Here is a 71,929-nt window from a genome sequence, read left to right as displayed (position 1 = left end):
GTGCAGTCCTTCTCCATTGTCTTCTCAGATGGCCAGGTCAGAGGTCTTATTCCTGTCCAGGAACTTATCAATCACCAGTAAATTATGCTGTCATATTTTACGATGAGGGTCTACCATTTCCTGTCTGCCTGGCTCCAACTGTCTAAGCAGTATTCATGTCAAAGAAGGGTCAACTGACTTGCTTATGTGTATTCCTACTAAAGATTATATAGTATTCCTAACTTCTAAACTAACTATAACATAAAACAAAAACATATAGTATAACACATGCTAATAAGATAAAAGATGCTAACAAGATAAAATAATTCTCTTCAGTCGTTAATCTTCTCTCCGGGAAAGCGGCGCAATGGGCCACGGCAGTCCTGGAGAACCGCACTCACACTTCTTCCAGTTTTCCGGCTTTCACGGCTGAATTAAAGCGGGTTTTTGACCACCCTGTCCAGAGTGGCGAGGCGGCCTCCCAGATCCTGTCCCTGCACCAGGGTTCCAGCTCTGTCGCGGACTACTCCATCCGGTTCCGCATCCTCGTGGCCAGGAGTGGCTGGAACGACGCGGCCCTCCGGGGGGTGTTCACCCAGGGACTCGCGGAGGAACTGAAGGATGAGTTAGTCGTTCAGGAGGAGTCTGGGGACCTGGCGCTCCGGCTGGACAACAGTCTGTGGGAGGGACGCCGGCGGAGGGACAGGGACGGGGGCAGGGGCTGCCCAGTGATGAGTTCAGGGAGCGGTTAACCCTCACTGAAAATGGAATTTACTAAACTCCTGTTATTGTATCTTTGCCATTAATTGGAATAAAATGTAATCAAACATATCCCTTGGCGATCCATTGAATTATTTGTTCCAGAAGACGAAGATCTAGTCAGTCATTTCAGAGTGGAGGGTGAATTTTCCAGGTCTAAGTAGAACACTGCAAATTTTATTTTGCAACAAAAGTCTCGTATGCTTCATTGGAGATGAAGATGCAAGAGCACTAAAATCCCTGTAACCATGGCAATGCATTTCAATTACAAAGGTTAGTTGTTTGACAAGGTTTTGCATAATGGAGAGGAGAAGCTCCACACCTGCAGACAGCTCTGGTGACGGGCTGTTTCTATGATGTCACCAACGCTGTGCAAACAGCACTGAAACCAAATTTGCCCATCTTGGGTGGAGCAGAAAATTGGCCATCTTGGAACTAAACATTTGGCTTTTTAACAATGTCACAAGGTCTGAGTGAAACTACTAAGGCTCGCATGATTAATTGTTTTGGTCGTTTTCAATATATAGCAACAGGTTTGTGAAAGGCCGTTTTGGGAGACAGAACTCAACCAGGCTAAGATGGCCAGTGATTCACGAGAACAAGTGTGACTTAATGCATTTTTAAGAAATATGAATCAATTTTTTTTATTATACCTGGTTCTACCTATTTATGTATTATTGTTAATAGAATTTTATTTACTATATTTTACAGACATGCTCAATATTGGGGACTATAAATGATTTCTCCATGGAACTTTTCTCTAAAATGTGTCACCAATATTGATAGTGGTTATTACCTCTGCTGGGTAATCCAGACAATGTGTCAAAACAGGATCTGATATCTTCAGCAGGGCAGAGATCCAGACGACACATCCAAACACATCCCTAATCCAAATCTAACAAGGCCGCAGACAGCCAGAGTGCAGCATAACTTATGGCTAGACAATAAATCTGCCTTTAAAAACAGGAATTTTAAGCAGACGGGTGCAAGAAGTGTGATAGATTAGCGGTGTCAGATTTTATATCAGCCATTTAAGTTGTCACCCGCCACAGCAGCAGATGCAGACACACACCGTGGCAGATTTGGGTTAGGGTTAGTGAACAGTGCACAGTGAATACAGTTCATATGTATTATAGCTGCTGTGTGATTGACAGATTTTAGCCATCAGACAGAAGTAAGGAGACACAGTGTGGATGACAAATCATCAGTTTCAGCAACGTTCAGGTGCATTGATGCACATGTGTCCTTCTCCAGCTCCATGTCCATCAACATCACCCACTCCTGGGAAACCCGTTCTGTCCTCCTTATCGTCTCAAATCTTCCCTCTGGCGGCCGACCCTGCTGCCACCCATAGTGGTATTTTCTAATATGGAGCAGCTTATCAGATCTAAATCTAAATACAGTGATGATAAATGTGTCCCTACTGATGCGCTGGAGTGTGCTAACACTAACCCTAACCCTAACACTAACCTAACCCTAACCCTAACCCTAACACTAACCCTAACTCTAACCTTAACACTAACTCTAACCCTAACACTAACCCTAACCCTTCCCTAACCCTAACCTAACCCTGACACTAACCCTAACACTAACCCTAACACTAACACAACCCTAACCTAACACTAACCCTAACACGAACACTAAACACTAACAAAACCCGAACACTAACACTAACCCGAACACGAACACTAACCCTAACACGAACCCCAACACTAACCCTAACACGAACCCTAACCTAACCTAACTTAACCCTAACTCTAACCCTAACTCTAACTCTAACCCTAACTCTAACCCTAACACTAACCCTAACCCTTTCCCTAACCCTAACACTAACCCTAACCTAACCCTAACCCTAACACTAACCCTAACCTAACCCTACCCTGACACTAACCTGACACTAACCCTAACACAACCCTAACCTAACCCTAACCCTACACACTAAACTAACCTAACACTAACCCTAACACAACCCTAACCCTAACTCTAACCTAACACTAACCCTAACCCTTTCCCTAACACTAACCCTAACCTAACCCTAACCCTAACCCTGACACTAACCCTAACACTAACCACAACCCTAACCTAACCCTGACACTAACCCTAACACAACCCTAACACAACCCTAACCTAACACTAACCCTAACACTAACCCTAACCCTAACGCTAACCCTAACTCTAACCCTAACTCTAACACTAACCCTTTCCCTAACGCTAACACTAACCCTAACCTAACCCTAACCTAACCCTAACACTAACACTAACTCTAACACTAACCCTAACCCTTTCCCTAACCTAACACTAACCCTAACCCTTTCCCTAACCCTTTCCCTAACCCTAACCCTAACTTAACCCTAACCTAACCTAACCCTAACCTGACACTAACCCTAACACTAACACTAACACAACCCTAACCTAACCCTAACCCTAACCCTAACACTAACCCTAACACTAACCCTAACCTAACCCTAACCCTGACACTAACACAACCCTAACCTAACCCTAACCTAACCCTAACCCTAACCCCCTTTGCTCTCAATGAGAAGATGCCAAACGATCGTGTGAGTGTGTGACATGAGATCCGTATGGAACTGTCCAACAGCTCCATTCAGTCTAAACCAATTTCAGCATTGGCGTGTAATTGTAATTTGTGCTCCCCAGAAGAATTTATTTCTCCTTACAACTCCTCCACATGGTGTGGAGCCATTTGGGAATTGAGAGTGCATTATGCTGTTGACAGCTTTAGAAGGCACTCCTGCACACACGAGTACATTTTAAAGTGGAAATTGAAGAAAACTTATCGGAAAGGAAAATTGCACTTTATCTCTGACTGAATGGAGAGCAAACAAGTGAGGAAGGATTAGCCATTTTCCTCAACAGCAGTGGGAAAGTGAGTTGAAACCAACACAAAGTTGGACAGTAAACTGGAATTCACTGGTACTAATTGCAGAAAACAAACAATTTTTTTCAGTTTTTTTAGCATTTCTGTCTGACAAGAATGGGCGGAGCTTTGACCTGGGTGGAGCTGTGACCTGGGCGGAGCTTTGACCTGGACAGAGCTGTGACCTGGGTGGAGCTGTGACCTGGGCGGAGCTATGACCTGGACAGAGCTGTGACCTGGGTGGAGCTGTGACCTGGGCGGAGCTGTGACCTGGGCGGAGCTGTGGCCTGGGCGGGGCTGTGGCCTGGGCGGGGCTGTGGCATGGGCGGAGCTGTGGCTTGGGCGGAGCTGTGACCTCATCTGCTGGTTAAAATCCGATCTCTTCCTCTTGTTGTTTGGTGCCAGTTCGTTGTGAAACCAATGTCACCGGTCCCTGCTCAGTTCTGTTCGAGGCGAGTCCTGTGCCGACCCCATCCTTTGTTCAGTGCAGCAGTGAACTTATTTTTTGAAACCTACCTGCTTTTGTAATGCTCCAAGAACCGGCTTGAATCTCCCGTGATTGTGTTTTGGGGTTCGCTCTGTGCCTGCTTGTCAGTGGCTTCACAGAACAAACTGGCCAATGGATCCTGCAGACATGCAGCATGCTCCGTCTGGTCGGGGCCCTGCTTGGCCAACACGAACAGCTAACCCTAACCCAACACGAACAGCTAACCCTAACCCTAACCCTAACCCAACACGAACAGCTAACCCTAACCCTAACCCAACACGAACAGCTAACCCTAACCCTAACCCTAACCCTAACCCTTGGTAGATGACAGTTCTAGCATGACACTGATGTGGCGCAGGTCTGGAAAATGACCAGCCTTTCTGATCAAAAAGAATTGTGTTAATGTTCTTTTGAACGATGTGTTGTTAGATACATAAACCAGTTATTTTTCTTGTCCCTTACCTGAATGAAAAGGTAGAATATTTGTTGGTGAACATGTATTTTTGTTTCTCTGTTATTAATTCCAATATTAAAATGCAATATTTAGACTTTTAAATCCATTTTCATTCCATTCCCTTATATATTACCATATATATTATTATCAGGTGTAAATCAGGTGTTTAAGGGTTCCAGTCATTCATTTAAAGTTCATTCTCATTCCAGTTTGTATGTTCTCTATGTAATTGGCAACCTCACTTTCACTCTGTAATTGTCTTTTTAGGATAAACACAATGACACAATTTATGAGTTATTTATGAGACAAAACTAAAACATCCCTAACTAACGAAATCATTGTGTGGTTTCTTGCGTTTTTCCCTAAAAATGCCCTCCATCCAAAAGGCTCCATATTCCCCCTCATGATGCAGAAAAGCACTGTTGGTTTCCCTGAACGGAGCCCCAGCAGAAATAAGTGACGGTGGTTTTGATGCAGAACATAATCCCAATTCTGTCGGCTTGGCTTTCATTTCACATCATTTTTTCCCTCCTTCACTTGTCTTGAAGGTCCAAGGAGCATCTGTTTCCTTAACACAGTTTTTTTATGACACTTTCTCAAATCCATAAACCCGTGGGAAATGTTTTCCTGCTGTGTTGCTCATGTCTAGTTCTGCAATTATGGATTCAGTTTAAAAGTAAATTTTTCTCATTGCTTCAAAAACTCACTTTATCAACGACATCAATTTAGAATTTTTTCCTACGGCTGCTGCACATCTTAACGTTTTCCTTGGCCTTTGTTTTTTGGTGAGTCTTTGACAGAAACCGCACACTGCCTTTGAGTCAGAATAATCTTTTCAACTCTTTGAGTCCTTCGCTTATGTGTCATTTGTGCTTTAAGACCTTTTTTATTGCACAAAATATCTGCAGCCTGTAGACTACAAAGCATTAGTGCTCCCATAAATCACAAGCTATTTGACACAAGCACATACATGATCCATTATTCCACAACGTGGAGCCAGTAACGCCCTCCTCGTTACCACCAGGACCGTGTATGTTCCTCCATTTCATTTATGACAGTTGAGTCCATACGTTTTTGGTTTTTTTTCTGGTGTGATAAAACAGTTTTGCTCCAGAGATAATTTAATAAGTCAAGATCAATGTGAAACTTCAGCTCAGATTTTTATTCATACTGGCATGAAAACTAGAGAGGGAACAATCATGCCACAAAGGTTTAAAGCATGAAAGAGGAAATTCTTTTGTTTCAAAATGGCTCGGACACAACTAAAATCTATACTGTGAAGATCAAGAACACAGGGGGATTTTGCAGTGACTTGCTTGAACTGTTATTGCATTTTTACCCAGAATCATTTATGTTCATTTTCCCATTTAAATGTACGATATAATCTGTGTTCCGACATGAAGCAAACATGCTGACGTGCACACGCTGTATATTAGCTTTGCAAATACAAATTCTCATTGAACTTGGATGCTGTGAATGATGGATGAACACAGACGAGCAGCAGAAGTCAACAGTAAACACAAAACAGCTGACCTACTGATGTTTTCATTCTGCTTCAAACATACAAAATATTCAAGACATACATGCACGTAAACAGCTGGCTCGTTCTGACCTTCCTCACCTGGTGTGACCTCCAGAATCACCTCTGTAATGATGTCAGTTCAGTCATTTTACAGTGGTAATAAACCCTTTAGTTTCTTGATTTTTCAAAAAAATATAAATTACTTTTTTCCCTCCCTCCTTTTTCAATCACAACCTCCTTGTCGTCTGCAGGGTTTGGGTCAGGGTCAGGGTTAGGGTCAGGGTTAGGGTCAGGGTTTGGGTCAGGGTCAGGGTCAGGGTTCGGGTTAGGGTCAGGGTCAGGGTCAGGGTTCGGGTTCGGGTCAGGGTCAGGGTCAGGGTCGGGGTTAGGGTCAGGGTTCGGGTCAGGGTCAGGGTCGGGGTTAGGGTCAGGGTTCAGGTTAGGGTTAGGGTCAGGGTCAGGGTTAGGGTCAGGGTCAGGGTTAGGGTTAGGGTCAGGGTTCAGGTTAGGGTCAGGGTTCGGGTCAGGGTCAGGGTCAGGGTTCAGGTTAGGGTCAGGGTTCGGGTCAGGGTTCGGGTCAGGGTCAGGGTCAGGGTCAGGGTTAGGGTCAGGGTCAGGGTTAGGGTCAGGGTTAGGGTCAGGGTTCAGGTTAGGGTCAGGGTTCGGGTCAGGGTTCGGGTCAGGGTCAGGGTCAGGGTCAGGGTTAGGGTCAGGGTCAGGGTTAGGGTCAGGGTTAGGGTCAGGGTTCAGGTTAGGGTCAGGGTTCGGGTCAGGGTTCGGGTCAGGGTTTGGGTCAGGGTCAGGGTTAGGGTCAGGGTTAGGGTCAGGGTTCAGGTTAGGGTCAGGGTTCGGGTCAGGGTTCGGGTCAGGGTCAGGGTCAGGGTCAGGGTCAGGGTTAGGGTCAGGGTCAGGGTCAGGGTCAGGGTTAGGGTCAGGGTCAGGGTTAGGGTTAGGGTCAGGGTCAGGGTCAGGGTTAGGGTCAGGGTCAGGGTCAGGGTCAGGGTTAGGGTCAGGGTCAGGGTCAGGGTCGGGGTTAGGGTCAGGGTCAGGGCTAATGGTAGGAATGGTAAATAATAATCTTTAATAGCAGTTCACCGTGGAGGCTGCTGTGTGGAACTTCTCAATGCACCCTGACAGTCCTGGATAAATTATTTCTCACTGTGCTGCTTTGGGAATATGTTGGTGACACTGGAAACTGAAATACGACAGTGAGGAAGTGCAGCCTGCGATGCATCAAAAGAGGAACTGCTTGGCCGAGCAACTGAAACACACTTTTATGTTTTCAGCTTGTTTTTCACTGCCTGAAGCACCAAAGACAGTTTGATGGGGGGGGGGGGGGTGATTTAAACAGGGCCTGAGGCGCTTCAGAGCAAAGCATGAGGTTTAGTTCTGAGACTGTCTCACCTTTCAGTGTGTGTGTGTGTGTTGTGTGTGTGTGTTGTGTGTGTGTGTGTGTGTGTGTGTGTGTGTCTGCGACTGCTTAGCTGATATGAGCTGACACCTACAAAAACCACCCCAGATCTCCAGTATTCCATCGGACGCTCGTATGTCAGATACACTGGTGCCAGTATATTTAACTGGTGCCAGTATATTTAACTGGTGCCAGTATATTTAACTGGTGCCAGTGTATTTAACTGGTGCCAGTATATTTAACTGGTGCCAGTGTATTTAACTGGTGCCAGTATATTTAACTGGTGCCAGTATATTTAACTGGTGCCAGTGTATTTAACTGGTTGCCAGTATATTTAACTGGTGCCAGTGTATTTAACTGGTGCCAGTGTATTTAACTGGTGCCAGTATATTTAACTGGTGCCAGTGTATTTAACTGGTGCGATGTGTATTTAACTGGTGCCAGTATATTTAACTGGTGCCAGTGTATTTAACTGGTGCCAGTATATTTAACTGGTGCCAGTATATTTAACTGGTGCCAGTGTATTTAACTGGTGCCAGTATATTTAACTGGTGCCAGTATATTTAACTGGTGCCAGTGTATTTAACTGGTTGCCAGTATATTTAACTGGTGCGATGTGTATTTAACTGGTGCCAGTATATTTAACTGGTGCCAGTGTATTTAACTGGTGCCAGTATATTTAACTGGTGCCAGTGTATTTAACTGGTGCGATGTGTATTAACTGGTGCCAGTGTATTTAACTGGTGCCAGTGTATTTAACTGGTGCGATGTGTATTAACTGGTGCCAGTATATTTAACTGGTGCCAGTGTATTTAACTGGTGCCAGTATATTAACTGGTGCCAGTATATTTAACTGGTGCCAGTGTATTTAACTGGTGCGATGTGTATTTAACTGGTGCCAGTATATTTAACTGGTGCCAGTGTATTTAACTGGTGCCAGTATATTTAACTGGTGCCAGTGTATTTAACTGGTGCGATGTGTATTTAACTGGTGCCAGTATATTTAACTGGTGCGATGTGTATTTAACTGGTGCCAGTATATTTAACTGGTGCGATGTGTATTTAACTGGTGCCAGTATATTTAACTGGTGCCAGTGTATTTAACTGGTGCGATGTGTATTTAACTGGTACCAGTATATTTAACTGGTGCGATGTGTATTTAACTGGTGCCAGTATATTTAACTGGTGCCAGTGTATTTAACTGGTGCCAGTGTATTTAACTGGTGCGATGTGTATTTAACTGATGCCAGTATATTTAACTGGTGCGATGTGTATTTAACTGGTGCGATGTGTATTTAACTGGTGCCAGTGTATTTAACTGGTGCCAGTATATTTAACTGGTGCCAGTGTATTTAACTGGTGCGATGTGTATTTAACTGGTGCCAGTATTTAACTGGTGCCAGTATATTTAACTGGTGCCAGTATATTTAACTGGTGCCAGTATATTTAACTGGTGTGATGTGTATTTAACTGGTGCGATGTGTATTTAACTGGTGCCAGTATATTTAACTGGTGTGATGTGTATTTAACTGCTGCCTGTGTATTTAACTGGTGCCAGTATATTTAACTGGTGCCAGTATATTTAACTGGTGCGATGTGTATTTAACTGGTGTGATGTGTATTTAACTGGTGCCAGTATATTTAACTGGTGCGATGTGTATTTAACTGGTGCCAGTGTATTTAACTGGTGCCAGTGTATTTAACTGGTGCCAGTATATTTAACTGGTGCGATGTGTATTTAACTGGTGCCAGTATATATTTAACTGGTGCCAGTATATTTAACTGGTGCCAGTATATTTAACTGGTGCGATGTGTATTTAACTGGTGCCAGTGTATTTAACTGGTGCCAGTGTATTTAACTGGTGCGATGTGTATTTAACTGGTGTGATGTGTATTTAACTGGTGCCAGTATATTTAACTGGTGCGATGTGTATTTAACTGGTGCCAGTGTATTTAACTGGTGCCAGTATATTTAACTGGTGCGATGTGTATTTAACTGGTGCGATGTGTATTTAACTGGTGTCAGTGTATTTAACTGGTGCCAGTGTATTTAACTGGTGCGATGTGTATTTAACTGGTGCCAGTGTATTTAACTGGTGCCAGTATATTTAACTGGTGCCAGTGTATTTAACTGGTCCCAGTATATTTAACTGGTGCCAGTATATCTAACTGGTGCCAGTATATTTAACTGGTGCGATGTGTTGCTGAATGAGTACCACTGATGAATCAGCAGGAAGTGCAGCAAAGTCTTGGGCAGTGCTGTAACAATTCCTTTTGGTTGCTAATTTTGTGTGGATGGGGCTGCCGTTCGCTGCTTCCATAGGGGGCCCATGGGACTCAGACAGCATGTCCAACCTCGACGCTGGCAGGACACTCTTCTGAGGAACTCATACATGGCAAAATGCTCAATAGGACTATGGCAATGGAACAGATATGAACAATTATGGTGAATTATGATATTTGAGTACATGAACAGCTGTAGAGAACCACGAGATACAAATGACCGCTACAGGTGTTTATTAAAGTCAAAAATCCAATGGGATGGCAGAGGCAAAATAGATCAGAAGAGGTCATAAAGGTAAAAAGATCTCCCAGATCAGAGCCTAGTAGTCGGTCCAAACCAAACGACAGTCGACTTGAATGTAAGTCGCCGCAGCACCGCCTCCGGTCTCTGAGGTACCTGAACAATCGCTGCTCCAACTGTACCTCTCTGGCATTGGCATGAGGCCTTGTGCCCCTGCTCCTTCCCAAACAGTCAGCGTTTCTACCCCGCCATGGAATGTATCATCTGACAACTTTACAGTCACCTTCAACTTAGACACATCATGTTTTTCTCAGGAAATTCTCTGCCTGTTCTGGGCCCCCAAGGACGGGAGGCGCCAGCAGTTGAGAAGGCATAAACTTCGAGGTCATGCTGACCTGTTCAGAGGTTAGCTTGGGAGATGGGATGGACAGATACGAACAGCACTCGTGTAGCTAAAACTTCAGCGAGATGAACAAAATAATGAAACAGGAAAAGTCATCACCATATATTACACGTATATGGACCTCAGTTGTGGTGGTCACATCACATCACCATATATTACACGTATATGGACCTCAGTTGTGGTGGTCACATCACATCACCATATATTACACGTATATGGACCTCAGTTGTGGTGGTCACATCACATCACCATATATTACACGTATATGGACCTCAGTTGTGGTGATCACATCACATCACCATATATTACACGTATATGGACCTCAGTTGTGGTGGTCACATCACATCACCATATATTACACGTATATGGACCTCAGTTGTGGTGGTCACATCACATCACCATATATTACACGTATATGGACCTCAGTTGTGGTGGTCACATCACATCACCATATATTACACGTATATGGACCTCAGTTGTGGTGGTCACATCACATCACCATATTACACACGTATATGGACCTCAGTTGTGGTGGTCACATCACATCACCATATATTACACGTATATGGACCTCAGTTGTGGTGGTCACATCACATCACCATATATTACACGTATATGGACCTCAGTTGTGGTGGTCACATCACATCACCATATATTACACGTATATGGACCTCAGTTGTGGTGATCACATCACATCACCATATATTACACGTATATGGACCTCAGTTGTGGTGGTCACATCACATCACCATATATTACACGTATATGGACCTCAGTTGTGGTGGTCACATCACATCACCATATATTACACGTATATGGACCTCAGTTGTGGTGGTCACATCACATCACCATATATTACACGTATATGGACCTCAGTTGTGGTGGTCACATCACATCACCATATATTACACGTATATGGACCTCAGTTGTGGTGATCACATCACATCACCATATATTACACGTATATGGACCTCAGTTGTGGTGGTCACATCACATCACCATATATTACACGTATATGGACCTCAGTTGTGGTGGTCACATCACATCACATCATATATTACACGTATATGGACCTCAGTTGTGGTGATCACATCACATCACCATATATTACACGTATATGGACCTCAGTTGTGGTGATCACATCACATCACCATATATTACACGTATATGGACCTCAGTTGTGGTGATCACATCACATCACCATATATTACACTTATATGGACCTCAGTTGTGGTGATCACATCACATCACCATATATTACACGTATATGGACCTCAGTTGTGGTGGTCACATACATCACATCACCATATATTACACGTATATGGACCTCAGTTGTGGTGGTCACATCACAGTAAACACGGCTACTTTGACAGATGTGCCAGACATCTAAAAAAAACTTGAAAAAAATGTAGTAGTTGTCCTGTAAAGTAATTTACATTTGTACTGTATATTTCACAGAATAATTCTGGTAACCACAGCTGCCAACATTTTTCCATTAAAGAAATAAATAAATAAATGGGATTTTTTTTAAACAGTGGTCCTTGATGTGGTATATCCCACATAAATTTTCTTTAAGGAAAATGGGTATAGGTTCTTATGGGAAACTGATCATGCTTTATTAACTTTACCTCTAACATTCAAGAAAAAATAACCAAGTTTTAATTAAAACATACATATTAAAATAATTTTGCCTAAATGTATCACCGTTTAATGGTGATTATGAGGTTTAATTTATGTTCATTATTGTGAACATCCAAATTAGGCTGTGTGGACTCTAAAGGAGTGTAACTGATGATCCCTAAGCATCATCATCTGTAGCTGCACAGGAGATGCTACACATGCTGTTAATGATTAACATTTGATTTAAATATAAAGGAGACATAAGGGACATAGTAGTAAATCAACACACAATCCACCCCTGAGTACTGCATTTATTAATCAGTATACAAATGACACAACTGACAGTTATTATGTGATGCAGTTTATAGCGCACAAGTTTATAGCCGATTTTCAGTCAGTTCACTAAATAGTCCACTCAACCATGCTATTTATTATGCGTTTGGTTCCTCCTGGTTTAGTTACTCTGCTATAAATAACCCACCTTGAAAGCAGTCGGTCTCCCAGGTCTTTATTTGGGTCGGTCATTCTGAAGCTGACGGGATGAGTCCAACACCCAGTATAATCCTAATGAGGAATGAATAGCAGCTAACAGATAAGAAATTAAACAGGAGGATATTTCCAGATATTATACAACATTTTTAGGCTCCAGTATTTCTTAAAGTGCATGCTTCTGTCCTCACAGAACCCTCCCAGTCCACCATTCTGCTTTCCTCAGTGAGACCCCGTGTGTGCGATGCTGCAGAGCAGGAAAGTGAAATCTGTAGCGACACGTTGAGCTGAAGTAACACTGGACATTGGGTGGGCTGGAGGTTATCATTATTGTTCAGAGAATAAAACTGCATCAACTTTTTCTTTGAGATTTGACATTGTTTTATTCATTCATTTTATTCATTAATTCTGACAATGTTACAGAACAGGACATTTTTGAAAGTATTAAAGTAGTGTTTATTTTTAATGTTTAAAGATCTTCAGCATGAAGTGGTGGGGTCACCAACCCTAATCTGAGCTAGTCTGCAACTGCAACATTGCACTGCTGATGCTTAGTTGGTGGAATCTTTAGGGTCTTGTTTCACTTTTTTAGAAAACAATGTTGGTTGTGGTTTGCTACTGTTACTTAGGGTCATGTTGGATGTTCTTTCAACTAAAATGACTAAAACATAGTCTTGGTTGAACCATTAAAAAACACTCTTTTTAGTGGCTTTCAAAATTCAGTCAAAATTCAGGGATGGACGGATCTCAAAAGCATTTAGAATGCACGAGTATGACAATGGGTGCAATCTACAACTTCAGCTGTTGTCTTGTGTGATAGCATTTCTTTAAAAAAACAACAATCAGACCATTTTACCAAGCAAGATAAAGCATTTAAACATTACTTCACCCTGACTGTAGATAATTAGTATTTTCTAGCTTCGAGTCTGTGATCCAGGACTTCTAGTTGGACAAGACAGGGAATCCTCTAATGTTTCAAATGTCAACTGGTCGATAAAAGCTTGCTTTCTCATTTTCTCCAAAACAGAGGATGTGGTTAAAAACTGGTACCAAATTAGCCACGTGACATATCTCCAGTTTTGTTCCTCCCATCAAAGCATCGCTCTGTTAAGTGACTCAAAATCAGCTACATTTTGTTTGTCTGAAATCTCAAGCTTTATAAATGACACATCTACCAATGTTTAATTTGATTAGGTTTAGATTTGTTTGTAGTTTGAGTTTAAACCTAATAAAACCAAAGACTCAACCCTTTAGCTGACAATTAATAACTATACTCCTTTAATGAGCACTGCCCACATCGCCCTCCTTCTGTTCCATACACTGAGCGAGGGGGTACCCCAGGACCTTAGGTCTCAATGAGCACGTGTTGAAAGCTGAGATAGAACTTTATCGGTCAAAGGAAACGCCTTCCTGCTGGTGTGTGTCAGGGCTAGTGTGTTTGGTGCCATTCCTTTGGGTTTTCTTTTCTTGCTTCTCTCTCTGGGGGCGTGGGGGGGGGGGGTGGGGGGGTGAATTCCTTTTGCTGGTGACTATTACACCTGTAGCTGGTTATCAATCAACACTCTTCAAAAGCCGCTGCCTTCTGCTTACCAGCATCTGCCCTTTGATCTGCTATCATTATTTCTAAGAAATGATCACATGATTATCTCAGTTAATGTACAAATATGTGAACCGCAATTGGTTCTCTTGGTGCTGGCAAGTCGATAGTAGATGAGACAATTTGTATGAAATATGTTAGATTTAAAACTAAAACTAATAGTAAAATATCTTATGTCCATGACAATGGAAATTGAGCCTTCTGCTATTCGAAGGTGAGTAAACTTAATGTGAGGGGTTAGGGTTTCAACTAAAAAAATGTTTTCATTCTTATACTCTGATTACAAATCTCATGTCAACTCTTCTCAGGTTATTACAATTTCAGCCCCAACTCAGTCAACTGCCATTTAATTTAAAGCCTCTCATCGTGTAAGTTTGTTCCTACTTTTGTTTGGGATTTCATCCATCCATCCAAGTCAAGCTTTGGGGAATTTAAGCTCTCCAATAAATCTAATGTGCATGTGTTTGCACTGTGGGAGTGAACAGCAGCACCCAAAGAAACCCCACACAGCCCAAAGGGGTTAGGGTTAGTTTAATTAGGGTTAGGGTTAGTTTAATTAGGGTTAGGGTTAGTTGAATTACTTTAGTTTAATATGGAAAACTGCTGTCAAAGAATTGTATGTCTAACTATAGTCCACCTCAAATCAAATCAATCTTTATTTATATAGCGTCTTTTACAATCAACATTGTCTCTAGACCCTCTCCAGAACCCCAGCAGGGCCTGACCCCAGACAAGCAACAGTGGCGGAAAAACTCCCCTTTAACAGGAAGAAACTGGAGCAGGACCAGGCGCATGTAGGGGGACCCTCCTGCTGATGGGGGGGGGGGGGGGGGGGGTAGAGAGAGAGAGAGGAGGGGAGGAGGAGGAGAGAGAGGAGAGGAGAGGAGAGGAGGAGAGGGAAAGGGAGAGGAGAGGAGAAGGAGGAGAGGAGAGGAGAAGAGAGGGAGAGGAGAAGGAGAGGAGAGGAGAGAGGAGAGGAGAAGGAGAGGAGAGGAGGGGAGGGGAGTGGAAGGAGAGGGAAAAGGAGATGAGAGGAAGGGAGAGGAGAGGAGAGGAGAGGAGAGGAGAGGAGAAGAGAGGGAGAGGAGAAGGAGAGGAGAGAGGAGAGGAGAGAGGAGAGGAGAAGAGAGGGAGAGGAGAAGAGAGGGAGAGGAGAGGAGAGAGAGGAGAGGAGAAGAGGAGAGGAGAGGAGAAGAGGAGAGGAGAGGGAGAAGAGGAGAGGAGAGGAGAGGAGAAGGAGAGGAGTGGAGAGGAGGAGAGGAGAGGAGGGGAGAGGAGTGGAAGAGGAGAAGAGAAGGAGAGGGAAAAGGAGATGAGAGGAAGGGAGAGGAGAGGAGAAGGAGAGGGTGAGGGGGAGAGGAGAGGAGGAGAGAGGAGAAGAGAGGAGAGGAGAGGGAGAGGAGAGGGTGAGGAGGAGAGGAGAAGAGAGGAGGGGAGAGGAGAGGAGAGGGAGAGGAAGGGAGAGGAGGGGAGAAGAGAGGAGGGGAGAGGGAGAGGAAGGGAGAGGAGGGGAGAGGGAGAGGCACAGAGCACAGAAACACACACAAAACTTCCCTGGTAGAACATCCTTCAACAGGTGTGTTGGGATGGGAAAGCCTTTGAAATTGTTGGGTCATGTGAGATTGTGAGTTGTTGAAGGACATCTGACTGGAATAACACCAAATATGGGAAAAGAGGGTGCACACAAGGAATTGTGAAGGAAGTGCCCAACCCCCAGGTTGTTTGACAAATATGATGGGTGTATGATGAACGAGGCTCTTCCTCATGAACTGAAACGCAGTGGTCAGGATCCTCTGGCACAACACTGGAAGCTTCTGTATAACATTCTTGTATAGATAAAAAATCACACATTCCAGTGTGGTGCTCCTATTTTATTAAATTATATTAATAATTGTCTCGATTATAATAAGTGTCCCGACTTATTCATCAAACATATTCTTTATGCTAATAACAATGCTGCTCCTGTTGTCCCCAACACTGCTCTATGGACTGTAATGTTTCCATGGTAATATATTTCTGCGTTCTTAGTGAGTGGGTGAAGGCTGCATGAAGATAAAATATACCTCTCATTGCACTAGAATTGTTTTATCTTTGCACATTTACAAGGGAAATTAGAATTTTTCTGCTGCATCTAACCAGCCTGCACTGCCTTTCTGTAAATGACCATCATGAAAATCCCTTAATATTAAAGCAGTAATGCTCCGACTCTGACATGTCTTCTTTTTTGTGCCATTTACAATGAATAAAAACACCAGTGCCCCTTGAAGTGTGCTGCCGAGTTTGTACTTCGCTTTAAATTCTTCATCTCTTCCATAGCTTTCAGATCATCCACACTGTCCCCACCAGGCTGAGTATATTCTACAGTTCCACAAAAGCCATCCATGTTTCATCTCCTCCCACTAGTGATATCCAAAGTTTTCCTTGTGGTTGCATTGAAGTACCTCAGAAGTGGAGAGACTTCCACTCACGCGGTGTAAGTGTGCGTCATGTTAGCAGCTGTGTAACACATGTTAATTCTGAAAAATGCTGAGAGATGTTGATATTTAATTATTCAGACATAAATAAGATCTTATTTACTCACCTTTGGCCTCAATTGATGTGAAACCAAGCAGAGGACCAAATAATATGAGAGCATACTACAGTAAAGGTTGAGTCTGTGGTCATCTTGGGGCGTCATCCTGGGCGTGCAACACAGTTGTGTTTCTATGAGCCCTCTGTTTCTTGGACCTTGTCAAACATTCCTTCCTGTTTGTCTAGTACAGAAGTGGAAGGATAAATGTTTGGTACATGCATGTGCTGTACTCTGACATCTCAGTGGGTAGCGAAGTCGACGATGTTCATGTGAATCACTGAAGACCTACATGGCAGCAGGAATAATGGCAGCAGGAATAATGGCAGCAGGAATAGTGGCAGCAGGAATAATGGCAGCAGGAATAGTGGCAGCAGGAATAATGGCAGCAGGAATAGTGGCAGCAGGAATAGTGGCAACAGGAATAATGGCAGCAGGAATAGTGGCAGCAGGAATAGTGGCAGCAGGAATAGTGGCAGCAGAAATAGTGGCAGCCTGAGCCTCGGATAGTGGAGATGCAACCTCCTCAATCCACTCCCCCCTTCTTAAAAAGCTACCGTTATGCAGATCCATGCGACTCTGATTGTAAATTGTAAAGCACATCATACTGTATATCCTAAAGTTGCGAGTGAAAGCTTTAAAACCCCCCCCCGACACTCATAGTTAATAGTAAATCAAATCTTTCTCTCCTGCAGAGTGGTGCCTGTGCAGCAGACCCCTCCCAGAGAGGGGGGGGGGGGGGGGCTGTACTGGGGAATAGAATCACATTCATATTCATTTGCCTCTGTTTTTAGCCTGTTGTTTGTATTATTCTCTTGCATCAATTATTCCTCCACTATTCCTTTCTTCCTCTCTTTCCTGAATCAGAGCATGTTGACTCAGATCACTGCTGGGGTGTCAGACACGTCAACACACAACAAAGAGGAGGGGTCCCGAAGACGCCCTGGTGATCAATTTTAGGCTCTTTTACACAATTACAGCGGGGGTGCCAGCTGACTGCTCCAGCACCAGTCTGCTGATCTTCCTCTTTCAATGGCAGGAACTGTGCGCTGAACAAACAAGGAGGAAATCATGAAGTCAGTCAACAGGTCTCCTGGAGCACAACACAGAACTGAGACATGATGATGAGACTGTATAATGACCTTGGCCTCTACCAGCAATGTCATCAACAATCCTGGAGCTAAAGCTCTCATCTTCTTACCTTGCTCGAGTCCAGCGTCATTTTCAAATAGACCATGAAATAATCTGCAACTTTGGGCCTGGTGGCAGTGACAACAGAAACATAGAGCTAGTAAATAAGTGAATACACAGCAGGGTCACATGATTTCTATTGTGCATTTTTTCTTTACTACCAATCAAATCATTGTCAGCAGCAGTCAGAGAGAAGGATCCAAAAACCTGTCTGCTCGGGGTTCATCACTAACCCTAACCCTAACCCTCGAACCCACTAACCGCGAACCCGAACCCACGAACCCGAACCCTCGAACCCACGAACCCGAACCCGCGAACCACGAACCCGAACCCGCGAACCACGAACCGAACCCACGAACCACGAACCCACGAACCGAACCCGCGAACCCGCTAACCCACGAACCGAACCCACTAACCCACGAACCCTAACCCGCGAACCCACGAACCCGAACCCGAACCCGCGAACCGAACCCACGAACCGAACCCGCGAACCCACGAACCGAACCCGCGAACCCACGAACCGAACCCACGAACCCACGAACCCTAACCCTAACCTCTAACCCTAACCCTAACCCTCTAACCCTAACCCACTAACCCACTAACCCTCTAACCCTCTAACCCTCTAACCCTCTAACCCTAACCCACTAACCCTAACCCTCTAACCCACTAACCCTAACCCTAACCCTCTAACCCTCTAACCCAGCGTCATTTTCAAATAGACCATGAAATAATCTGCAACTTTGGGCCTGGTGGCAGTGACAACAGAAACATAGAGCTAGTAAATAAGTGAATACACAGCAGGGTCACATGATTTCTATTGTGCATTTTTTCTTTACTACCAATCAAATCATTGTCAGCAGCAGTCAGAGAGAAAGGATCCAAAAACCGGTCTGCGCGGGGGTCAGCACTAACCCTAACCCAACCCTCGAACCCACTAACCCGAACCCGAACCCACGAACCCGAACCCGCGAACCCACGAACCCACGAACCCGAACCCGCGAACCGAACCCACGAACCGAACCCACGAACCGAACCCACGAACCACGAACCCGAACCGAACCGCGAACCCGCGAACCACGAACCCGAACCCACGAACCACGAACCCGAACCCGCGAACCCACGAACCCGAACCCGAACCCGCGAACCCGCGAACCACGAACCGAACCCACGAACCCACGAACCCGAACCCGACCCACGAACCCGAACCCGAACCCGCGAACCCGAACCCACGAACCGAACCCGCGAACCACGAACCGAAACCACGAACCCACGAACCCGAACCCTAACCCTCTAACCCTAACCCTAACCCTCTAACCCTAACCCACTAACCCACTAACCCTAACCTCTAACCCTCTAACCCACGAACCCACTAACCCTAAACCACTAACCCTAACCCTCTAACCCACTAACCCTAACCCTAACCCTCTAACCCTCTAACCCAGCGTCATTTTCAAATAGACCATGAAATAATCTGCAACTTTGGGCCTGGTGGCAGTGACAACAGAAACATAGAGCTAGTAAATAAGTGAATACACAGCAGGGTCACATGATTTCTATTTGTGCATTTTTTCTTTACTACCAATCAAATCATTTGTCAGCAGCAGTCAGAGAGAAAGGATCCAAAAACCTGTCTGCTCGGGGTTCATCACTAACCCTAACCCTAACCCTCTAACCCACTAACCCTCTAACCCTAAACCACTAACCCTAACCCACGAACCCACTAACCCTAACCCACTAACCCACGAACCCGAACCCGCTAACCCACGAACCCACTAACCCTAACCACTAACCCACTAACCCGAACCCACTAACCCTAACCACTAACCCACTAACCCGAACCCAAGAACCCACTAACCCACGAACCCTAACCCTAACCCACGAACCCGAACACGAACCCACGAACCGAACCCACGAACCGAACCACTAACCCTAACCCTCGAACCCACTAACCCGAACCCACTAACCCTAACCTAACCCTCTAACCACTAACCCTAACCTCTAACCTAACCCACTAACCCACTAACCCGAACCCTCTAACCCTCTAACCCACTAACCCTAACCATAACCCTAACCCTCTAACCCACTAACCTAACCCTAACCCTCTAACCCTCTAACCCTAACCCTAACCCACTAACCCTAACCCTAACCCTGACCCTAACCCCCTAACGTCCGTCCATCCATCCACCCACGCACCCACCCACCCATCCATCCATCCATCCATCCATCCATCCGCCCATCCATCCATCCATCCTTCCATCCATCCATCCATCCATCCAGAGTCATCCATCCATCCACCCACCCATCCATCCATCCATCCATCCATCCATCCATCCATCCATCCATCCATCCATCATCATCCCACCCACCCACCCACCCATCCATCCATCCATCCATCCATCCACCCATCCATCCAGAGTCATCCATCCATCCAGAGTCATCCATCCATCCATCCACAGTCATCCATCCATCCATCCATCCATCCAGAGTCATCCATCCATCCACCCATCCATCCAGAGTCATCCATCCATCCACCCATCCATCCAGAGTCATCCATCCATCCATCCAGGGGGGTCAGGTCGTGGGGGCAGCAGCCTGAGCAGAGGGGCCCAGACTTCCCTCTCCCCAGCTACCTCTTCCAGCTCGTCGGGGGGGTCCCCAGGCGTTCCCAGACCAGTTGAGAGACATAGTCTGTCCAACGTGTCCTGGGTCTTCCCGGGGGTCTCCTACCAGAGGGACACACCCTGAACACCTCACCAGGGAGGTGTTTCAATTTGACATCATATAATCCCTATTTAATATTAGGATGACCGTACATTATATATGATATTATATATGATATGATGTAAAACAATGCTATTAGTTGTAACCTGTTCAGGAAAGAAACAAGCTGACTCAGAATCAATCTCTTAAAGTTCACAGAGTGACACATTTACTAAATGTATGGATCATGCTTGTTATCTGCATATCGTACAAATGAGCTAATTATTTAATTACTGCAGTTCGACCTCATTTTTCACTGAGTTGAAAAGTGAGGTCAATTCTCTCACCCAGAACTTATTTTCCCGGTTTCAGTGTTGCAAAGCAAATCATGAGAAAACATCATGCTAAGAACTGAGATCAATTAAAATTCAGGAAAAGGTGCATCGATTGTACAATAGCTAAGGATGGAATCCATGACATCTAATATTCTCATTTTGCACAACCTTAATTATATCAGCAGATTATCTGCAGCTCTCTCTGTTTTGAAGTCTCATTAGCTGCAAGAGGTGTCGAAGCAGCAGCTTCCTGAGGAGAAAGGATCGATCTGCTCTGGTGTCTCAGCATGTGGCAATCTTTTCACCAGATTCCAAATGGACAGGACCTTTAAATTGTGTCGCTGGAGGCCGATCGCTCTGCCCTCAGAGCGTCCAGCTGTAATATCTGTGTGAAACATGATGGCTCACACTGGGCCCACTTCCCCAGATGAATTATGTCCCATGAAACTCACTTTGTACAGGCTTGCTTTGATTCACCACCACCTCTGTTCACTGCCGGAGGAGCAACCACGCCATCGGCGCCGCGCCATGAAAGTTTCAGCAATAATATATGTCCATGAATCTAAGCTGTGATGGGGATTGTAGCAGTAGCACACTACAGTTTTAGTGCTGCACGACTGATGCAGCGTATTCCTGCTCAACAACAGCAGCTCTTCTGAGGTCATCATGTGACCTCAGACCACATCATGTGACTGCCCATCACTTTTTACGTGCCTCTCAAGTGACCCTACACACATTTTTTTTAGATTTTTGCTTCATCCAATAACAACTGCATTGTAGGACTGGATATCCTTATATGCTCTCTCCCTCTTTCCCCTTCTCTTTCTCTTTCTCCTCTCTATTCTCCATCCATAATATTTTTTATATGATTATTTTTGATGTAATATGTGTTGAATTTAGCAGAGAGGTTTATTTTCCATATTGTTCCATCATGTGTGATGGACAGGTCTGTTGTCATGATGCGTTCATGGCCAGTGAAGGAAATATTGCTAAACTAAAATAACTTGTGAATTGTTCCAAAGTGTTTGTCTTATATGTTGTTTTTGTTCTTCTGACACTTAATAGGTGAATAATGGCTCAATGTTTGTGTCCAGTGGCTGGTAAACCCACCGTCACCGTGACAACACCTCTGTGTCTCTGGGTCTATAAAACATTGGTGCTCAGAAATAAAAGAAATTGCAATAAGTATCCTTGTGTGACATGTCCTTTACAAAGTAAAGTAAAGATCAAACATTTTATTATTTTCCTGCAAATCAATTAATTTGGTCATTTGTAATAAATTTTCACACCAAAAATCACGACAGAATCTCAAAGCCAAGCAATGAACACTCACACTAAAACAATGATTAGGTCTATAGTGATGTTTTACAGTGAAATAAATTAGAAATATACAAAAATAAACAACAACAATAATAACATATTAGAAAATCCTGACGTTGTAGGAGGAAGATTTAGCTTCCACTCAACTGGAGTCACGTGATACATTTTCAGAATCTAAAGGGTCGGGAAGAGGGGAACCGAACCAACAATGAGAACTTCCTGCCACCCTCCACCAAACATGCAGCCAGTTTGGCCCCAAGTGGCAAAAACAAGAATTGGGTCAAGGCGACGCATTTTCTCAATAATCATGTCGAACACTAGGTGGCGCTCGCTATACACTTTTACGTTGATCTCGAGAGACTTACGGAGAAAAAAAGATTAAATTACGGGATAAAAATATTATGATAAAGAAGTAGCAACTAAAGAAGAAGCAACTAAAAGTCTTAATCATCTTCTGTTTAAATCCTGTAATTACACCTATTACTAGTATGAGTTTATTACTAGTATGAGTTGAGATGTTATAACCTAATGAGATATTGCCAGATGTGTTTTTTTTCCATTTATAGATTAAATCTATTTTATACATGATGTGTGGCATGTTGGTGGCTATTGAATATGTCTATTAACAGTCTATTTACATGATGCAACACAGTGAATAATGTTATTTAAAAGGCAGGTTCTTTTTGCTCATATTGGTCTCATATTATCTTCCCCTCTGTCAAGTGTTACCCACTGTAGGGTAACACCCAACCCTATTGAGCATGTTAGGACTAGTTAGCTGTGAGCCCTTAATCACACTTACAATCAGTGACTTTCACAAGAACCGGTCCTGATTCACAGGCCGTCAAATAGTTCTGATACACTGAACAATCTCAAACTTGTGGGTTACAAGTACAAATATTCCTTTCACATTATATGTGAGTTTATATGCACTTCAGGGTTCGAGTTAGGGTTCACCTCCTATCCCGTACCCCTGTTTAATTGTCGAAGACCAGTTTGTGTTACATTTTATGTTTGAGGTTTATCGATAGAGCATCTTCAACAAGATTGGCTGTCGGGCTTTTGCAGATCACAGCCAGATCCAGAGTTTCAGTTTGAAGCCATCCAGCCAGAAAACCGGTACAAATATCACATCAGTTAATGCATTACATGCAACATTGTGTGTAAATGTGGTTTTACTGAAGATGTGTGTGTTTTGTTGGTGGGGCGAAACTACATCTACGAACATAATCCTGACTATTACAATCTCCACCAGAGGTTGCAATAGTCAGGATTAGGATCAAGACACTAAAAAACACAACAGAGGAGATTTCATGCAGAACATTTAGCATCACATTTATGCAGGCAGAGCGATGCAAAGATTAAATACTGTAATATGGTTCTGTACAATTTCCATTTTAAATGCTTATGTACAGTTTCGACAGGGAAACGTTCCGAATTGGTCGGTCTATTTTAATGCACGTCCCACCCTTGAAGTGGAGACACGCTGCCCCTATCAGCGTTGACATGCACCGCCCCGCCAATCAGCATCTCCAGCCAGCAAAGAGCTGAGAATCTGGGGGAGCCGGAGCAGGAGCAGGAGCCGGAGCCGGAGCAGGAGCGGAGCAGGAGCAGGAGCAGGAGCAGGAGCCGGAGCAGGAGCAGGAGCCGGAGCCGGAGCAGGAGCAGGAGCAGGAGCCGAAGCCGGAGTAGGAGCCGGAGGCACACGGTTCCGCGGACCCCGCGTTCGTCCGACACTTGGCACGAACCAGTCCCCAGGCAGCGGAGGTGATGATGGCGGCGGCCGTGGAGAGAGGTGGCGCACGGGCCGCTTTCCTGAACCCGAACAGCGGCGCTGGCGGTGGACTCGCACCGACCACCCTGCCTACCGGAGCGTTAGCCGGTGCTGTGGTCCTGGGCTCGGGCAGCATGCCCGTACCCATGAACCTCTTTGCGACCTGGGAGATAGATCGGTCATCCCCAAGCTGCGTTCCGAGGTAAGGTTGGTGAGGGTTAGGGTTAGCATGAAGCAACCACCGGGCAGGAGGGTTACAGATGACCGCATTGCTGGCGGACAAACAACACCCAGGTTTACTTAAACATTCGGTTAGACGGGTTAGCTGCCACACATCTAACACCACTGTTGGCTTACTAGCAGGCTAACTAGCTCAGTGGCTAATGCTAAAACTACTAGCAATAGCGTTGGTGGTTAAATTCCGCTTAGATTTCATGCTACAAACACTACTTAGACATGATTATTATTGCTGTTATAATAACAATAACGATAATAATTAAAAAACTTTAAATAAGTCTGTGTTTCTAGTGTTAAATGTATGTAGTATATTTTATTTTGTTGTATTGTTTTGGGTGCATAATTGCTTTTATTTCATTATGATCATTGATATTGGCTAGCAGGAAACAGAAGTCTAAGCAACCAACTAGTTTATCGGTATTTTGTGGCTAAACTGTCATAGCCTAACCCTAACCCTTTCCTTTGTTCGTGTAACCGAGTGCTAAACTGATTTACGGATTTATAGAATGCGTGCTAGCAAAAGGAAAGCTAACTGCATGCAGATGCTTGGTTAGGGTTAGTCCTCCGGGTTAGGGTTAGTCCTCCGTGTTAGGGTTAGCCCTCCGGGTTAGGGTTAGCCCTCCAGGTTAGGGTTAGTCCTCCGTGTTAGGGTTAGTCCTCCATGTTAGGGTTAGTCCTTCGTGTTAGGGTTAGTCCTCCGGGTTAGGGTTAGTCCTCCGGGTTAGGGTTAGGTTAGTCCTCCGGGTTAGGGTTAGGGTTGGTCCTTTGTGTTAGGGTTAGTCCTCCGGGTTAGGGTTAGGGTTGATCCTCTGTGTTAGGGTTAGTCCTCCGGGTTAGGGTTAGTCCTCCAGGTTAGGGTTGGTCCGCCGTGTTAGGGTTAGTCCTCCAGGTTAGGGTTAGTCCTCCGGGTTAGGGTTAGGGTTGGTCCTTTGTGTTAGGGTTGGTCCTTTGTGTTAGGGTTGGTCCTCCGGGTTAGGGTTAGTCCTCCAGGTTACGGTTAGGGTTGGTCCTCTGTGTTAGGGTTAGTCCTCCAGGTTAGGGTTAGTCCTCTGGGTTAGGATTAGTCCTCCGTGTTAGGGTTAGGGTTGGTCCTCTGTGTTAGGGATAGTCCTCCAGGTTAGGGTTAGGGTTGGTCCTCTGTGTTAGGGTTAGTCCTCCAGGTTAGGGTTAGTCCTCCGGGTTAGGGTTAGGGTTAGTCCTCCGGGTTAGGGTTGGCCCTCTGTGTTAGGGTTAGTCCTCTGTGTTAGGGTTAGTCCTCCGTGTTAGGGTTAGTCCTCCAGGTTAGGGTTAGTCGTCCAGGTTAGGGTTAGTGTTAGTCCTCTGTGTTAGGGTTAGTCCTCCAGGTTAGGGTTAGTTTTAGTCTTCTGTGTTAGGGTTAGTCCTCCAGGTTAGGGGTAGGGTTGGTCCTCTGTGTTAGGGTTAGTCCTCCGTGTTAGGGTTAGGGTTAGTCCTCCATATTAGGGTTAGTCCTCCATGTTAGGGTTAGTCCTCCAGGTTAGGGTTAGTTTTAGTCCTCTATGTTAGGGTTAGTCCTCCAGGTTAGGGTTAGGGTTAGTCCTCTATGTTAGGGTTAGTCCTCCATGTTAGGGTTAGGGTTAGTCCTCTATGTTAGGGTTAGTCCTCCAGGTTAGGGTTAGTCCTCCAGGTTAGGGTTAGTCCTCTATGTTTGGGTTAGTCCTCCAGGTTAGGGTTAGTCCTCCAGGTTAGGGTTAGGCTTAGTCCTCTATGTTTGGGTTAGTCCTCCAGGTTAGGGTTAGTCCTCTATGTTAGGGTTAGTCCTCCAGGTTAGGGTTAGGGTTAGTCCTCTATGTTAGAGTTAGTCCTCCAGGTTAGGGTTAGTCCTCTATGTTAGGGTTAGTCCTCCAGGTTAGGGTTAGTCCTCTATGTTAGGGTTAGTCCTCTATGTTAGGGTTAGTCCACTATGTTAGGGTTAGTCCTCCAAGTTAGGGTTAGTCCTCTATGTTAGGGTTAGTCCTCCAGTTTTAGAGTTAGGGTTAGTCCTCTGTGTTAGGGTTAGTCCTCTATGTTAGGGTTAGTCCTCCAGGTTAGGGTTAGGGTTAGTCCTCTATGTTAGGGTTAGTCCTCCAGGTTAGGGTTAGGGTTAGTCCTCCGTGTTATCAGACCATCGCATCATTTTTATCATGAGGTCACAACAAATCGGCTGTTCAGTGTTTTCTTAACGCTCCCACTTTTTTTACCAACCCAAACCCTTTGGCCCATTTTAAGAGGCAATGTTGTCACTCGGCGCTTCTCTGCAAACTCCTTGTTTTGAACGTTTACTCTGACTAACCCTAACTGCAGATCCCAGGTAGCGACATTCAGCAGAACTGGTGCTCACTGTCTAGGCCCATAATCAGCTTTGACCTGGGTTAGGGTTAGGGTTAGCACTGCTGCTTAGGGTTAGGGTTAGGGTTAGCACTGCTGCCTAGGGTTAGGGTTAGCACTGCTGCCCAGGGTTAGTGTTAGGGTTAGCACTGCTGCCTAGGGTTAGGGTTAGCACTGCTGCCTAGGGTTAGGGTTAGGGTTAGCACTGCTGCCCAGGGTAGGGTTAGAGTTAGCACTGCTGCCCAGGGTTAGGGTAGGGTTAGCACTGCTGCCCAGGGTTAGGGTCAGGGTTAGCACTGCTGCCCAGGGTTAGGGTTAGGGTTAGCACTGCTGCCCAGGGTTAGGGTTAGCACTGCTGCCACCCAGGGTTAGGGTTAGCACTGCTGCCCAGGGTAGGGTTAGGGTTAACATGCTGCCCAGGGTTAGGGTTAGGGTTAGCACTGCTGCCTGGGTTAGGGTTAGCACTGCTGCCTAGGGTTAGGGTTAGGGTTAGCACTGCTGCCCAGGGTTAGGGTTAGAGTTAGCACTGCTGCCCAGGGTTAGGGTTAGGGTTAGCACTGCTGCCCAGTCTGTCACCATTTTCCACCAAGCAGCATTGTGCAGTTCAGCTAAGCAAGGAGCAAATGTAACTGTTTCCAATCCCCAATCTAGGGCAGAGGGCCAACAGGACTGGTCCGCATCTCTGTGCGGGCTGTATTTAAGGTTCAGGTTGTCTTTTTATGCTAATCAGTTCATGTGATATCATCCAAGAACCAAAAATAAGAAGGTGAAGCTTAGAAAGCATATACTAATATGTTTTGTTCATACTTTCCTTCATTCGTGATTTCCTATGCTTTGGTGGCTGAAATGATTTTTTTACATATAAAAGTACAAGGTTAATTTTTTTTTTTTTGAGTTATGCCATTTTTGAGTGAATTCCAAATAATCTGTGTTTATTTCTGGAAAATCAGGTGTTTTCTGGGAGAATTGTGTGGAATTAGCAGGAACGACACAAGCGTTGGTGGTGCTGCTCTGCTCACTATAACGAACGTGGCAGCACAGGTCTTGTGTCTTCACCAGTTTCAATCAGGCGTTTGCATCTTTGGGCCAGACGTGGTGACCTTTGCCCTAATTAGGAAAACAGCTTTGTCCGTCTTCATCATTTACAGAATATTATGGTATGTTTTGCACATTTTAAAGGGAGTAACAACTACATTTGCATTCTAAATAGCTCAAATATTCATCTTAAAGTAACAAAAGCATATCTTTGTTTTGCTGATGTTTGAGGACGAGTAGGGTGTGGATGTTTCACCCCAAAATGACCTTGGTGAGGCTGAATCTCCGTCACAATGACGGTACTTTGTAGACCTGCCATTTGATTCATCCGACCCAGTTCTGTGTGGCGTCCTGACATGGGCCTCACGTGTAAACGAGCCCCAAACCAGAGCCATATTATTGTTCTAGGGTTCGGGTTAGGGAATGAAGCATCAGTATTTCCATATCCTCTATACTGTCATCTCTTTAACCCTGAAGTTGGTGTGCATCATCCCTGTAGCCTTAATCTCTGATTTAACATTTAATTCCCTCTATGTTCATTTTTAAAGGAAAGATGAAACATTCGGGTCAGAAGGCACGTAAAGGCGCCTACCGTGGCAGATGTAAGAGCTTACCTTATCCTTTCACTTCCCAAATAAGCCGTCCATCTCTAAGCTGGAATATTGTTTCTCCCACCGGGGAAAGTCCGCAAATCTGATTTCATAACGGCAAAAGATGATCTGTTAATCTGATGTTGCACGCGCACGTTGTCTGCTTAATCTTCTGCTTCCTTCTGCTTGCATAAACAAGGCTCAGAGGCCGTCGACAGGCCCTTCAGAGTGATGACACAACATCCCATCTGGGTCTTTGTCATCTTAACAATCCTTGTTTTGTTCAGCTACACCCGCAGCTATCGTAGCAATATTATTGTCATGTTGGGGACCTTGTGTGTGCCTTTATTTCCATTTTAACATAGAGAATTGTTGCCAGACAGGCAAATGACTCCCTCTATCACCAACATGGCGGTAGCTAACACTTATTTTGATATCTCTGAACCCTCGTGCAGCTACGATGGTGGCAGGCAGCAGAGTACCTGAGCCCTCAGTGCTCTGCAGTGTCATAATATTCTCAACCCCAAGGCTCAGCCAATCAGTGTGACTTAACCATCAGTGTGCCTCTGAAGAGCTAACCCTAACCCTCTGAAGAGCTAACCCTAACCCTCTGAAGAGCTAACCCTAACCCTGACCCTAATCCTCTGAAGAGCTAACCCTAACCCTCTGAAGAGCTAACCCTAACCCTAACCCTCTGAAGAGCTAACCCTAACCCTAACCCTCTGTAGAGCTAACGCTAACCCCAACCCTAACCCTCTGAAGAGCTAACCCTAACCCCAACCCTCTAACCCTAACCCTCTGAAGAGCTAACCCTAACCCCAACCCTCTAACCCTAATCCTAACCCTCTGAAGAGCTAACCCTAACCCTCTGAAGAGCTAACCCTAACCCTCTGAAGAGCTAACCCTAACCCTCTGAAGAGCTAATGCGAACCCCAACCCTAACCCTAACCCTCTGAAGAGCTAACCCTAACCCTGACCCTAACCCTCTGAAGAGCTAACCCTGACCCCAACCCTCTGAAGAGCTAACCCTAACCCTCTGAAGAGCTAACCCTGACCCTAACCCTCTGAAGAGCTAACCCTAATGCTAACCCTAACCCTCTGTAGAGCTAACGCTAACCCCAACCCTAACCCTCTGAAGAGCTAACCCTAACCCCAACCCTCTAACCCTAACCCTCTGAAGAGCTAACCCTAACCCTCTGAAGAGCTAACCCTAACCCCAACCCTCTAACCCTAACCCTCTGAAGAGCTAACCCTAACCCTCTGAAGAGCTAACCCTAACCCCAACCCTCTAACCCTAACCCTCTGAAGAGCTAACCCTAACCCTCTGAAGAGCTAACCCTAACCCTTCATGTTTCGGCTGCCAGCTAACTGGTGTTCTTCTGTGTGAAACCTCTGCATATGCTTCAGTGAACTGTTGTGGCATTTTTATGGATATTATTCATCAATTGTACAACAATTCTTAAGTTTCTGAATAATTCAACCCCAAGACAAAATGATTTTGCTATAGGATCATGGATGTTGTGGTGGTTATCACGGAGGCGCATTCACTTCAGTAAATGATGGAATGAACTCTAGCCTGGCACCATTAATTTTCTACGTCTGTATTCCATGGCACCATTGTGGAGGGGGCTAGCCATTGCCTTTGGGAAAGAGGTGGGACAATTCTGGACAAGTTCCCAGCTAATCGGAGAGCTAACCCTAACCTATCTAACTAACTTGTTTTTTTTAAATAAAATAAAAGAAGCTCTTTTGTAAGGGAAGGTGTTCAAAATGATTTAACCCCATGGTCCACTCTCTGCTCACACATGTTTCGGCAGAAGACCAATCAGCAATATGGCTTCCCTCCCCCTCAGGCTCTCTCCGACTACCCAAAATGTGTCAAAATTCTCTGTTTCCTTCCCGGTCTTCCTGGAGAAGAAGGAATTTCCTTGGAAAGCGTTTGACATTCCTGGCATCTGCAGCCAAAGCCGGGCTGCTTTGTTCTATCTATCAGATTCTGTTGTTAGCGTCTCACCCTGTCCAGGGTCCGCTGAAGCGTCACACAACTTTACCGGGAACAGTTGCACATCGACTTGTATTTCTCACCGAAGGAAGAAAGTTGCCCCCCCTTTTCAGGCCCCTATTGACAGACTTTGGTGTGGGTGGATACATTCTGCTAGCCAACAGCTTCTTGAGTGTAAGAAGAAGACAAGGAAATGGTGCGCTGACACAGGCAAAATAAACATGTTGGGGACAAAGTCTCTGGAATCACATTTCTCTCCGATTCTCCTTCTTGACTTATTTCCCACCTCTCCCATTCAGGCATTTCCTGAACATCACGCGCCAGCAGCAAAGTTCCCCTTATTTCTCAAAAACAAGAAGCTTGGATTAACAAAATTTCAATGCATGAATGATGATGATGAAAAAAACAAATGAAAAAGCTAATAATAAAAGTAACTTTAATATATATGCGTGATTTAAAACAACACTCAAGCTGCAGGTCAATGTATTGGGTGATACATATTGTTAAGGGTCACCATCTTTATTTATTGGGTTTGGGTTAGGGTCTAACCCCAACCCTAACCCTCTGAAGAGCTAACCCTCTAACCCTAACCCTCTGAAGAGCTAACCCTAACCCTAACTCTAACCCTAACCCAGGGGTGGGCTAATCCAGTTTCTCGAGGGCCGTATCCAAGCCAGACTTTCTGTCCTACAGGTAAACACTTTCACCAAGGTAAATGAAACCCCAGGTAAAAGTGGTTTCTTCCTGGTAGGATGCAAATCCCTGCTTGAATTCAACCCTGGATTTGACCTCCTCTGATTGGCAAATCCAATCCATGAAGGCTGGAATCCAGCCAGGTTTTGGATTTGCCCACCCCTGCCCTAACCCTCTAACCCTAACCCTAACTCTCTAACCCTAACCCTCTAACCCTAACCCCCTAACCCTCTAACCCTAACCCTAACCCTCTAACCCTAACCCTCTAACCCTAACTCTAACCATAACCCTGACCCTCTTACCCTAACTCTAACCATAACCCTGACCCTAACCCTGACCCTCTTACCCTAACTCTAACCATAACCCTGACCCTCTAATCCTAACCCTGACCCTCTTACCGTAACTCTAACCATAACCCTAACCCTGACCCTCTAACCCTAGCTCTAACCATAACCCTAACCCTGACCCTCTAATCCTAACCCTGACCCTCTTACACTAACTCTAACCATAACCCTAACCCTAACCCTGACCCTCTAACCCTAACTCTAACCATAACCATAACCCTAACCCTGACCCTCTTACCCTAACTCTAACCCTAACCATAACCCTGACCCTCTTACCCTAACTCTAACCATAACCCTGACCCTCTTACCCTGACCCTGACCCTCTTACCCTAACTCTAACCATAACCCTGACCCTCTCACCCTAACCCTGACCCTCTAACCCTAACCCTAACTCTAACCATAACCCTAACCCTGACCCTCTCACCCTAACCCTGACCCTCTCACCCTAACCCTGACCCTCTTACCCTAACTCTAACCATAACCCTGACCCTCTTACCCTAACCCTGACCCTCTTACCCTGACCCTCTTACCCTAACTCTAACCATAACCCTCTGTCCATATTCCAAACTTGTATATTGTTGGCCTGTGCTGTTAAACATCACATTATAACTAAAAGTAGATACCTTATAAAAATTATATATGATTTATATATAACCCTAACCCTATATATATTATATAACAAATTACATTTGTTATAAAGCTGAACATTTTCAAAATGTTGTTCAGTAATGTTAGAATTGAACTTCCCCTGTGGAACTGATGGTATATTATTATAACACATATATTATTCTATATTAAATATGTTCCAACACTTTAGGTTGATCAGGATTAGGATCATCCCTCTTTCCAGACCGTTAGGGTCACTGGGCTGGACAAAGATTTATTTAAGAAAGGTTTTGCTCTTTTGACCCACTAGACTACGGGCAAAGAAGGCTCTCGACCTTCCACCTTAATAGGATTTAAAACCTAATCATACCTTGTTGGAGGTTTTAGCTGGGTCTATTTTAAGTGATGGGCCACCATAAGAAATAAACTGACAAAGTTCTTGTTCTTCTAAACAATACCGACATCATTCCTGCGTTGTAAGTGCTGTAAATCCATTTTTCGAGCTGACCTTGTATTTTGTATGGATTAGTTTCACTCTGTTTTGCCTGAAACATGTCGATTCTGCTCTGATCGAGTCTTGCGTGACCACTGACAATATGGGCCTGCTGGTCTCTTTGTCTTTTGGGGCAGAGCAAAATAAAGGTGTGTATCATGGGGGAAATAGCGAGAGCCGTGTCTCTGGAAGTGTTTTTGGGCTGCTAAGGTACTGCAAAGATGTGGCTTCGTGCATTCAGTGGTAATAAAAACAGGATGAATTTTAACACAAACTCTGGTTAAACCCTGTATCTGGTCATTTTGTGAAATTTGGAGACTGAGGAAGATAGTTTTGCATTTCAAGCACTGTCGATTTGCTTTAGGATAATTTATTATTTATATATGATTCTGTCCCTCCACCCAGACAGGAGCACATTGGTCCAAATATCAAGTCACACTCCTAACCCAACCCTCAGAACTAAAAATCTGGCACTCAACACTAATGCGCCAGTTCTGTGTGAAATTACAAAAAAGTTAGGATAATTGGACCAAGCATCAGGTTCTGCTAACAACATTACTGAGGTTGACACATGAGGTTCTGCAATGCTCTTCTGTTTCATTCCTGAAGATATCTGGCTGATCCTTTGACTAGTCTGCTTCTCATTCACACTAGTCCCCTCCATGTGTTTCATACCTGAGCGACGACATCGGCCAAGATGGCAGCGATTTGCTGGCTCAACGAGGCTTGAAGCCATAACTGTGAAATGCACCAGAGGTTTGAAGGACTCTGTGGTTCTTTCTTAATTAACAATCATTTCTCCCATCCTGGTAGTCACAATAATGCTAAGTTCTTCCTGATTGCGCCCCCTATTTCAAGTCAACAGGATATTCTGAAGACCTTATCCTTTTCTCTGCAGCCTGATCACAGCACCTGTCACCAGGCTTACCTGAAAATCAATTAGCAGCTTTTGGTATTTTGGTTTTTGGATTAACACAATTTTTAGGTTTATGAGAATTGATTTACATGCTTGGCCATTAGCTTGTCTTCTTCCTCCTGAATTTATTTCACTAAAACAACCCAAGCAGCATATCACCATCTGTAGCACAACCTGAAGCTTGTGATGCTAACCTACGTACAGACTTGGCTTCTGTGGGACGTCCCACTGTTTCACCTTGTTAAAACCTGATCAGCCACTGTCCTCAGATTAGGCTTTTTATGGATAGGACTCATAATTAATTGGTTGCCTTCAAATTCCATCCATATTTACTGTTTCTGCTCCTTCTCAGGCTGCCATTCTTTATAGTCTCCACATCATTTTACTTTTTGCCTTCAAACTCTCCTCTTGAAAGTATCTTTCTTTAGAAGGGGCTTTTTCTCTGAGAGACTTTTAGACTTCCGTGCAATGCATCTACGTGCATGCTTTATTGAAAGAGTGCAACTGCTTTCACAGAGATTAAAAGCACTAAAAGCTTAACTGGAAGTTGTATCTTGGAAGCCCCCAGCACATAGCAAACATAGGCAGTCTTTTTTTACCCATCTCTCTGGAACATCATTCATTCTGAACTCTAAACTCCTCCCTCCCTGCGCGCTTCGTGTCCCTGACAATCGTTGTGCAGTGATCCTCGGCCATGGAACTGGCAAAGCATCAAGCAGAGTGCTGACCTGGAGAAAAGAAGTACAAAAGTGTGCTTCTGGTTAGGCAGCATTTTTGTCTATTCACCGGGGACGGGGCCCCTCGCTCAGTAAACACATCTTTGTTCATCTTCTCTGATTGAAGCTGATATGTCCATTGTGATGCATATTCACATTTTTTGCATGAGGAACGGGTAATAAAAGAGAAAGGATAAACACGATGCTTTAGCGGTCAGTACAGAGTTTTACTGCTGTGAAATGCACTGGATCTGGTTTTTAATGGATTTAAGCATCATGATGTTTGAATTGGAGATGCTGGTTTCACTAGACTGATCCAGAAATAGTTCTGATTGTGCACATCCAGCACTCACTGTTGACTAATGGCTTTGACAGATTTTGAGGTGGAGGGGATTTGAGTTCTATTTTTTGTCTCGTGCCTTTGGGTCTTTTTTTCTCTAGTTTTTAAAAAGAAGAAATGGTTGTTGATTTTTCAGAAACTGAACCAACAGGGCGATAACTGGACTGGAGCTTATTTGCTTCCAAATTATTTCCTTGTTAGTGTTTCTTAAATGTGTTGTCGAGTGTGGGGATTTCAGATTTAGGGCTCAGTTTAAGGTCTGTGAAAGATCCATCATATTAGGGTTCGTTAGACATAACTCAAAGCAGTGAGTGGCCAAAGTTGTCTCTGCAACATCTGGAGAAATCTATGCATGGCCCTGAGAAAGGTCAAAGACCATTCTGACAGGAAGGTCAGATAGGGTGTTACAAAAAGGGTTAAGTGCTGCCCAAATGTGTGTGTTCGTCTTTGCTCTCTAACCCTAACCCTCTAACCCTCTCACCCTAACCCCCTAACCCTCTAACCCTCTCACCCTAACCCCCTAACCCTAACCCTCTAACCCTCTCACCCGAACCCCCCTAAACCCTAACCCTCTAACCTAACCCTCTAACCCTCTAACCCTAACCCCCTAACCCCTCACCCTAACCCTCACCCTAACCCTCTCACCCTCTCACCCTAACCCTCTCACCCTAACCCTCTCACCCTAACCCTCTCACCCTAACCCTCTAATCCTAACTTCAGCCTCGGACATTCAGTACGGCCATTAATTTTATACGCAATCAGAAAGGCTTGTTCAAAATATCCCAGTTCTGGTGAGAAATTTGTGTTAAATGCATACTCGTGGAGAAATTAGATCTTTATTCAGTTTTATGCTTAAATGATAATGTGCTAAACTTCAGTGCCATAAAATAGAGTTTGTACTATTATCACTGGAGAGAAATTAAATGAAGCAGCCAAGATAAGATAATGCACTCTGGCACAATTCCATGCCTCTTATCTGAAACCAAATATTTGACCACAGCTGTGACTGTGCAGCCAATAATGATTTGATTTGCTCAGGACTGATACACATAAAATGATTCAAACACAGATGTAAACAGTAGCTGACATCTCCTCCTCTGCCTGACACAATCTAAAATGGGGAATAAACACGTTTAAATCCACAACATAAAGGTAAAGATTTTTGGACTTCTGTAGAATAAAATTCCCGGTCCTTTCAAAGAGCAGGAATTAGTTTCAGTTTGTTTTTGTAGTATTTGTAATGAAGTATATGGAGATAGAGCGTTGATAAAAAGTCATTGTTTACAGCACTTCGTGCCTGATTCAGAGTCATCCATCCATCCATCCATCCATCATCCATCCATCATCCAGAGTCATCCATCCATCCATCCATCCATCATCCATCCATCCATCATCCAGAGTCATCCATCCATCATCCAGAGTCATCCAACCATCATCCAGAGTCATCTATCTATCCATCATCCATCCATCCATCCATCCATCATCCATCCATTATCCATCATCCATCCATCCATCATCCATCCATCATCCAGAGTCATCCATCCATCCATCATCCATCCATCCATCATCCATCCAGTCATTCATCCATCCATCCATCATCATCCATCCATCATCCATCCATCCAGAGTCATCCATCCATCATCCATCCAGAGTCATCCATCATCCATCCATCCATCCAGAGTCATCCATCCACCCATCCATCCATCCAGAGTCATCCATCCATCCATCCATGGGGGTCAGGTCGTGGGGGCAGCAGCCTGAGCAGAGGGGCCCAGACTTCCCTCTCCCCAGCTACCTCTTCCAGCTCGTCCGGGGGAGTCCCCAGGCGTTCCCAGACCAGTTTAGAGACATAGTCTGTCCAACGTGTCCTGGGTCTTCCCGGGGGTCTCCTACCAGAGGGACACACCCTGAACACCTCACCAGGGAGGGGCCCAGGGGGCATCCTGACTAGATGCCCAAGCCACCTCATCTGGCTCCTCTCAACGCGGAGGAGCAGCGGCTCTACTCCGAGCTCCTCCAGGATGGCAGAGCTTCTCCCCCTCTCTAGGGGAGAGCCCAGCCACCCTACGGAGGAAGCTCATTTCAGCCGCTTGTACCCGTGATCTTGTTCTTTCGGTCATTACCCAAAGGTCATGACCATAGGTGAGGGTAGGAACGAAGATCGACCGGTAAATCTTTTCCCCCCTATGGACCGGTGCAGAGTCCGTATTACTGCGGACGCCGCACCGGTCCGCCTGTCGACCTCCCGCTCCATTCTTCCCTCACTCGTGAACAAGACCCCGAGGTACTTGAACTCCTCCACTTGGGGCAGGATCTCCTCCTTGACCCGGAGAAGGCACTCCACCTTTTTCCGGTTGAGAACCATGGCCTCGGATTTGGAGGTGCTGATTTTCATCCCAGCCGCTTCACATGCGGCGCCAAACCGATCCAGCGATCGTTGGAGGTCACGGGCCGATGACGCCAACAGGACCACATCATCTGCAAAGAGCAGAGACCCGATCCTGAGGTCACCAAACCGGACCCCCTCAACACCACGACTGCACCTAGAAATTCTGTCCATAAAAATTATGAACAGAATCGGTGACATAGGGCAGCCCTGGCGGAGACCAACCCTCACCGGAAACGAGTTCGACTTACTGCAGCAATGCGGACCAAACTCTGGCACCGATCGTACAGGGAGCGGACGCCCCGTATCAGGGGGCCCGGCACCCCACACTCTCGGAGAACCCTCCACAGGACCCCCCGAGGGACACGGTCGAATGCCTTCTCCAAGTCCACAAAACACATGTGGACTGGTTGGGCAAACTCCCATGCACCCTCGAGGACCCTGCTGAGGGTGTAGAGCTGGTCCACTGTTCCACGTCCAGGACCAAAACCACATTGCTCCTCCTGAGTCTGTGGTTTGACTATCCAGCGGACTCCTCTCCAGTACCCCTGAATAGACCTTACCAGGGAGGCTGAGGAGTGTGATCCCCCTATAGTTGGAACACACCCTCCGGTCCCCCTTCTTAAAACGGGAACCACCACCTCGGTCTGCTGATCCAGCAGCACCGCCCCCGATGTCCACGCAATGTTGCTTATTAAAATATGTTCCCATTTAAATGATAGAGTTGGTTAGACGTTATCACTGATTGTTGAATAGAAAAAAGAATTCATTTATTACATTTGAGATAAAACACAGGAAAATGACTGTAAACCAATGCAGTGTTTTACCTTCAAAGATGAAAATGTTCAGTTTTTACAGCAACAGTGAGAGCTTGGTAATACTTAGTACTTCAAATAATAATTAATAACCTGCCTGTTACTGCCATACAACTGAAAGAGGGATTTCCCATTTCTGCTCTTATTATCTGGGAAACAGACAGAAAGTTGGATTGTTACTTGTTAATGCCACCAGACAGAGATATTTCAATATAGACCCACCAAAGTTGATGATATTTATGTTTTAGGGAATGTTGGCACAGGGAGATATATTTGACTTTAGTTTGTTAATTTGGGAATTATAAGAGAGAGAATGAATCCATTTGTACTTGAGGGTGTGCAAGCAAGACTTTAGCACATTTAATAACCTGAGCATCATTTTAGTGTCGTCACAAACACGGTGAGACTGGTCGTCTTGTGTCCCTGTGAGCCATTTCAGCACACTGATTAGCTAATGTGGGACGTGCTCTTTTGCCTTGTTCACTGATTGGGTGGCACTGCTGAGGAGCACGGTGACAGACTGGCACCAGCCCACAACAGATGGTTGTGTGTTTCACTCCCAACAGCCCAGTGGCAGGGAGGAGTGGAAATAGCTCGACTGGTTCCCTCAGTGACCTGTTTAGTAGCTCCAGAGACAAAGAGAGATGTGGTTAGTTGTTAAACTGTGTTTTTCAGCCCTGTTTCCTCCCTCCTGACAGAAAGCTGTGGCCAACCTGCACACTAGACCCATGAGCTGCCTACAGGGGTCAACATTGAATTATTCCAGCCTTCTTAAATAGCCCCACCAAAATGGCATTAAGTTGTGTGGACAGAGATTATAATCAAATTTCTGCTATAAAAATCAAGATTAGATAATGGCCAAATTAAACCTTTTACATCACGTGACTGTTACAAGAACTCTACTCTTACACAAATCACAAACAAATTCCTTAAATCTTTTAAGATTACAAGATTTGAAAAATGAAAGAACATTATAAAAACTAGGACTATTTATGTAATACTCGATTTCGTCACTGCGACTGTACAGACTGCTCTCTCTGCTTTTAACACATTTCTAACTAACGAGCAGAGAGCGCATCACTGTCTACTCCATCCTTTCTTTCTTCCTTTGCCTTCCTCCCCTTTGACTTGGACTGAAAATAATTATATAATTATGATAATAGAGCAGGAGTGGCAGGAAAAGTGGGCCAGGAGGAACTCGATGGAAATGATTTATTGTGGTAAAAGCAAATCTACTATTACGTGTTATAGCACCATTAATGAATGTCTTTTGATAATGAGGATGGAAGCACTGGTCTGAAGTTTCATTCCCTGTTACTACCTACTGATTTAGTCAATATTAAATCAATAAGCTTTCGAATGATGCATGCACCAATATAAAATCACTAACTTCTAATTTGTCAGTAAATGGTGGAGTAAACAATTGTGGAACATCAAAATTCCCTTTCAAATTGTAATGGAGCTGTAAATAATGGGATCTGGGCACGTTCTGCCAATGCCATCGCTGACTCAGCTGCTTACTTTGAATTGAGACGGTTATTGTCCATTCCTGCAGAGACTGTGACAGTTTTGCTGCTTTTCCCTGAGAACGTGTCATGAAGCTGCGTTCATCATGTGTTGGTCAGGCCACTAATTCCTTTTTCTTTCTCTCTCTCCTCCACAGGCTGTGCAGCCTCACACTGAAAAAGCTTGTTGTTCTCAAGGAACTTGACAAAGAGCTGAACTCCCTGTCTATAGCTGTCAAAATACAGGTGAGTTGGTTTGTCTTCCACTTGGAATGGGACTGAAAAGCTGCAGATTTTAGGCACTGAGCTGTGGCTGTTCTTTGGAGCTTTGCATTTGCCCGATCACAGAGCCGAGACCATGATAAGACATGCTGCTAATCCTACTGATTGATATAAAAACATCCTGAGCTGCACTCTGAGACATCAACACAGGTGCTTTAAATAGCTGACTAGCGTTAGCACTCTAAGCAAGGGCAATAGTTGGATTAGATGGAATGTGCTACTAATATTGATGGTTGATGCATTTCTGTGCTGATAGATCTGCAGAACATGTGTTGTTGAATTGTGGATTCTTTTCTTACAACACACCTCTTGTACATTCTTAAAACCTTATATCAACACCAAATCCTCTATGATGCAAAATGAATCCACCCTTGATTGGATATTTCCAATCAAACCAAATAAAGGCAAAAAGGGATTTGAGCTGTCAAACATTCTTGGATTGTCAGCATCCAAGGCCACACCAAGACACATTTCAGACCTCAAATTATTATTATCTGCAAGAATTTTTCAACGTTTGGGATGAAATAGTCAGGTAAATGATATGCTTGCCCATTTACCGTTGAGCTTCTGAAAATGGTACGTAAAAATCACTGCAATTATTGAGTAATTACTGCAATCAATTAGGACTTAATTAAAATCACATGCTTGGAACTAAATCACATCTGAGGTTTGCTATTAAAACATGGTAGAGGGAAAGTAGTGCCACCTCTGTCTCATCCTACCAGAGTAACGCCACAAGTCTCTTTATCCATGAGCTGCGTTGTCTTTAGAGCGTGAAACCTCCCATTTCTGTGGGACTGCCGGAGGGCAGCCGAGCAAAGCTCTGTTCATTGTCGCTCTGGAACTGGAGCATTAAATGCAATTTCAGCAGGTTTGGTTAGAAGGACAAAAGAAATAGAGAGAGGAGCAGATGGAAGAGGAACAAGAGGCTTGTTTCCAGGATGGTTGACAAAGCCTCGTTACCATATGTCATCAGTCTCTTGAGCAGTCACCTCTCCTCTAACCCTCCTCAGACTGATGACCGCAGGAGCAGGGATGATGGGATGGCAGAAGCGTTGCTTGATACTCACGTTCAGACAATTAGAATTTTTATTATTTTACCAAAACAAATGATTGCTTGGTAAGTTTAGCAAAGAGTTGGAATTTGAGGGAGGGAGGGGTTCAAAAAGTGTCTATATTTTGTCCAGTTGGTAGTTTGGTTCCCAAGATGCCCTTTGTTGCAAGAACCTTGCTGAACTTCTTGTCTGAGGCTCTCCAGAACAAATTCATAGGTCTAAAAGTTGCGGTTGATATTCTTTCAGGGTTGTGGAGCTTAGCAGGCCTGCAATGTCCCCCAATATGGCCCCAGAGAGACGGTGTAAAAGCTTGTATCAGAGGGGTCGGTCTGTGCAGCCCCCGTTTGCCAAGTCTCTGCTAGCTGATGCATGCCAGGCAGTTTGAGAGTGTCCTGCTTTTGTGCCTTGATTCATTGTGCTGATCATCAAGTAGAGAAAAGAGTACATCTTAGTCCTCTTTGTGGGAGACATGTTTTTTGAAAAGGTCAAAGTCAGGCAGAGATTTAGTCCTTTTTCTCTGTATTATCCACAAACACATCAGTTGCCCAGGGAAACACTCACAAAGTTCTCCTAATTGCAAATCTTGCCACAGTCTATTTATTAGAAGCTTTCGAAGTATTTTATGCATAGATTAGTTTGTCTTTTTTTATTTCCTCACAAGTGAAATGCAATAAGATGTGTATCCAGTTTGTCCGAGGAGATTCCTGATGAACCCGGAGGAAATCAGCAAAACAGAAGAATTTAAAGGGGCAATACTCTTCCTCCACCTCAAACCTCTTTTCACCTTCTCTGGAATCTGTTACTTTTCTTTTGTGCCTCTATTCTACATTTTCATTGTAACAGGAAGTTGAAGAGAGAAGGGACTGTGGCAGAGTGGTTTAAGCATGTTTTAGCCACTCCCACTAACTGGTTACCATTTTACAGTTGTATTTATGTAGACCGTACAAAATGGACCTTACAAACCTTATTGGGTGGGGAAACAGCAATGAAAATTGTTTCTGTAAATATAAGTGGGATTTTTGAAGGGGCTGCTGAGCTGGTTGCTTGGCAACCGTGTTATGGGAAAAAAGACAAACATCAATTGGTCTCGACCAAGAAATTTTTGTGTATTAATCTGTGAGTTGGCAAGTGCATGAAGACTTGATTAGTTTTCATGAATTTTTTTATATTGTTCTTCAGGAGGAAAAGGTGTTTTTCACAGAACTGCAAGAAAAATTATTTTCCAAAAATTCCAAAACCATATCTCTTGCCATCATGAGTTTTTTCCCCACTGGGATTCTCTGTCTACAACTGGGAATGATGCCATTAGTGCTTTGCTGTTCATGATTTACTGTTAAGCATCCTATTATCCAACAGTTTTCTCAGAAAGAAGTAGAGTGTTATCGATGGAGCAGGGGTGTCTCCTCGAACCCGAACCCTCTAACCCTCTAACCCTAACCCATAACCCTGACCCCTAACCCTCTAACCCTAACCTTCCTCCAACCCTCTAACCCTAACCTCCTCTAACCCTAACCTTCCTCTAACCCTGACCCTCTAACCCTAACCTTCCTCCAACCCTCTAACCCTAACCTTCTAACCCTCTAACCCTAGCCCTCTAACCCTAACCTTCCTCCAACCCTCTAACCCTAACCCTCCTCTAACCCTAACCTTCCCCTAACCCTGACCCTCTAACCCTAACCTTCTTCCAACCCTCTAACCCTAACCCTCTAACCCTAACCCTAACCCTCTAACCTCTAACCCTAACCCTAACCTTCCCCTAACCCTAACCTTCCTCTAACCCTCTAACCCTAACCCTAACCTTCCTCTAACCGTAACCCTAACCTTCCTCTAACCCTGACCCTCTAACCCTAACCTTCCCCTAACCCTAACCCTCTAACCCTAACCCTAACCTTCCCCTAACCCTAACCCTAACCTTCTCTAACCCTAACCCTCTAACCCTAACCCTAACCTTCCTCTAACCCTAACTCTCTAACCCTAACCCTAACCTGCTGGTTTACAAGCATAAAACACAAACTGGTTTCTCCCCATTTCCAGATTCTGTGCTCTCCTCGCTCTCATATCATTGTTTCTTGCTCTCTCTCTCTCTCTCTGTCTCTCTCTCTCTCCTCTCTCGCTCTCTCTCTCTCTCATATCATTGTCTCTCGCTCTCTCTCTCTCCTCTCTGTCTCGCTCTCTTCTCTCGCTCTCTCTCTCTCTCATATCATTGTCTCTCGCTCTCTCTCTCTCTCTATATCATTGTCTCTTGCTCTCTCTCTCTCCTCTCTGTCTCTCTCTCCTCTCTCTCTCTCTCTCTCTCTCTCTCTCTCATATCATTGTCTCTTGCTCTCTCTCTCTCTCCTCTCTGTCTCTCTCTCTCATATCATTGTCTCTCTCTCTCTCTCTCCTCTCTCTCTCTCATATCATTGTCTCTCTCTCTCCTCTCTCGCTCTCTCTCTCTAGCTTTGGTTCTCTCATGACATATCTATCTAATTAAGACTGTATTAAGTCCCACTGGTTTATGCTTACAGTCACTGAAGAACCCCAATAACGTTCTTCTTTTATGGCATCTGCAGCAGATTCCTGGCAGATCATTACTGCCCCCAACAGGTGGGTTATGTGACTTAATTAAATGTGATCGATCATGGAATCTCTTGCCCACGTTTTAACTTGCCACTGTGGCTTGTGGGCTAATCAAATTCACCCACCCCTTCATAAATGTATCTGCATTTAGCCAGAATAACATGTTGAATCTGAGAAACTTTCAGCCACAATATTGTCCAAAAATTAGCCGCTAATTCATTGAAGATGAATAAAGTTACCACCCATCAGTTCTTTACAACAGCCAGGATGGCTTTGCTAGACCTTTATGGACACACATCCACCCATTTCTGAATTAATGCAAAGTTTGAAAGGTTATTACCAAACAAGCTGAGTACAGTACTATCCAACATTTGATAGAGCTGACAAAGATTCTTCCTTGGTGTTCAACAGTTGAATAACTCTGGTTTTTATGTCTTGATGATCTCATTTTCCCTTTGTATGAACAATGGCAATCAAATTTTCCATTTGGCCTTCAATTCTGTTTTCAGGATGGTTTCCTGCTCCTGACTTCTTAAAGTCTCAGTTGTGGTTTTCGTCAGTTACTTTCTTGACTTCTTTTATGTCTAAGAAATAGGACTACTTATACTCTTATACAGCACATAAGTGGCTTGTTCAGGAGCTACGATTTCAAGGAAAATGAACTGTTGGCTTTCTGGTTTTGTTTTTGACTGCAGGCCATCATTAGCAACCAAACAAAAATGATTAAACATGATTATTTTTTTTACATTTAATCTTTTTACTGTGTTGGTTGGTTTGAACATGGTTAGATACTTCTATGTAAAAAGGTGGATGCCACATATAAATAATTTTGTAGTTCCTGTAGTGTTCCTCTGATCCCTAATCAAGACTGAAATTGTGCTTTAGAACATGGCTTGTTTGTCTTTAGACAGAGCGGTTGGCTAAAAATTCTGTCAATGTGCAACTATTTATTGTCCAACTCTACGATACTTTTGGCTGTGATCCACCCGTGATCATTGTAATCTTCTTGCTTCACAGCTTCTGAAAGAAGTTTGTGTTTTTATTATATATATCATATCTAACCTGTTTTTCAGAGCCTTAGAGTAAAAAACAAAACAAAAAAACACCACATAAATGTTAATGCAGCAGGTCACGGTTATATCCTTAAATTTAGGACTGTATGTATTAACCGTGATGGTCATAGGCGACTAGTTCATCCTGTTTTAAGATTTAGCGGTGCTGATGATAAAGTGTCTTAGCAAAGGATCCAGTGTCTTAGCAAATGCATTGGATTATTGAAGGGTGAGCTCGAAACTGGATACCTTTCCCCTCCTTGGCAGATGTATTGAATACCTGAACTAAAAATGACTTGGTAAATACTGGAAATTATGATATCTGTCATCCTCACTTCAACCCAGAAATCAAAGCATTAAAGAGCTGTTTCTGTTGATGTGGCCACACTTTGATTTCCTGTCTGATCTAAAAAAAAAAAGGATTAATCATGATTCAGCTATTGAATTGCAAACATGGTACAGACTGAATCAGATCATCTCAAGACACACCCTCTGTCCTTAACCCCCTAACCCTCTAACCCTAACCCCCTAACCCTAACTCTCTGTCCCTAACCCTCTAACCCTCTGTCCATAACCACCTAACCCTAACCCTAACTCTCTGTCCCTAACCCACTAACTCTTACCCTCTGTCCTTAACATTTGGATAAGGCTTTGATGATCCAAGGCATTTTAATCTGCTTGATGTTTTGCTAAAACATTAGGCCACGCCCCCAAATTAGCTTTGCTGACGAATCTCCCTCAACTCCAGTCGTCTACCTTATATAATAAAGTTAATTTTAGTTTTGATCTGTAGCTTCAAACTGGTTCTAAAGTGCCAAATGTGCAAAACAGACCAAATATGCACACTGGCTTCACTGTCCTAAAATAATAGTGCTTTAACTTTACTTTCTTCCAGGGTTCTAAACGTCTGCTGAGATCCAATGAGTATGTCCTCCCACCCAGTGGACTGATGGAGACGGATCTCGAGCTCACATTCTCACTACAGGCAAGAACTTTTGAAATCTTTCTTTGTACTTTTGCACTTGTGTGGCAGTTTTGTGACAAGCAGGGGGGATGTGGCCTTTATGTGGAGAGTTGGTACTAAATGTACGCTCAAAAACAGTGAGGTGGAGTCAGACAAATTACTAAAAGGGCGAAACTGCTTCTGAAAAAACTTATATTAAAGCTGCAACTGACAAAACTGGGAAATATTAGCTACAGAAGGGTTAGGGTTAACCCTAACCTTTTCCTCAGTCTGTAATAGAGGACACATGGCAGGTTCCCAAATGTTCTCTCATCAAGTAACTAAACACTAAAGTCTCCATCTGGTTTTTCTGTGTGCCTCTGCAAGGCGTGCAGATTAGGATCTAGCTAGCCGGGCACTAAAACAAGAACTGCTTGGACAAAATGTGCAACTAAGAGGAGTTTACCGTTTTATCGCAAATTTGTGGCTACTACACTGTCTAAAAAAATCCCCAAAAAACTCCCAAATCCTTGTTTCTAGCACCCCAGAAAACATGGCTTATTAATTTCAACTTGTTTTTTTCCCCACATCATGTAGCATCATGTAATAATATCAGTCTTGAAAAGTTGTGCAAGTCTGCATTTGAAATCAGGCTGGTATTCTGTTTTTGATCACCTTAATGTGTGTGGCTAAGGGAGGGGCGCTCTTGAATAGGTATTGAATTGGGTTAGTGGTGTGTTTAGGCCTACAGAGAGACTGTAGGTGGCGTTCTGAGGGCAGCGACACGCCACAGACAGAGGCACGCTCGTTCCTTGGTTCATCTTAATGTCCATGCATGATGCGGTCTGCATTGTTAAACCACCTCTATTTTTTTGGTGTAACTTCCAGTACCCACATTTTCTGAAGAGAGATGCCAACAGACTGCAGATTATGCTGCAGAGGAGGAAACGCTACAAGAATCGAACCATCCTTGGCTACAAGACTTTGGCTGTCGGAGTCATCAACATGGCTGAGGTAGACTATCGTGGCTCCTGCGGGATGTTTCCTTCTGTTCACTCATTCTTTTCCTGTTTCTCTTTAGCCCTTCATTTCTCCTGAGACTTCTGAGAATCCCATCAGTCATATTCTCTGGTACACTTACAGTGATTGACATGGTTGTTGATTTCTTTGTGCTGTTTAGCAGTTGCCGTACAGGAGATTCACACTCATCACACAAACCCGTCTGTGAGATTATGGGCCATCTGTGGTTGGGACTGGCTTCAGACACACAGCACAGTTCACCATGCTATGATGAAGTGATGGAATAGAAGATTATTAAAAGTCCCCCTGTACAGGCTTCTTATATGATATACAGTATGTTTTACGTATATCGGTTGGCAACATGCTTCGGCGATTTAATGCTATCCAAAGTTGCGACATAGTCACTTGCACACTTGTTCATTCCTTAATTGTAAATTCTAAACATTGAAACTTCCTGCTGTTATTGTTGTTCTTCTGTGGGTTCTTTAATTGCAGCACAGTAGACAAAAGTGTGTTTCTCCTTCGTTGAACTGACAGATGACCGATCCCGGGGGTGTTGGGGATCAGAACTAATGCAAGCTTGGAAATATTGATTTACAGAGTTACAAATTGTTGACAGGATTTTTTTTAACCTCATTTTAGCAATAATAGACCTTGTGTTCAGAAGGTACCTGTCTGCGTGTTCATGCCAGAAGCGACACAGTACCAGAAGTTGTCTTTTTAAAATGCTACCCAGAATTTAGTAAAAATAAAAAGGATCAAAAATACATTGGCCAAATGAATCACAATTAAAATACAATCATAAACCAGAATCAGTCGACTGGAACATAAGTCGCCACTGCACCAGTTCTAATACTCAAATCAGGAATGTTCTCTGAGATAAATTTATGAAAAGGTGCCTCCTATATATATATAGATAGATATATAGATATAGATAGTAGATATATCTATAGATAGATAGATAGATAGATAGATAGATAGAGATATATATCTATATATATATATATATACTGTAGATATATATCTATATATCTACAGTGTATATATATAAAACTCATCTTGAGCAGTCAGTGCACCGAAGATGATTAAATAATGAGTAGGTTCAGTGTCTAACTGAGAAAATCACATGTTTACATCAATCATAGCTATAATACAGACTCTTTCCAAAAATAATTGCAAATCATGGAAAAGTTTATTCATTTCCATAATTCCATTGAAAAGGTTACATTTTACATAATTTGGGCTTCCAGATCATAAAACCCACGGAAACAGGAATTCACAACATTTAGAGCACTGAAGAAATCAGGCAAACATTTTCAGGGTTAGGGTGACGCAGTCATGACGAATGTGTCACACACAAATCATCGACGAAACTCAAAACACCTGCACAGGATTCCCCATTAAATTGGTTCAGTTTGGTTCAATATGGGGAAGACGGCAGACTTGACAACTGGCCAGAAGAGTCATCGATGCCCTCCATGTGATGGGTTAGCCACAAAAGGTCCTAGCTAAGGAGGCTAGCTGTTCAGAGTGCTGTGTCCAAGCATGCCAATAGAAAGTAGTGGCAGGAGAAGATGCAGCAGCATACGAGATGACCGTGGGCTTCAGTGGATTACCAAACCGAGAAGATTCAAGAATCTGGCAGAGATTGAGGGTGGAATGAGGCGAGAGTCACATCATTTGGGGTGCGATGTCTGGTGCAGGTGTTGGTAACCTCTTAGATCCAAGGTCACCGCACCAGTCTATCAGAATGTTTTAGAGGACCTTATGATGTCTTCTGCTGAGAATCTGCATGGAGATGCAGATTTCATCTTCCAGCAGGACCTGGCCCCTGCCCATATTGCCCGAAGCACCAAACTGGGTTTTATTGCCATCACAGTGCTTGACTGGCCAGTCATCTCTTTTCTGGAACCCCTTTGAGAATCTATGGGTTATTATCAAGAGGAAAACGAGGGGCAGCAGACCCAAAAACCAAGAGCTGACATGAAGCAGGAGGAATCTGGGCTTCTGTAACTCCCCGTGATGCCAGAGGCTGATGGCCTCGGTGCCACGGTGATTAAGGCAAAGGGATTCCCAACCAAGTATGGAACATTCACATATCATTTAGAAAGTACCATATTTTGATTGATTTGATGTGATCCTAATTTCTTTTTGTATCTGCAAAAACTGAGAAGTAAAAGGGGATTTCTTCAGTTTTCAAATTGAATTTGAATTCCTGTTTTGATGGAGTTTCTGAGCTGGAAGGAATTGATATACTTGTTTCAATTGTGGGTCCTGTAATCTATAAAAGTTTAACTTTTTTAATGGAATTATGGAAATGAATAAACTTTTCCATAATATACATTTTTTTTGTAAAGGGTCTGTATAAGTTGATTATATGAGGGGCCATTAAGTAAAACTTTATTAATACACACAGACAGGGTCTATACAATAGGGTGATCAAGGGTTAGGGTTAGTTAGAGTTAGGGTTAGTTATATCTTTAGCATTGAATTTTTTAACCCTTTGAAATCAATTGCTGTGATGAGGTAATTGAATAGATTTGAATCGAGCACAGTTTCAGCTGAAAGTTGTAGCTATTATTGCCCAGGCCAAAGATAATCTCAAGCAGGAGCCCCAGGATAAAAGTTGATAGAAAATAAGGTGAAGGCATTATTACATTTACATTTATTACATTTTAAAATGCTGTTTTACTGCTTTAGTGATTACTAGCAACAACCCATAGACTTCTATGAATAAATCTGGTTTTAACATTATTATATCTTGTTGTTCTGGGTAGTTAAGTGTCAAACCCTGTAGTGCAGACCCTTATGTGCTCTTATTTTGAGGCTATTGCAGTTTAATGTGGGAGAACGTTACCTATTGGACTTCCAGCTTCCACGCCTAATGGGTCATTTCTCTGGGATGTGATTCATTAAAGCTAGTGCACCTTAGATAGAACTCATTTCAATACTGCTATGTTTTCTGACTGATATAGTAACGTGGACCTGGACCGTTTAGCAATTTGCAAATAAAATTTCATTTGATGATAAAAACGCTTGGAGGCGGTAAATCTCTCTCCAGATAAAAGAACATCTAACAATGACAGTTCTGTGTTGGATTGTATTAGTTTGGTTAGAAAAATGCATCCTTCTACTCTGTCACAGAAATATTGTTTGTGTCCTGTTTCTGGAAACTTGAAAAAAAGATTAACTGTTAGTTCTAAAGTCAGTGCCTGGTCCTGTTAACCCTCCTGTTGTTCAGGTGATGCAACACCCCACAGACGGAGGACAGATTCTGGGTCTCCATAGTAACGTGAAGGAGGCTCCAGTACGTGTGGCAGAGATCAGCGTGTACTCGCTGTCCAGCCAACCCATCGACCACGAGGACGGCAGTGGCCAGGCTGGCCGTAAGACCAAAACCTCAGGTGGGGGCTCACTTCTCCCAGATCGGTCCAGATCAGTTTTAGGATCTTCACTTTTCTCTGCTGATTCTGGCCAGAGAGAGACTCCACACCCTTTATCCTGACGTGTTCATCGTTCTGGATGGAATTAAGGAGGCCCTTCAAGTCCAAAACACAACAAATGACCTCATAAATAGACTTCTGAATAGATGTCATTGGGAGGGGAGAGAAGATGCTTATCTTTGTCATCCAACCCCTGCAACACATGCAGAAATGTGTCCTGGCTGATCTAAAGATCAAAAAGAAACGATACCACATCACAAACAGAAAGTGACCATGACAACTGAATCTTAAGATGAAATGGGGTTGATGTGACTTACAGTCAATGACTGTATAATAGAATTACAGTAGTGTTGTCAAAAATGGTGACTGATGGAGTCACATTGAGTATAAATACCAATATGAAATTAGGTATCATTTTCTAAACAAATGGCACATTTGGCACATATTCTAGTTTTGATAATGAACATTTTTATCACTCCTATGTTAATATTTAATGTAATTTTAAACTTTATGGTGTTGCACTTGAATTCCTCTCATATGATATTCAGTCTCTTTGCTCCATCTTTACAAGTTACTTTTTCTTCTAATGCCTCCCTCAGACCGTTCCCCAGACCTGGATAACTATTCCGAAGAGGATGATGACAGCTATTCGTCGGAGCAGGAGGCCAGTGATGACGCGGTTCACGGCCCGGTCGGTGGCAGAATGATGCACACCTGTACACACCTGAGAATGAAAGAAATTTAAATAATTCATCAATGCGCATGTTGTTGCAAGCAGCCATAATTCAGAAGTGACAAATTCTTAACTAGAGGAATACGCCATTAGTATGATCATGTTTTCTGTTTTTAAAAGATAAACAATATTAAGAAATGTGAAGTCATTTTGGTATTCAGAGAATACTTAATATCCTCTGTTTCAGGATCTTTATGATGAAGACGACGAGGTCAGGAAGCCGAAGAAACCCCGGAGAAAAATGATCCGAACCACCTCTATGACCAGAGTTAGTAGTCCTGCTGTGCTCGTGTTTGACAATCATTGACTATAACATGAACTTAACCTTAAATGATGAAGGCTGTGAGTTCCCTGGGCTGTTTCTAACTGGCTGTTTCTAACTGGCTCTTTCTAATGAAGCTCCACTGGAGCGATACTGGTTTTATTGGCCTGAGCCTTAATTTTGACATTTAGTTTCCTTTGCTGCAGGAGGGCCTTTTTTCTCTTAATTATTCTTTGTGTTTATTTTTGTGACAGCAACCTAATTTCAAGCAGAAATTTGTGGCCTTGCTGAAGAGGTTCAAAGTAACAGATGAGGTAAGGTGGAAAAAAAGAATGACCAGTTTCACTTTCAAAATAACAATATAGTCAATTTTAACACATAATGGTGAAATAATGACATTGCTACATCACTGCCACCTCATTCATGACCAAACTGATGTCATGAATATATGTTCATTGCATTTTCATTGTACCACTTAAGACTCCACTAATTATTCTAAGCTCCAAATTGCCCCCTAACCCTCATTTGTGTTGACTGTCTAATAACTGCCCATACAGCACATGCTCACACATCTAAACACAAAAGGTGATGATTTGTTCTGCATTTTTGCAATTCCATTTCCATTTATGTCTTATTTCTCAAGAGACCCATGTGTCTGTATTAATGGTGATGTCGTTTTGCTTACAAAAGTCTCCAGGCTGTTTGTGCTGAACCTTGCTGGCTGCTTCCTGAAGCTCCAGGTGGCCTGGTGATCTTTTATCACATTTGCCGCCTGTAATCCGCTCCTGGCTGGACATTGTGCAGGGCTACAGCTCTATAAATACACATCCGGGAGGAGGAGAGGAGACAGACAGACAGACTGTGTTTGTCTGCTTCCTGCCAGCTTCTGCACTTGCAGAGTGGTATTTAACACCTGAATAATCTAAGGCAGTCAGTCTCAACATTATACACAATCAACTGTGCACCTCAGCTCTCTCCTAACATTTGCCTCTTAATTGGCCTGTGTGGCAGTAATGTAGCAATGTATTTATAGCATTTCTAGCAGCCTTCAGTCTAGTCAGTAATTCCTAGAGTTCCTATAGCCATTGCATAAGTGATTGGTTAATGCACAGTAGTAGATGCTCGCTACACTTTTAACCCATGAGCATGATCACCAACCCCTACATTACCCTAATTATGTCTCTCTGGTTTGGCAGGTTCTGGACTCTGACCCGGTAGACCAGACCCAAGAAGTGGAGGAGGATCTGGATTTGTTGTACGACAGTCTGGAGGTGTACAACCAGAGCGACAGTGGGCCTGAGGTGGAGGATAATGAGAGTGTCCTGAGCACGCCCAAGCCCAAACTTAAGTATGGGTCTGAAACTATTGATTTAGTGTTTATATTAATAAGTGCAAATTTGTGACTTAGTTTTGGTGAAGATTTGGTTCTTTTGTCTGCATTTCCGTAAGGTTCTATGCTTCTAATCTGAAAATATTTTGCAGGACTTATTTTTAATTAAATTTGGGTTGTGGCTTGAATATGACTTAAGAGTGAGGCGAGTCCATTGGATCTGAAGTCACACTTTCAAAAAATAAAATACACCCTTTCCTGCAGGTTTGCCCCTCTCACATTACATTTTTTCCTTGGAGCCTTTATCAACTTCATGAACAGATTCTTTTACGTTGAGAGCTGGTGGATTTTTATACATGTAAAAACATCACATATAATGAACTTCTAAAATTTACTGAAATTACTAAAGCAGGATCAAAATAGACGAGCTGGCTTGTATAATTTTACGCAGAACACTTTTTATATGAAATTAATGACATATCTTCGTACGGTCAAAGACTATTCGGTAATGTAGTTTATGTGTTTTTGCAAGATGCTATGAAGTGTGTGTGGGTGTGTGTGTGTGTGGGGGGGGGGGATTTGTAAACTCATTAGTCCAAATATTTTTCTGCTTTCAGGCCGTTTTTTGAAGGGATGTCACATTCTAGTTCCCAGACGGAAATTGGCAGCATACACAGCCAAAAAAGCCAGCAACGAGAGCTGTCCTGTCCTGTGAGTTGACCCTCGTCCCCATATTACCAAACTCATCTGTTTTTTTTCTTTTTAAACCCTCTGTGAACTCCTTACCTTCAGCCTCTCAATTACTAAGGATTTTGTTTTAGTAAATGCAAAGGAATTTCCCTGAGGTGTTGTTTTGCATGTGTGGTAGTCGTCTGTGTTTTTTGTAGTTCACAGACTCCCTCCCAAGAGACCATGATACTACAAACCAGATATTCTGAGCATGAATGCAATGTAGGTCACCATTCTCTTCACCGGCATACTCAGATGGGGGGAGGGTTGGGCTGTCCAGTCCATGCCCTCCTCACCCCATCGCTCCTACAGTATTTATAGCAAGTGACACTGTATGACCTCTCCTCCACCATCAATACACACAGATATGCTCCCATGCCCCGGGGAGGCTGCACTGAGGAATGTCCTAACTCTGCTCCAAAGATTTATGGTTTGGGGGCCGGGGAGTACAAGGGAGCGACATGGCGAGAGAAGCAATTGTTGTTCCATTTCAGGCTCTAGTAAAATATGCTGAAGCATTTTCCACCCTCACGTTTGTCCATTTTGCTCAAGAGATATCTCCAGTGGATCTTCATGAAAAGCTTTTGAAGGACAAAATCTCTGATGTAATAATATAGTGAATTAAGAATGCATTGTCATTCTTTTAGAGTTGATTTCTCCTGACAGACAAATCAAGAATGAGATTGCATGAGTCTGTTATCAGCAATCCTGTCATTTATGCCTAAATCCTGTCTAAATTTTTGTGTTTTTGTTTGCTTGTAGACTGGGGATTTTCTGACGGTGGACAGATGTAAAGTGCAGGGGACGCGGCATCCAGATGACGGCATCACCGATGCCACCACGGTATGTTTTTGCACTTGATAAATCCCCATTAATCTGTTTTTTCGACAGTTTTCTTTTCCAAACTCCTGCTGCCTGTCTTCATTTGTGCTCCCTTTCCTAGTGAGGGTTTTTAGACATTTTCCATGAACAAAAAAACAAAGAGTGTAAGCATAATTTAGATCACAGATAAGCAACTTAAACCCAAAGAGGTCCAGTCAGGGAAAATGTATTAAAGTAAATGCCCAGAACATCATTTAGAATTTTTGTTAATGTCCTATTTGCTTTACTAGTTGTATCAAAGAAATAAATAAACATTTTAAGTACCGTATTTCTGCAACCTTAAGGCGCACCGTATTAAAAGGCTCAGTCTCAGTTACAGGTGCTATTTCTGTATTTAACATATACATAAGGTGCACCGGATTATAGGGCGCAGGCGTGGTAGAACATACCGGTACGCTGGCTTAAAACGTGCACGCTAGCATGTGTGTTTAAAAAGGCAGCGGAAGCAAAACTGAGTTCAGTTGGACTTTATTGAAGTTCAGCTTCGTCTTCTTGACTTGGCGAAGCTCGTTTTCCTGCTTCCTCCACTTGTGAACCATGGATTTGCTGATCTTGAACTCTCTCACGGTGCAGACACACACCGCACTATAAGGGTTAGGGTTACATAAGGGTTAGGGTTAGGGTTACATAAGGGTTAGGGTTAGGGTTACATTAGGTTAGGTTACATAAGGGTTAGGGTTAGGTTACATTAGGGTTAGGGTTACATTAGGGTTAGGGTTACATAGGGTTAGGGTTACATTAGGGTTACGTTAGGGTTATGGTTAGGGTCGCTGCATGAAAGGGTTATGTGTTGGCTGAGGAATGGCTTCATTCTTTTAATTTCCTGGTCTTACCCCGAGATTACGGCATTCGTCAGAAAAGGTGCGCATGGTAAATTTCAAGTAAGAGGATACTTCACATTTAAATAAGATCTGGTCCCATACATTATCGCTCCCCCCCGTTAGTGACCCCTGTTTTAGGGCAAGCATGCGAAACTGCACCTCCGTTATAAATCAGCAAAGGAAGACGACCTGGAAATGTTGAGGACTGGGAAGAGTCATTAGTGTCCTCACACTACTTTCATCACTAAACAGCACAAATATTAATGAATTTCATCTGCTATTGAGGCTTGCATTGTTTTCTAGAGATCTAACCTTTAAAGAGTTTTTTTTAATGAAGACAGTCCTTTCACCACAACTGCTGATGTTCAGGAGTGTCTCCGAAGGTTTATCTGATGTGATGGGTTGTTGGGTTGTCTCAGCAGAATTGTCCTTCCCGTCCGTTCATCTTTGCTCTCACCTTTTGTGGTTCAGGAGGTGGAGCCAGACGACAGCGGGCCAGTGCCTGGAGAGGTGAGCAGCTGGGATGTCAACGCTGAACGTCCAACCAGCACCGTTGCCAAGCTCTGCAAAACTGAATCCCAAAACCACATGTCTCCCAGGTGACCGCAGATCTGGAACCAAGATAGTGTGATTATGTTTTTAATAACACTTCTCATTTGTTCCATAGTAAAATCGAGAGCAGGATGCAGAGACGTCCGCGCAGCACCTCCATGAAAGACCGACAGAACTCTAAAGCCCAGAGTGACAGAACCAGCAGTATGGAGAGCGAGTGCTCTCCAGACTCACGACTCATTGCACAGGTAATGTGTTACCCCATTTTTTTTAAAGTTTTATGAGTGTTGCCTTAAATGTTTGGAGCATGGTGTCCCTGTGTAATTATAAATCTGTCTTTATTGGTACATTTACAGGATATATGCTATGTATATCTCAAGTGTTTGATTTGATGCTTAACATCCTGAAAAGTCTCAATCTGATCCAATATGCAAGGTTTTTTTTTCATTAGTACTATAAATAAATGCAAACATCTAGCAGTTGGTAGCTGCAGCAACATTGGTAAAACTATTTATGAAGTCACCTTTGAACAGCAGGTGACATGAAAATGTTTTTAGAGACTAAAATGTTCTTGGCTGAAATGGCTGAAAATATTGAGCATCAGGACAGATTTGAGACATTTGGCGGGTTTATATCCACTTCTTTTTATGCCATACTATGTATTTATGATGTAATCATAAATATACTTGTGATGGAGGTGCAGGTCCAGAGATGATGCGATGATACCTAAATTCAGTAGGATGTTATCGACTCACCTTCATGACACGTGCACGCTTTGTCTCTGTTCTACTGTCTAATGTGTCTCAAAGGTTCCTCGGAAATCTGTGTACGACCAGCTGAACCAGATCTTGATATCGGACGAACGCCTACCAGAGAGCATTATTCTCATCAACACCATGGAGTGGCAGGGACAGGTGTGGCTTTTTCTTTACATGGTTCCTTAACACTTATGTCATCTCCACTTTGGCTTTCACCATGACATCAGCTTTATTATCGACTATGAAAAGTCCTGGTCGATAATAAAACTTGTTTCTCTTGTTATTTTGCAGTATGTAGCTGAGTTACTCCATGAACAGGCCCAGCCCATTGTGTCCACCTGCTCTGTTGCTGATGTTCAAGCCGCTTTCAACACTATTGTAACACGGATCCAGAGATTGTGAGTCACTGCATTCAAAATCTTTATTTTTCAACTATGTTTATGGTGGTCGATTGCCAGAGAATTCCAGGAAATGTTCCCCCAAACTTTGAGAGTGTTCTTTTACCTGGTTTCTTAAGTCTTCCTCAGTTCAGTTCTATTTTGGGATCCATCCACTTACCCAGGCCTTCTAACTTCTGTTAATCATTGCTGTTGCTACCTGACTAGAAGATTCTTCAAAGGGAGTCACTAAGAAATGGACATGGGCATTAAACCCAACAGGAGTCTGACTGAGTTGGAATGATGCGAATAACAGTGTGTTCAAAAATCTTAATCTTTTGGGGGGGGGGTTGAATGACGACCAGGAACAATATGAAGGTGCTTATAGGCATGAGACTTGGACAGGATCATTGTCATTCAAGCATCTCTCCCTTCTTCATTACCTTTGGCTAATGTGTCTGCCCTCTACTCTAACCCTGATGAATTCAGGATTGTAACAAAGAGTGTAGACATTAATTATGACAAACCGGTTTCTTCTTTGATCCTTTTCTCTTTATATTAAAACCTGTAGCTGTAACTGCAATGCACAGACGCCCCCAACAATGAAAGTGGCGGTGGCAGGTGATCAGAGCTACCTCAGCACCATTCTGAGGTTCTTTGTGGAACAGCTGGCCAACAAGACGCCTGACTGGCTTACTTACATACGCTTCCTGGTAATCCCTATAGGTAAATCAACCATGATTATTGCAAACACACCCCTCCTGCAGCTTGTGCTTTAAACAGAACTGTACATTATGTTCTTTCTGCTTTCTTACTTAGGTTCCCATCCCCTGGCCAAGTACGTGGCCTCCTTTGACAGCAAGTTCAACAGCATTTTTATGGACTCTGCATGGAGGGAGCTGTTCTGCAGGACAGAGCGGCCGACCTCGGGTAGGGAATCATGTCTCTGGCGTCAGGCTATAAAGCAGGTCTGTCATCTTTAAAAAGAGGTCAAATCAAGGGTCCTGCGCTGGTGGATGAGGAAGTGATTTCATCCACCTGCAACAAACAGCTCCAGTCTGATTTAAGTCTGAATTTCTCTTCCTAAAAGGAGAGATTCATCTGTCTCTTTTATATTGTATCACATTGTGATAGCTTTGAAGGGCATTAACATTTGCCATATACAATAAAATATTAATCTGAAGAGCAGAAGCAGAATGTTTTTTGTAATTAATCAGCCTAATTTAAGACTCTTTTGGTGAATTGAAGCTTTTTGTGCCAGCAAATTTCAGTTCTATTTTTAGACTGCGACACACAGCACACGCTTCCTTTGGTTTCATCCAGCTTTCCCCATTTTAAGATGGCGACCTCCTTCTCTCTTCTGCACAGTCTTCTTGTGATATGCTAAACGTGAAAAAAGGGGGAAAAAATGCTTCAAATATTTTACAGCGTCTTTCTCTCTGCAGAAAGCATCGATGTAGCCGGACGAGTTGTTCAGTATCTCGCAGGTGCCAACATCTCGCACCAGTTCCCCATCTCAGAGGCCATGCTCACCTACAAACAAAAGAGGTAAAGCCACAGTGGTCATCGCTGTTTATTAAATGTGTATACATGTGATTATGTGCTTTTTAATTCATGATTGTGTTGAAATATTTACTTTGTATTTTGAAGCATGATCTCTGGAGTATGTGCATGTGATTAAAAAGACAAATGTTGATTTTAGTGATGTTGTTACTCCCTGGAACTGGCAGGTTCTGGTCCACTTTAAGCTTGTATTTTTAATAATAAGGGTAAATGCATACGTCAGTGCAGTCCTATAGCATCAGCAGGCACACACAGTGTGTGCATTTGTTTCCTGTCTGTCTGAACATTTCCCCTTATTGTAAAACTGGCTTCCTTTTGCTCACAAGTCTTTAGTACAGCTCAGTTTTAACGCTGATGCATTCCTCCCTCCCCTTTCCTCTTTGATTTGCATTCAAGGAAAAGGAGTTTGTATTTTGATTTTTACATCAGGTATCTAATTCAATTCATTTTCTTTGGCCTTTCCTTCCATTTCCTTGATGTGACTTTAGCGTTTCCTTTTTCACACTCGGCACCCACAGTAACCTCACTTCACACTCCGCCCTGACAGTTTGTGCCTTTGGTTTGGTGTGAGTTTTGGATCTTGCTCTGTCTTGTGTGTGAAGATTTGCCTAACAGCCTTTAACCGTAAATGTGGAATGCTAACCTTGCATGCAGAAATGACACACAATTTGTTAGTAATAGAAGTCATGTGACCATAGTCAATCAAACTGCTAAAATATTTACCCCCAGATCAGCGCAATCTATTTTGCTTATTGTTAATTATTTTGCCTTAATAACTTGCTATTTGTTCTCCATAGTGCACAATAATTGCTTTTGAAAGACCTCATTGCAAAATTTTCAAATTTACATGAAATGACTTTAAAATGTTTTTTAATTTTGTGACTTCACAACGTCACTATTGGTTTTCAGCATTTGTGTTTAGTTAAACCAGTATAATCATGTAGAGTTCTTGCTGAGAAAAATCTCCACTTCTAGACATGAAACATCTCTTAACCTTAATATTAAACTACGGTGCTAATGTCCGGGGTGTTTAGAGCCGCTGGTACAGAAGCCATCCATCCAGCCTATTTGGCTGCTGGTTTTTGGAGTCTGCATTTAGTTCTTTACTTTGTTGACTCGACAAAGAGGTGTCTTTTTTCTTATTCTGATAGAGGAGTACTTATTGTTGATTGGCTGACATGTTCCCATGAGCAGACAGCTGTCAGTTAATGAGAGTTGGAGCATAAATGATGTTCCGTTACTCCAGCTCATCACAAAGACCCCCTAATGTGTTTTGGTTGTAATGAGTGGTCCTCTCATTCTTTGTTACTCATTGTTATGCGATGCATTCCATCCAAGCCAGTCATATTCCATTTCTGCTGCAATGGGACATGGTTTTCGACCATGTTGCCGCCACCTTCCCTCAAGGACCATTGTGTGTTCCTGTGCACCCCTGGATTGTTGAAATGTTGTAATTCACGTCCTCACAGCCTCCTAACCCTGTCTGTTTACAGCCCCGATGAGGACTCCTGTCAGAAATTTGTGCCATTTATTGGGGTAAGAGCAACTTCACAGACACATGTGTTTTTGTGTGTTAAACCGTGATCTAACCATCTCATTATTCATGCAGGTTGTGAAAGTTGGAATTGTGGAGCAAAGCCTCTCCACATCAGGTAGTAATGTTATGGCAATTTACCGGATTATTTATGTGTTGATGACCTGAAGGTAATAATTCCCTGAAATTCCAGTTGATTCTGATGATGCAATGGGAGGAAGTGTGGGCATCCTCTCCTCTCCAACACCACCATCGGCTGGTCCGTATGGGAAGGAGATTGGGGGCACCCCTCCACAGTCACCCTCTGTGTCCACTGCCCTCTCTGGAACTGGGTATGACGGGTTTCATGTATCAAGAATAAACCTCCACCTTCTTATTCTCATGATTTTTCATTGCTTTCTTAGCTCTCCATGTTCTGGCAGTGAAGTGATGGGGTTGCAGGTTGACTACTGGACGTGGCAGGGTCCAGAGAAGAAGAAAGATGGGGAAAAGAGAGATGTGGGACTGAAGAACACTCTGAAGAGCAACTTCCGTTCTCTGCAAGTCAGCCGCCTGCCTTCTGGAGGGGAACTAACTCCGCCACCAAGCATGGCCATGACCGTTGTCACTAAGGAGAAGAATAAGAAAGGTGAGGAAAAGAGTGTTGTTATTCCTCTTGGACAGAAATAAGAGATGAGCTACAGAAGTCTGCTAAGGTTACTCCTTTGAACCTTCACTCCCAGACATACAGTATATTCACTCTAATGTGTGCACATCTAATCTTTGTTAAACCATGTTCAGTCCTGTAACAATGTTGAAATAAATGGCTGTCATTGCCTTCCTGTTTCCACTTCCAGTGATCTTTCTTAGCAAGAAGCCCAAGGAGAAAGATCTGGACTCTAAGAGTCAAGTGATTGACGGCATCAGCAGGTTGATCTGCACAGCTAAGCACCAGCACACAATGTTAAGGGGTAAGACGCTGCCATCTTGTGCCCGATTGTCTTAAAATCAAAATTTACACAGTTCACTGTTCTAGAGCTGCTCAAAGTCTAAGTCCTGAAAACCTTTTTGTTCATAGTTGAAAATGTATGTAGTGTTGCAGTCAAATGTTTAGGAGAAATTACCTTAATACTACTCCTGTGGTAGCAATTTGAAGAAAAGTGGCTGTAACAAGGCTGCCAGATGTGGTGCTGGCAGCTGCTCGGATGCACCACAAAACTAGTATCAAGGAATCTTTCTCAAAAATGATTTATTTATCAAAATGTGCTCAGGATTTCATTTGATTTGTTGTAGCTTTGTGAAACGTTTGAAGGGTTTTGTACACTCAAATCTTCACATCTTTATCCATGTGTCAGAGAGTAGAGTGAATATTTGTGTCAACTATACCTTTAACTTAAGTTGTTGATCATATTCTTTTGCCTTCAGTCACAATCGACGGAGTGGAATGGAACGATGTAAAGTTTTTTCAGCTCGCTGCCCAGTGGCCAACACATGTCAAGCACTTCCCAGTGGGAATCTTTGGATACACTAAGCCGGTGTGAGCGTAGCCACCACCCTTCTGGACCCATCTGGACCCGACTGCATTGCACTTGGCTCCACGTCAGGCTACAGAGTTAGAGAGGAAACACCAGCGAGGCCCCAGCAGTAATAGTTTTCCTGTGGAAATCTTACTCACAAATCAATGTTCCTTACACAAATTTCATGTTGTTGAGTTGATGTTTGTGATGTCGGGTGTTGATATTGTTGTTTTTGTTTTTTACACACTAAAAAAAAGAAAACATACTATTTTGTAAGAATTGTGCTACAACCTCTGAGGTCATTTGAGGAGTTTAACAATTTGCCACATTTCAAGAAAGGCAGCTGTGTTTGCACTTTGTTTTCTTAACATTTTATTATTTCTGTGAAATCCTACATTTATTGTTACTCTATAGACATGGAGGAGTGTGACAGTGATGTGCAGTGGAGTGTGTGAGATCGTTTGAGATGTTTGTTGTTGGAAGTTGGAGTATTGCTGTGAATTTAGATGGAATCTCTTCTAACTCAGTGCTCAGTTTTCTTACTTGTTTCCCTTTACTTTCTCTAAAAGGTCAAACTTTTGTAGGAAGGAACTTTAGTTCTTTGTGTCTTGTTGCTTAAAAGTACACTGTGTTTAAAGCAAAGAAAGAAAAGAGTCTTTTTGAGGGTAGCTAATAATAGCGACTGTTCACATTACAAATGAATCGAAGCTACATTTATGAAAAAATGTTCCCCTATGATTTTGTATCCATGTTTACGTCCAGACCACCTATAAGCAGGGTATCACAACATTTCTGATGTTAACAGCTGAATGCCAAATGAATCTTGTCAGTTAACCTTTTAGTGTTCTGCTTTTCTTAAATTTCCTCCATTTCCCGCCTGTTTCCACCCGTGCTGTAATCAGAGTTGATATGGTATTTGACCTGAATCGTGATTTATCATAAAGGTTGTGTTATCTTCGTGGACACCGCAGACCCACAACAACCTGACAAATTTCGGTGATGTGCCAAAGTTGCCATTTTCCAGTTGGCCACCATAATTTGGTCAAACCTCTTGGCGTATTGACAGAAATAATAAGTTTATTACATGTGTGGTGCCTGTGGAGATCAGTAATAATATTACTGAATTTAACCTGTTACTGTTCCCTGTTTGGCCAAATATCATTTCCAAGAGGTGTGTCCATGAATGTGGGGTCCTTGAATTTACCCTCAGTGACTGGATGCGCTAAAGTATCCTGATGTTAGAGAAAAATACCAACTTTTTGGTCTGACTTGAAACTTTAGCACAATGCAATTATTAGATAGTCATTAGTATAGGAAGAAAAGTGTCTGGAGTATTGCCATATGTCCAAGTCATTGCCTGTGTGTCTGTAGGTGTGCTACATGTTTGATGGTACTCCCTCAATTGGCATTTTTGATTGATTTATTTTTTTATGTCCTACAACAGAACACCTTTGAACAAAGGACTTTCTTGTTGCATTTTTTTTATAAAGACTTTATGAGCTTTGAAAGGCTGGCTTTTGTAGTATTGTATAGAAATATAGACAAAATGTTTTATTGTGAATCCCCTTAAAATTGAAAGCACAAATAGCTTAATTTTATGTCATGACATAAATGCCAAATATACTGCCAGAACTCCTGATGATGAAGTTGACATGTACGATGCAGACACTCTAAATAACATATTCCCTCTTTATGTAATGCACTTTCGTGTGGTTTTATAGTCATCTTATTTAAAATTGGGATGCGGTTTGAGGTTGAAGTGCAAGGGGTAACATCTGAAATGTAAACCCTAACCACAAAAGAGATTTGATTTGTGGGGATTCAGTGTGCAATGTTTTATTTTTTATTTAAAAAAAACATTTTTTGTTAATTTTGACTTCTTTTTTTATCCAAAAACTCTTTTTGACTCCACTGAAATCAATATCTCAGAGGGATATTTTGTAGAAAATACCCCAAAGTATGACTGCATTTCATTAGTGGTATTTGACATTTGTTTCCCTCCCCACATCTACACACAATGTGGGGGTGTTGAGTACGATTGGGTCAATGAGCAGGCATGATCATTTGCATCAGTATTAATGGTTTTCATTAATGGTCAGTTAAAACATGCCATCTCATTGCTCCTGTTACTTGAAATGCCACCCAGTGTCTTTGCACAAACACTATTTGAAATGACATGGCAGTATTTTTAAATTTACCACTAAAATGGGTTACTCTGCATGTTGTTTTACTATAGCTGTAAATATGTTTTGGATTTTTATATTTTGTTTCCTTCCATACTCTCACAAGCAGTTGTGCTTAATAAATTTTTAATCTTCTGTACAAAACAGCTCTTTTGGTTTTAGCTTTCCGTTAACAATCCACAGTGAGTACAAGCACGTGCAGTCCCAAATATGTTCACACTGGCTTTATTTAGCAGAAATTGATGGCAGGTTGATGTAACTCTTCATAGGAGGCAGAGGTTTAATCTTGCGTCCTGCCCAGCCCCCTTTCCTCTGCCACAAGCCGCTCGAAGGGCGAATGCCGAACCAGCGATTCCGCCCAGCTTTGCCGATGATCTCTTTATTGTGGTCAACGTTGGACACCCGTCCCACTGTCACCATGCATGTCTCCAGTACCTGTGAGTGCATGGTTAGTTCAGAGCAGAATATAGCTTTATGCGAAGTCTTGATGCAGAAAGCCTCACCTGCACCTGCTGCTTCGAAGGGAGCTGAACTATCGCTGTTCCATTTACTTTACGCAGCAAAACACCGCTTGTCCCTTCAAACAAAGAAAACATTCCGCAAAGGGTTAGGGTTAAATGGTGACAATGAATAATAAAGTCTGTTATTGTATAAATCTGATTTCAGAAAGAAATGTCCACTACTGTGTCAAGCCAGCCAAACAGGTTTAGTCTCTGCTTGGCTGCAGATAACAAAAGTATGCCCAACGAAAGATTACCTGCAGCACGGATATACTCGGATCCCTTCCCAGGCTGTATCTCTAAGTTGTTGACCAGTGTCCCCACAGGAAGAGCTCCCAGTGGGTACGCATCCCCCTCCTTAGCTGATACTGCAGCATAAAACCAGGTTTTAACTTAAATAAGACAACACATATAAACACGTAAGTCCATATTCCTCATCTCTGGTGAAGGTTGTTACCTGCCATGCGTCCAATGACTGCAGATGTTTTGATGATGTCTTCAGCCTGCATGTTCTCTGTAGCAATAATCCATCTTTTTCTGTTGCCTCCAGCTACAAGTGCTATGTCAGCAGACCTATATGCACAATCATGAGGACCAGACCAGGCATTTAGGATCTCCAGCATGCAGGAAGTGGACAGCCAATGTGATTTAAGTGGTCTATCTGCATGTTTGAAAGCTAATCTCACCTACATGGGTCGTATCTCACTTCCACAACCTTTTCTTCAAAAGGTTGGTCCTCTTTGCCTGCTTCATAATTCAGCCTCTTAAAGTCAACCATTCGGTATCTTTGTTTATGGCCACCGCCAATGCCATGTGTTCGAATCTTTCCTGAGTGATACAGATAAGAAAGGATCAAAATAATCAAGGCTGTGATACAGGAGAAATATATTCCCTTAGATGTGCTGTCATTCTCATAAATAAAACAGGTGCTTTGTTTACTTAAATTGTAAATGTGGATTTCTAAAGCCCAAATAACATCTTGAATCTTTCCACAACTTCATATACATAGCAGAGAGGTGTACCTGTGTGGTCTCTGCCTCCAGTCTTCTTAATACCAATTGGTCTGATAGTGTACTTCTCCCTCTGCTTCCAAAGTGTCCTATTCTGAGCCAGAGAGGCTGTAGTGAGGAAACCCCTGGCCTGTACAAATATACTGGGGACCAGGGATCCCACTTTAGACTGTGTGAGCATCTGTGGTCACAAAAAAATGAAACTATAATTTTAAAAAAAGTATTACACTCGTTTTGATGATTCGTGGATTCTCTGTCTGAGGTCCCCTGATAAAGTTGGCAAGCGAATTATTACCTGAAAGGATACCTTTAGGAAGCGAACAGCTCCACTTAGACCTGAATTCGCCATCATTACGTCCTCCAGGCAGCTCTGAACCGTTTGACAAGTAAATGTCTCTGCAAGCATTTCATTTCATTTTAATTTAATCTCTTACTTTTCATACCAAGACCAAGCTAAATCGTATGTTAATTAATTTAATGGGTTAGATATTAAATGTGGTTATATTATTATTTTCATTATGTTTAAGGCGTTACAATAATCTTCGAATAAGCTAGTTTAAAATTAGCATCCGACACACAAAACTACGGAGATTTTATTGATTGTACATGGGTAGAAATAATTAGCCACCTGGATATTTATAAATTGCATATCCTACAGTATTTATAACGTTGGACAAACCTTAAATTGCTGTTAATTTCATCTATTCCTTTTTCTCTATGTCCTTCAGGTACCAGCATGACATGTCGCAAACTGATGACGCAACACAAGGGCGGAGCGTTCTTCTTTTCGTTTTCTTTTTCTTCTCATTTATATTGGCGATTGGCAACTAGCTTGTGGGTGCAATACCGCCATCATCTGCTCTGTAGTGTAAAGACTGTGGTCTAAAAACCCTGCTGCTTTGCCGTTTTAAATAAAAAAATCAAGTGACATCGTTCCAATTCCTCCTCAATGAATCTGTGAGATTCCACGGTAGTTTCACAAGAGTGATTTTTTTCCCTACATTTCTTTATGGGCAATATACATCAGAGACAGTGACGTAGATCCGGTGAAATCTCCGGATGGTTGTTAACATCCGGTCACCCACGAATACGTCAGGGTAATAACAAAACAAGGGCAGGAGGAGGGTTAGGGTTTTAGGGTTGGGTTTAGGGTTTGGAGTGAAACTTTCTTTGTGCTGGCCTACTGATTGGAACGGTGGCAGGATGTTGAGATCAGGGTCCCTTACCAACCGGGATCAAAGTTCAGGACCAGGTGCAGATGGGGAGAGGGAAGAGAGCGGGCTCCCCCAGTCAGACATCAATGGTCCAATAAACGAGTCAGGGGCTTTTTGATAAGCTGACTGACAATAAAACAAGGTGGAGGGTTCAAAATGGAGGAAGGGAGGAAAATAAATAAGTAAGTAAATAAAAGAGACAAGTTAGATTAATCATAAATATTAAATTGTTAGAGATGGTTGACTGGGGGAGGGTCGTTCTAAGAATGGCTGTTGAGGCCGTTTGGTGTCCTTGTGCCTAGTTTATTGATCCATAGCCGTTCCACTCTCCTCTGTCCCCTAGTTCAGCAGTTGTTGGTTTCAAGCCCCGAGATGATGAGGTGGCTGACTGGGTGTGACTGAAAGTGCTGGACTAGGGGGGCGCCAAGTCAACCTCCCGTTATATTGTAAAGGTGTTGTGTCAGGCGGGTGTGTATGGAGTTTTGGGTTTCACCTATGTAGTGTTCGATGGTGTGTGTCCAGATACCAAAAATGTCATCCAGGTAACGGAGGTAGAGAGTTGGTAAGAGGGGGCATTTAGTGAGGGCTTCTCGCTCCCACTCGCTCATGTAAAGGTTGGCATATGAGGGGGCAAATCTTTGGCCCATAGCTGTTCCATGTATTTGTAAGTAGTGTTGTTGGTTGAATAGAAAGTCATTATTGTTGAGGCAAAGTTCAATTAACTCTATCAGTTTTTTGTCTGGTCTTGTAGGATCTGGGTTTTGATTGAGCATTCTTTGGAGTGCCTGTAGTCCACGTTCTGTATCTGTTGATGTATAAGCTATCTATGTCTATTGTGAAGAGAATGGAATGTGTTGGAACAGTCATGGATCAGATGATATTGATAAAGTGGTAAGTGTCTTTGATGTAACTGGGGTGAAGGGTAGAGAGAGGGCTCAGAAAATGGTCAATGTATTGGGAGAGGTGATAGGTAGCACTGTTACAATCGGAGACAATTGGTCGGCTGGGAGGAACCTCAAAGGGGATGGTCCAGGTGTCTGGTGGCTTGTGGATCTTTGGGAGAAGGTAAAAGTATCGTGGGCGTGGGTGGTCTGGCCCGAAGAGATAATCTTTCTGTTTTGTTGTCATGAATCTTTTATTACAAAGTGTCTGAATTATGGTTCTGAGTTTGTGTTGTTTTTGAGGTTGAATTGTATCTGGTGGTGGTTTCTTTTAGCCAATTGTCTATTAGCTTCTGTGAGGTATTGTTGGACGTCCATGATGACTATATTGTTGCCTTTATCGGCAGATTTTATATTGATGTTGGGGTTGTGAGAGAGTTGCGTCAGGGCTCTACGTTCTTGGTTGGAGATGTTATCCTGAATGTCTGTAGTCAATTTGGTGTGTTTCAAGGCTTGTGTATTTGTATGGATGAATTTCCTGGTGTGGTGTGGTTGATTCTGGCTCCCAGTGTGACGAGTAGGTGAATTTGGTGGAATTAATTTTGGGGTGAAGGTGGAAGTAATCAATAATTTAAATTTTTCTGTGGAAGTTATGTAGGTCCCTTTAAAGTTCCTCCAGGTCGAACTTGGTGGGGTGAGGAATGGAAGATAGGCCTCGTTCCAACAGTCTCTGTTGATGGGTGGATGGGGTGAAGAGGGTAGATAAATTTAAGATGTTTGAAGAGGAGTCCCAGCCCAGGCCTCTTCTGTTTACTGGTTTTGTCTTGGATGGCGTCATAAATTAGTTGACAGCAGTTTTCAAAAATGAGTTTAGCTGTGGCCGGGGTCCAATGAATGTTGTCCTTTTCAGTCATGAAGGTATCATGGTGGATTTCAAGGAGTATGGGGTAGTGTGTGGCCATTGTGTTATTGATGAACTTCAGGTTTTCACGTTGTTCCTGTGTGAGCTGTGTTGAGTACTTCAGTAAGGGGAAGTAGATGTCTGCAGTCGGGAAGTTTGACTTAGCAGTACAAAACAGTGCTTTGAGTTGTTTTACTGTTTGTCTGGGGTCCTGGTCTTTATTATTGATCCCTATTGAAAAAAAACACACACAATTTTTATGTTTGGGTTTGGAAGGGTCTTTACACAGATTTTAAGAAAGTGGCAGGGGTTGTCCGGGGTTGTTGCAATTGTGTCCGGGCACTCGGGTAGTACCTACAGGTAATAAGAGTGAGGGAGGGGAAAAGGGGCAGGTTAATACAGAATCAGTAGGTGTGCTGGTGCTCAGAGGCTGACGGTTCATCTATATCCTCCCCCCAATGTTTGAGGTGAGGAAGGGGGCTCAGAAAGGGTTGTTTGGCAGTCAGAATCAACTTTTGAGGACCTGCTCTTTTTTAGCCCCCAGAGGGCTGCATTGTGATGGAGTAATTAATTTAATCAAGTCTTTCTGACCATCTGTAGAAGGTGGCTGTGGAGAAAAGGGGAGAATGCTATCAGGTAGGTGGACAGAGACATTTGAATGAGAACTAAGTGTAATTGATGTGAGATCCTGTGGTTAATAGGTTTGGTCGGGCCAGGAGACTGCATAGTGAATTTCTGCTATTGTTATAGGTGCTTTAGGTGTGGTGGAGAAAGTTTTGATGGGTTGTCTATTGACGGAGGATTGGTGGGGAGAATAGGTGAGATATGGGGACCCTGATCTCTGGATGGAGGGGAGCCCCCAGGTGACTCGCCTGGTTGTTATAGCAATGTTTTGGTCCTTTAAAGGACCTTCTTCAGGCCTGCTTGGTACCAAAAGACAGCAAAGTTATACAGTTAACGAGTGTCAGTGCTTAATTGCTTCTGGCCTCAATCCCGAATGATGGTTGGGCAGAGTGAAAAGAGGAATTAAGATTTTGCGGAGTCAAGAGCGAAATCCACGTTGACTTCCACAAATGCCCGCGCATGCTCCGTCCCCTCCTCAGCCACCGGAAGTGCGGAGGAGCAATGAAACACTGTCTCTATTAACCTTCAGTAACACCTTGATAGGTCTTATTCGACATACAAAGAAGAAACGTGATAATATATACACGATATATAAACAATTTGGTCTGGAGGAAGGTTTTAACATTTCCGGAGAAAGGTCCTAGAGCACCCTCTGCTGGACAAGACCGAGAATAGCACCTTGGTGGCTTGTTTGAAATCCTCTGGCTGTGTGCATATTCTGTGGAACCGTAATAATTGGGATTTGATTAGACCTGCAAACGGTGTTTGGGGTGATCACTTTTTTATGTAAAAGTGCATGTAACACATGGGAAAGTTGTTGCGTGTGCATCTTTGAAAAATTGTGGCGTCCTGGGTGTCCTGTTGATGACCGTTACTTCTGGTGTTATTGAGATGTGGTACGTAACACAGGGATTTCTGTGGTGGCTCCATATGATCATTTCCGTATTCTCCTCTGTTGGGCTTGTGAGAGGGGTTGTTGGATCAGTTGTTGTGGATTCTTCATTTCTCTGTGTTTGTCCTCCTGTGTATGGCAGGGTTTCCGTTGTTCTATTTTCTGTTTCGGGCGGGTTTGTGGTGGGGAGTGTTCCTATCAGGGATGTATTTATTTGTATAGCTTGGAGTCTTTCCTGTGGTTCAGTGGTTTTATTCAATAGTTCTGTGGTTCCCTCTGGTTTGATGGGAAAGGACGGTTCCATGATGCTTGTTAGAACGATCCGTGTAGCTTCCAGTGCCTCTTCCTTTATGTGAGGCGTGTGTTGTCGTGCTCTCCGTGTGGCGACTAGAAGCGCTCTATCCCAGTCTATAACCAGTAGTGGTGTTATCATTTTTATGGTCACGTCTTGTAAACGGAGGTAGTGTTCCCTCAGAGTTTCTATTTTGGCTGTTGTCCTGTTCTTTGCTTTGTGATGTGCGTCGAGGTGTGTTTCTTCTGATGGACAAAAGGGTTGAATGATCCGAATTAAGTAGGGTTATGGTTGGGTTAGGGATTAGGGTTAGGGTTAGTGGGTTAGAGTTAGTAGGGTTGGGTTAGAGGGTTAGGTTAGGGTTAGTTGGTTAGGGTTAGGGTTAGAGGTTAGGGTTAGTGGGTTAGGGGTTGGGTTAGGTTAGGTTTAGGGTTGGGTTAGGGGTTAGGGTTAGTTTAGGGTTCGGGGTTAGAGTTAGGGTTAGGGTTAGGGGTTGGGTTAGGGTTTAGGTTAGGGTTCGGGGTCAGGAGGTGAAGGTTAGAGTTCGGGGTTAGGTTAGACTTTTCTTCATCTTAGGTATTAACTGTACTTTAAATTTAATCCATTTGGTTCCTTAGTACCCAATTTCAATATCCAAAATCTTTCCCTCTTTTTTTGTTCCCAATCTGTCCAATTAATATTCCTTTGTAGACCAGCCATTCCCAATAATGCAAAGCCATGATTCAAAAAATGTTGAACTAAAGGTGTGTCCACTTCCTTTTTGTTTCTGATATTATATCTATGTTGTGTTAGGCGTGTGGACAAGGTATTTCTAGTTTCTCCAACATACTTAATACCACATTTTATACAGAAAATAACATAAACACAATTCTTTGATTGAGGAGAAAATCCCTGTAGGATCCTGTAAACCGTTTTTTCATTATCATTTTTAATAAATCTGAGTCTATGAAATTTTAGGTCCAGCATCTGTGGTTTCTCCCACCCTAGGGATGGCAATCTTGCCCGAATAAGGAAGTCCTTCAGATTTTTATTGCGCCTAAAGGCTGAGATCACTGTGGAACCTGGAAGAATCCCAGCCCGGCCCAGTAAGTCTTCAAAATTTGTTTTCAAACCTATGTTTAGAGATTTACTAACCGAAGAATATGTTGTAATAAGAGGGATCAAATCCCCACGATCTCCCCCATTTTTTCTTTCTTGAAAAGATTTAAAGCAATGTCTCAAAAAGGGTCTGGATTACCCTCTTTTACGAAGGGCCTTAAATAAAACATTTACTGCTTCCTTGAAGTCCTCATCTCTTGTGCAAATTAAATCTAATAATTTAAGATTTTACTATGCCTTCAAATGTGTGTTTGGGATGAAAACTTGTTTTATGAAGCAATGCGTGGGTATCAGTGCTTTTAAAATATACTTTAATGTCCAATTTGGCAGTTTTTAGAAAACTGGCCCTTTGAAAACAGTTGTGTCTAAAAAATTAATTGAATGTTTATTAATTTCTGTTTTAAGTTTAATAGAGGGATCGTGGGAATTTAAGGTCTCAACAAATTCCATAAACTGTAGTTCACGTCCTGTCCATATTCCCCAAACATCATCTAAATACCGTAGATAGTGAGCTGGTTTCTGTTAACATCCGGTCACCCACGAATACGTCAGGGTAATAACAAAACAAGGGCAGGAGGAGGGTTAGGGTTTTAGGGTTGGGTTAGGGTTTGGAGTGAAACTTTCTTTGTGCTGGCCTACTGATTGGAACGGTGGCAGGATGTTGAGATCAGGGTCCCTTACCAACGGGGATCAAAGTTCAGGACCAGGTGCAGATGGGGAGAGGGAAGAGAGCGGGCTCCCCCAGTCAGACATCAATGGTCCAATAAACGAGTCAGGGGCTTTTTGATAAGCTGACTGACAATAAAACAAGGTGGAGGGTTCAAAATGGAGGAAGGGAGGAAAATAAATAAGTAAGTAAATAAAAGAGACAAGTTAGATTAATCATAAATATTAAATTGTTAGAGATGGTTGACTGGGGGAGGGTCGTTCTAAGAATGGCTGTTGAGGCCGTTTGGTGTCCTTGTGCCTAGTTTATTGATCCATAGCCGTTCCACTCTCCTCTGTCCCCTAGTTCAGCAGTTGTTGGTTTCAAGCCCCGAGATGATGAGGTGGCTGACTGGGTGTGACTGAAAGTGCTGGACTAGGGGGGCGCCAAGTCAACCTCCCGTTATATTGTAAAGGTGTTGTGTCAGGCGGGTGTGTATGGAGTTTTGGGTTTCACCTATGTAGTGTTCGATGGTGTGTGTCCAGATACCAAAATGTCATCCAGGTAACGGAGGTAGAGAGTTGGTAAGAGGGGGCATTTAGTGAGGGCTTCTCGCTCCCACTCGCTCATGTAAAGGTTGGCATATGAGGGGGCAAATCTTTGGCCCATAGCTGTTCCATGTATTTGTAAGTAGTGTTGTTGGTTGAATAGAAAGTCATTATTGTTGAGGCAAAGTTCAATTAACTCTATCAGTTTTTTGTCTGGTCTTGTAGGATCTGGTTTTGATTGAGCATTCTTTGGAGTGCCTGTAGTCCACGTTCTGTATCTGTTGATGTATAAGCTATCTATGTCTATTGTGAAGAGAATGGAATGTGTTGGAACAGTCATGGATCAGATGATATTGATAAAGTGGTAAGTGTCTTTGATGTAACTGGGGTGAAGGGTAGAGAGAGGGCTCAGAAAATGGTCAATGTATTGGGAGAGGTGATAGGTAGCACTGTTACAATCGGAGACAATTGGTCGGCTGGGAGGAACCTCAAAGGGGATGGTCCAGGTGTCTGGTGGCTTGTGGATCTTTGGGAGAAGGTAAAAGTATCGTGGGCGTGGGTGGTCTGGCCCGAAGAGATAATCTTTCTGTTTTGTTGTCATGAATCTTTTATTACAAAGTGTCTGAATTATGGTTCTGAGTTTGTGTTGTTTTTGAGGTTGAATTGTATCTGGTGGTGGTTTCTTTTAGCCAATTGTCTATTAGCTTCTGTGAGGTATTGTTGGACGTCCATGA

The 71,929-nt window shown here is 43.2% G+C and overlaps 2 protein-coding genes across 3 annotated transcripts; one reads left to right on the top strand and one right to left on the bottom strand.

Moving 5' to 3' along the window:
- The first annotated feature begins 23,848 nt into the window (after positions 1-23,848).
- zmp:0000000755 (phosphofurin acidic cluster sorting protein 2) lies at positions 23,849-62,733 on the top strand. 2 transcript variants are annotated; one of them, XM_057046550.1, is made up of 25 exons: positions 23,849-24,214; positions 39,174-39,261; positions 44,859-44,942; positions 45,789-45,920; positions 49,168-49,330; positions 49,969-50,060; positions 50,290-50,370; positions 50,619-50,678; positions 51,561-51,712; positions 52,312-52,405; positions 53,186-53,266; positions 54,598-54,725; positions 54,794-54,926; positions 55,488-55,592; positions 55,728-55,834; positions 56,385-56,539; positions 56,633-56,743; positions 57,259-57,361; positions 57,773-57,805; positions 58,870-58,912; positions 58,986-59,028; positions 59,104-59,242; positions 59,315-59,538; positions 59,747-59,860; positions 60,315-62,733. In XM_057046550.1, the coding sequence occupies exons 1-25, from the start codon at positions 24,009-24,011 to the stop codon at positions 60,428-60,430; spliced, it is 2,787 nt and encodes a 928-aa protein (XP_056902530.1). In that variant the 5' UTR covers positions 23,849-24,008; the 3' UTR covers positions 60,431-62,733. The 2 variants fall into 2 exon arrangements, with proteins under 2 accessions (XP_056902530.1, XP_056902531.1); XM_057046551.1 differs by lacking the exon at positions 57,773-57,805.
- mrpl2 (mitochondrial ribosomal protein L2) lies at positions 62,699-64,921 on the bottom strand. The gene is made up of 8 exons (XM_057046554.1): positions 64,779-64,921; positions 64,395-64,495; positions 64,112-64,280; positions 63,776-63,917; positions 63,547-63,662; positions 63,347-63,457; positions 63,093-63,166; positions 62,699-63,024 (listed from the first exon to the last, which is right to left on the bottom strand). Exons 2-8 carry the CDS (start codon positions 64,449-64,451, stop codon positions 62,815-62,817), a joined length of 879 nt encoding a protein of 292 aa, XP_056902534.1. The 5' UTR covers positions 64,452-64,495; positions 64,779-64,921; the 3' UTR covers positions 62,699-62,814.
- Positions 64,922-71,929: the final 7,008 nt, after the last annotated feature.

The sequence above is a fragment of the Takifugu flavidus genome, chromosome 11 (assembly GCF_003711565.1).
Source record: "Takifugu flavidus isolate HTHZ2018 chromosome 11, ASM371156v2, whole genome shotgun sequence".
NCBI classification, from domain to species: domain Eukaryota; kingdom Metazoa; phylum Chordata; class Actinopteri; order Tetraodontiformes; family Tetraodontidae; genus Takifugu; species Takifugu flavidus.
This window is presented reverse-complemented; position numbering and strand designations above follow the sequence as displayed.

What these genes read in the sequence shown, in the direction of transcription:
- zmp:0000000755 (XM_057046550.1), top strand. Translation starts at nt 24,009, where the DNA reads ATGATGGCGGCGGCCGTGGAGAGAGGTGGCGCACGGGCCGCTTTCCTG. An exon ending in ACGCCCAAGCCCAAACTTAA is followed by an intron (nt 51,713 to 52,311) that starts GTATGGGTCTGA and finishes TTCTGCTTTCAG; the next exon opens with GCCGTTTTTTGAAGGGATGT. An exon ending in TAAGGAGAAGAATAAGAAAG is followed by an intron (nt 59,539 to 59,746) that starts GTGAGGAAAAGA and finishes TTCCACTTCCAG; the next exon opens with TGATCTTTCTTAGCAAGAAG.
- mrpl2 (XM_057046554.1), bottom strand. Translation starts at nt 64,451, where the DNA reads ATGATGGCGAATTCAGGTCTAAGTGGAGCTGTTCGCTTCCTAAAGGTA. An exon ending in TCCTAAAGGTATCCTTTCAG is followed by an intron (nt 64,281 to 64,394) that starts GTAATAATTCGC and finishes TTGTGACCACAG; the next exon opens with ATGCTCACACAGTCTAAAGT. An exon ending in TGGAGGCAGAGACCACACAG is followed by an intron (nt 63,918 to 64,111) that starts GTACACCTCTCT and finishes TGTATCACTCAG; the next exon opens with GAAAGATTCGAACACATGGC.